At 40.2% G+C, this 70,237-nt stretch overlaps 2 protein-coding genes and 1 long non-coding RNA gene across 3 annotated transcripts; 1 reads left to right on the top strand and 2 right to left on the bottom strand.

The window, feature by feature from the left end:
* Window positions 1-371: 371 nt before the first annotated feature.
* Window positions 372-3,826, bottom strand: LOC112202580. The gene is made up of 3 exons (XM_024343582.1): window positions 3,302-3,826; window positions 1,412-3,253; window positions 372-1,013 (listed from the first exon to the last, which is right to left on the bottom strand). Exons 1-3 carry the CDS (start codon window positions 3,824-3,826, stop codon window positions 372-374), a joined length of 3,009 nt encoding a protein of 1,002 aa, XP_024199350.1.
* Window positions 3,827-15,830: 12,004 nt separating this feature from the next.
* Window positions 15,831-16,531, top strand: LOC112181459. Its single transcript, XM_024319799.2, has 2 exons — window positions 15,831-16,228; window positions 16,308-16,531. The coding sequence occupies exons 1-2, from the start codon at window positions 15,910-15,912 to the stop codon at window positions 16,322-16,324; spliced, it is 336 nt and encodes a 111-aa protein (XP_024175567.1). The 5' UTR covers window positions 15,831-15,909; the 3' UTR covers window positions 16,325-16,531.
* Window positions 16,532-58,811: 42,280 nt separating this feature from the next.
* LOC112182949 lies at window positions 58,812-60,886 on the bottom strand. Its single transcript, XR_002929620.2, has 3 exons — window positions 60,768-60,886; window positions 60,114-60,175; window positions 58,812-59,012 (listed from the first exon to the last, which is right to left on the bottom strand). It is a non-coding gene; the product is annotated as an uncharacterized LOC112182949 (long non-coding RNA).
* Between the last annotated feature and the right edge of the window lie 9,351 nt (window positions 60,887-70,237).

Genomic DNA, 70,237 nt, shown 5'->3' on the forward strand with positions numbered 1-70,237 from the left:
CTTGTCCCTCTTAGCTGAATTTCCCTCATTCTTTTGGCCATTGCTACTGCTTGAGATGAAGGTCTTCGCGTAGAAGGTGCCATTATCTGGAAGCACAAAACCATATACAATCAGCTCTTTTCATTTATAATATTTAAATGCTGCGATAGCTTACAAAACATAAAACCAAATACAATCGAAGTTCATAACATTTAAGAGATGCGATAAGTAAATGGGAATTCAACCATTATGCATTATAAGTATTCATCAAAAACAGATCAATACATGTCAAAAGTGCATCAAAATTAATGCCTATACTATAAAAACATATCGAAGAATCCTAAGCGACCTCTAACTTAAACAGATAACTTTGATAGTAATCATTTATCAACTCATATCCCTTCGTTCCCTTCTCGCATGTAGTGGTTCTCATCATCATCAACTATATTGTCATATGACTCAATTGCTGGCATTGTTGCTATAAAGGGCTGCTGCTCAACTTCCAAATTTTCAAGCTCTTCTGCTTCATCACTATCATTTGCATAATCTCTATCAGGACATGTTATAACTACTGACCAATCATCATCAAGAGGGTCAGCTACATACCATACTTGTTTCACATCCTTACCTAAAACAAAAGGATCACTCACATGACCTATCCTATTCAAGTTTACCAACGTAAACCCAAACTCATCTACTTTAATGCCTTTGGCGTTTTCAACCCAATCACACTTGAACACAGGAATTCTAAACCGTTGATAGTCCATCTCCCAAATTGTTGTAATCACTCCATAAAATTGCATATCATCCAATTTTGGGTTTTTGTCCTTTGCACTAGCTACTTGTAAAGCACGGGCATGTAGGGAAACACCGCTGTTTTGCACTTTTCTTACATCGTCGCGTTCTTTGGTATTGAAATGAACCCCGTTAACCATGTAACTACAAAAAGTAGGTACATCTGGATTTGGTCCATCTGCAATCCACCTTAAAGTTTCAAAGATATTATTATTAGGATTGCTGAATTCTTCAAGAACCTGCGTAAACATATAAAATATATTACTGCACAGCCACTTATTAAAAAAAAAAAAAAACTAATGAAGATTACTGAAACTAAATCGATAGTTTTGTTATTTTCCTTCTCCTTAATCCACTTACCAAAAGTTTTATTTTGCTTATTAGTCAACCAATTATGATTATCTTTGAATTTAGGATAGGTAAGCTCCAAAATCTCCATATGCTTACTGTAAAAATGATATATATATGTGTTTAGTACCAACATTAATAAACTAAACAGACATGCAGAAGTGTAAACAATAGATAAAAAATGTAACAAAAACTTACTTGAAGTATGGTCTTGCCTCCTCTGTATTCTGTAATACACAAAGATGTGCTAGTTCCAACTCCCTTCCATAAATGGACACAACAGTAGCACCAGATAACGGTTTGTGCAGCTTTCATCAAAAATGCCTATTGATGGGATGCCAACTGTATTTTCACCAGAAAGTATACGATCTGAGCAAAATTCCACTGCTTCTTCAACAACATATGACTCAGCAATGCAACCCTCTGGATGGTTTCGATTTCTAACATACCCTTTGAGGGTTTTCATGTACCTTTCAAAAGGGTACATCCACCTAAAGAAAACTGGTCCACAAAGCTCAACTTCTCTAACAAGATGGACTGTGAGATGAATCATGATATCAAAGAAGGATGGTGGAAAATACTTCTCAAGCTCACAAACTGTCAAAACTAGATCTTCTTGCATTTTTTTCAGCTTCCTAACATCTATCACTTTGCTGCATATTGCCTTAAAAAAGAGACAAAACCGAATGATTGCAAACCGGACTGGTTTCTCCAAACTTGAACGTATAGCAATTGGTAGTAGCTGTTGCATCACCATATGACAATCATGTGATTTGAGACCAACCAGCCTTAAGTCATCTAAGGAAACAAGGTTCCTTATATTTGAGGAAATGCCGTAAGGACCCTTCATGTTGAAAAAAGACATGCACATTGCTCTCTTCTCTTCTAGCAGCAGATTCCAACTTGCCAAAGGCAACTTGTCTTTTTTTTGCCCTGGTAGTGGTCCCAAACCAGTCCTTATGCCCATTTCCACCATATCCAACCTAGCAGCGACTCCATCTTTCGTTTTTCCAGGAATATTGAATAATGTACCAATAATACTATCGCATACATTCTTCTCAATGTGCATGACATCGAGATTATGTCGAACCGGAAGAAATTTCCAATACTCAAGTTCGAAGAATATGGACTTCTTCTTCCAACAAGGTCTGGTTTGGTCTTCCAAACCCTTATATATTGGAAGAGGATTCTTTTTACCGAATGACCAGGTCATGCCCTCAACCCTTTTTAATACCTCTTCTCCACTTAAGGGTTCAGGGGCAGTTTCAAACTCCGGTAAGTTATTGAACTGTTTGGTCAGCTTTCGGTAAGGATGATGGCGCGGTAACCATCTCCGGTGACCAATATGGCTCATTTTCTGTCCATGAGGTTTTGTGTTCTCACAACATATAGGACAACCATTGTACCCCTTAGTAACACAACCCGATAAGTTCCCATAAGCGGGAAAGTCGTTAATCTTCCAAAACAAAACAGCTCTCGGTTTAAAGTATTCTCCTCTAAATGCATCATACACTCCATCTATCCCATCCCACAAAGCTTTTAAATCGTCAATCAAGGGCTGCATGTATACATCAATGTCATTTCCGGGTTGCTTAGGTCCAGAAATCAATAATGTCAGCATCATGAACTTCCTTTTCATGCATAGCCATGGAGGGAGGTTATACGTAACTAGTATAACTGGCCAGCATGAATATCTACTACTCAAAGAGCTGTGGGGATTAAAACCATCAGATGAAAGTGCAAGTCTAAGGTTCCTAGGGTCCTTACCAAATTCTGGCCATTTTTGGTCCACTAACTTCCAAGTAGGGGCATCTGCAGGATGACGCATAAACTCATCCTTCCTCCTTTCATTCGCATGCCAAGTTAGGTTATGGGAAGTTTTTGTCGATTGAAACATGCGTTTGAAACGTGGGATTGGGGGAAAGTACCACAACACCTTCCCTTGCTTCTTGATATTATCTTTGCCTAATTTCCACCTAGACTCCCCACATGTAGGACAACTACTCGCATCAGCATGCTGTCCTCTGTACAAAATACGGTCATTAGGACATGCATGGATCTTTTTATAGTTCATTCCTAATGTAGCCAAAGTCTTCTTAGCCTCATAATGCGAACCAGGTATCTCATTACCCTCAGGGAGAAATATTCAGATCATGATCAACATGTCACAATAGCACACATCGGACATTCCATGTTTTGCTTTAAGGTTATAAGTCTGTATAAGTGCATTTAACTTTGTGTGCTTGGTACAACCGGGATACAAAGCTTTATCTCCATCCTCAACTAACCTCATGAAGTCATTCGATTCTACAGAATACTGCTCATCCTCACCATTTTCAAAAAACTCCTCATCTTCACTAGCGCCTTTTTCTTCCTGATCTCCCAACCCTATATTATATGCTGCATCTCCATCTTCTACCATATCTACAGTAGCTTCAGATATCCCTTCATTAGCATTCATTGTTGCCCTAGATGGTTCACCATGCCATACCCAATCTTTGTAACTCTCATCTACACCATTAAAATATAGATGATCTTTTATGACCCTGGCTGAGAACATCCCATCTATGCTCCCACATTTCGAACAGGGACAGCAGATATTATTGACATCACTAGCATTCTCTACAGCAAACCTAAGGAATTCCTCAACACCTAACTCATATGTGCGTGATCTTCTATCAGCATGCATCCAAGACTTATCCATTCTAAAAACAAAACACATTCAAATTCAAAGAACTTGGAAAAGCATTCCCCTCTATATCAACACAATGCAGCTACTTTAAAAGAAGAAAGCCAATTCAAATCAGATGTTTTTGACTTATAAGTATGTTTTCCATATTGCAAAATAACATAAAGAACCTGCATTAGCAGAATAAAATATATTCTGTTTTATTGTCCAAATGTAAACCATTTATAAAATTAACATCTCTAAGCTTTAATGCAAGGCATATATACATCCCATAACTCAAAAGCACAACCAACAAACCAGAAGGCATATATACATCACATAACTCACAACCACAAGCAGCAAACTACAAGGCATGAGTCCTATCTATAAGGTCATGTTCAGAGAAGAAATTAAGAGACATACCTTAAGGATAGCAAGCTTAACTCAGCCCAGCGATACCAGCTAACCTTCTTCAACCCTCAGATCTTTAGATACCAACCAACCTTCCTTATCAAGAGCAATAGATGAACTATTAAAAACAACTCTAGGCAAGGCTGAAATTATAAATCAACATGCATGCTATCACCCAATGCCTATACCATATACCTTTAGTAGCTATATAAACACCAATATTAATAAAAACCAAAGGAGAGCTTTAAATGTAGGTATTCTATTACAATAAATTCAATGTTAACAAGAACACATACATCTAGTTAACCTGTAACAAAACTTAAAGATAAAAACAGATAAACTTGATTCCCACACTAGAGACCATCCAATGCCACAATTGTTGAGAGTTCGAAAGCCCATGCTTATTTATTGAAATTACAATTCAGCTAATGATCACAAATTTTGAATAAATGCACTGCCCGATGGTATGAGATATAAACACATTAGATCTTGGAGTAATAATTCCTGGAGAAAAAATTAAGCTAACAAGTTTTACACCTATAAAAATCTACATAAAGCTGCCAAATTCTCCTCTTTCTTCTCTTCTTTTCTTATTTGAATTCGGGCACATATCTTATGATCTTGTTTCCATAGAGGAAGAGGCTTGTCCAAAAAACACAGTGAACTATTCTTATTAAATGTAAATCAATAAAATTCAGTCCTTCCAACTATATCACAAGCGTTTAAAGGGGAATGATATAACCAAACCCCTACTTCTCCAAAAGAAATAAACTCGCTCATAATTTGATTTCTCCCTACAACCTTCTCAAGAATAGAAAGGCCACATCCAACCCCGCGTTTCAAACAAAAAGGGATTTCCAGCAATAAAAACTGGGGCTTTTTCAACATGTCTAATTCACCGACTAAACTTGCTCTGCCCAAATCTAATGTCCTGAGTTCAAAACATACACTCCTCCCAAAACATTCCAACTTGAATCATACACTCCCTAATAAAAGACACAAGTTTCCTATAATTACCACCATTATCTTCAATAGAATGTGAACTGGTTCAGTTTCATCCAACAACAAGCCCATCAATTACAGAGGAACGATACCCTAATTTCATTGAACACGATCAGAGCCCTCATACACAAAATTCACAAACACATAAACAGACTCAACAACTCATTAAAAAAAAAATTATTATGTTTCAGTTACTTTAATTCCAAATTGTACATTGCATCTACGGTCTCTTTAATTCTCATGCCATCGAAAACTTAACATTTGCATACAAACACATAGCAAGGGAAAGCAATCAAATTGCATATTCAAGTATAATTGTGAAGAAAATTAGATCAAATCCCTAGAAATAACCTCAAATTGGGGCTTCGTTTCTAGAAACGAGTTAGTCTGTAGAAGACGCAGTCTTCTCTCTCTGCTATATCGGAGGTTGAAGTCACTGAATAATCAATTTAAATTGAGCCACTGAATAATGAAAATCTAATATGAAAAGCATGATTCTTACAACAACAAAAAGAGACCGAGTTTGATCACCATTGAGCCCCCTCAAATCAAAAAGCTCAGCAGCTCCAGAAAGACCCCATGCAGAAGAGATGGAATTAGAGAGAACCCATCAAAGTTTCAGAGCAACAGTGGCGACAAAAGGTGAGGAAGAATCAAAAGGGTCTTGAATTGGAGAGAAATAGAAAGGTGAAGTCTTTAAGAACAAAGATGAGTTATGAAACCCAGAAGATTTAAACCAAGAAGAACGAGGGTGAGTCTCGGTCGACGGAGACAGCCCACTGAGAGTGTATCGAGTGTGAGTGAGAGCGAGAGTGAGTGAGATAGAGGCTTGATGAGGGTGAAAGGGTGAATGGGATTGAGGGTGAGGGGGATTGATAGTGAGTCAGAGCAAGGCTGAGAGCAATGGTGAGGGAGAGAAAGGCTGAGAGCGATTTTGGGTGGGAGAATGACCTAATTTTTTAGCTAAGGGAGGGAACACGATTTTGGTGAGTCAGAGAGGCTGAGAGCGATTTTGGGTGGGAGAATGACCTAATTTTTTAGCTAAGGGAGGGAACACGATTTTGGGTGGGAGAATATGACCTAATTTTTTAGCAAAGGGAGGGAACATGATTTTGGCTAGTCCAAAGAGGCCGAGAGCGGTTTGGGTGGGAGTTCTTGGTTTTTTTTTGGAGAAATCTTGGTTTTTTAGCTAAGGGAAGGAAACAGGATTTTGGTTTTGAGTGTTTTGAGTTGAAAAAAATAAATGAAAATTAATTGTCTGTTTGTTTTTTCCATTATTCAGACAACAGATGTCCTTCTTACTGTTGTCTGAAATATCTCAAATTTAACAAATAACGATGTGTTGGATGAGTAGAGGTGAAACGACTGGTTTAAAAAATATGTCGTCTGATTAACTCAGACAACAGCAAAAACTCATGTGTTGTGTGATGACTGTCGTGTGATTAACTTATTCTAGTAGTGGACCCACATAAAGATTGTTCCCAAACTGGTTATGTATTTACCAATGGGAACATAGCGATATCTTGGAGATCAACCAAGCAAACCCTTGTGGCTACCTCCTTGAACCACTCAGAGATCATTGCTCTACATGAGGTGGTTTGTGAGTGTGTATGGTTAAGAGCTATCATTACACATATTCGAGGGACTAGTGGTTTGAAGTTCTACCACTGAAGAGCCTACTTGCATTTATGAACACAATGCAGCTTGCATCGAACAGATGAAGCTAGGTTATACTAAGGGTGATAACACAAAACACATATCGCCAAAGTTGTTCTACAATAAGCAACAACAGGCTCTCCTTAAGATTCAAGTGAATCAAGTAAGGTCTGAGGAGAATATGGCAGATTTGTTCACCAAATCACTGCCTAAGGCCACATTTGAGAAACATGTGAAAAGCATAGGAATGTGAAGACTTTCCAAGCTCCCTTGATTAATGTAAAGATCAGGGGAAGGTGTAGACGTCAGGGGGAGACTAACACACACATGTCATCCTCAAATGTAAAAGGTGCGTTGTGCTCTTTTCCTTCGACTAAGGTGTATTTTTTGTCCCACAGGGTTTTTATTGTTACTTGGCAAGGTTTTTAGTGAGGCAACAACTCATGCACCATTTCTTCTTTGACTTGGCACAAGGGGGAGTGTTAAAGGAAAAACATATTGTGTACCTTCGTCAAAGCAACTGACAGAGAGGAAATCAAAGAATCAGTGATTACCATCAATTAGCGCAATTACGGATCAATCAGCATTTAGTATCATTAATGTAATCGATATTTCTGTTGTAATTCTATCCCTATATAAAGGGACTATAAAATGAAATGAGTAGACCAATTCCAATATCATTTTACTTTTATAATATATATATATATATATATATATATATATTTGTATATTCCTTAACAAACCAAGGCTGCCATAAATGTAAGTAATCGATCGCAGCAGGTAATGCATCACAGTACAGGCACAAGGACTTTTCCAGCGGTTGTTTATGAATGGGTGAGTATTGTTTTGATTCTTGTTTTCTGCTTTGTAATGTTCATTTACTTGTTATGCCACTTCCTATAAATGGATATTGATTTGAATAATGTGTACATTATGAAGAGCAGCAAGTTGAGAATGGGGTTGAGGAAGAACCTGATAGGTTGGAAATCTTCAAGTTGACACACCGTAAGAAAGGAAAACAAAATGAGTATGTTGATGCTGCATCTTCCAAAGCAGTGGTGAGTATCGAAATTGAGATATTCCTATTGTGGATGCCTATGGTTGAATCAAGTTATATAATCCTTATTAAGTTCAAATTCTGTTCATGTTTACACTAGTAGAATGATTGCACTGTTTTAATTCAATCTGCTATCCATAATATAACTAATAGTTTAGACATATGATTGCATAGTTTTATGAATTTTCCTTTCAAACTGTTTGATTGCTATTTCACTATGTTTAGACCTTATTTGCAAGTAATACTGGGCCTGAAAAGAAGGGGAAAATGCAGTATTATTGACATTTCAGAAACTGCAGCATTTCAGAAAATGCAGTATGCTTATAATTACAATCTTTACATATCAGATAGGCTTTGGTCTATGTAGTTTATATACCAATTTAAAGCTGCAACATTGTAGATTATGTACTTTTAATTAACTTCATGCTTGAATGAAGCAAGATTTGGAGAAGGCTGAAGAGGAGAGAAAGAAGTTAAATGTTGATATCACTCCACAAGTTAGAGAAGACATCTATGCAGAGGTTCTTGGGCCAGAGAAGCGTAACTGAGTGAGAGGACTTGGAGCGGGAGTACGCTGGCGTGATGTTCCGTACATTCATACCTAAAAAAGAAGTATTTCAGCCACTATGGAAGCAATGAAAGCAACAATTGAGGAACAATGCTTGAAGACTGCAAGATTGAAGAGTGAGGCTGAAAAAGAAAGACAAGAAGCTGCCCAAAGGGAGGAAAGGATTAGGATTGAATCAGCTTAGATGAACAAACGTTTCGCCGCACAAATGGAGGAGTTTAAGAAGCAGCAAGAAGTAGCTATGGAAGATAATGCAAGGAAGGTGAATGAACTCGCAAGACTTCAAATTGGTAGATGGATGAAAGAAGCTGGTTTTTCAGGGATTGAAACGGCACCACAAGTAGATAGCTACCCAATGACACAGCTTGCAGCCGTCCAACCACAATGCAATAGACATGTGATTCCAACCCCACCTATCAAGGATGTGTATCGACCCGAAATGCCTCAAACTGTGCAAGAATCGCAGCTGAACTGAAAGGGTTAGTTTCACCTACCATTATCTAGCAAAATGGTTATGTTTTTGCCTACTTTGAGTTAGTTCTCAAAGTATTTTGATGAAAATTATTCTTGGACAAGGATTATGTTGTTAAAGGGGGAAAATCTTAGTGATATTCCACCTTAAACAACAATGTATTCTAGAAAACTCCCTTGTTTTTGTAATCCAAGAATTTACCTTCATATGAAATGTATTTTGCTAGAAATGTAAAGAACATCTTGCTATGAATGTAAAGTTTTAATATTTTTGATTCAGTTGTGGATTTGTTCATTTTATTGTAAATATTTGAAGTATATTTATTGTAGAAAACTAAAAGTATTATTATGTTCAGGTTGCAGATTAATTAGTAATTTTTTTTTAAATGCTGTCACTTTTACACACTGAAATCAATGCGAGTTAGATTATATAGATTTTCGAGTGAAATATAGTCTCACACAGAATTCCGTGTGAAATACAGTTTTTAGATTTGGCACAGAAATCCTTGTGAAACATAGTCTCACACAGAATTCCGTATGAAATACAGTTTACACATTTGGCACAGAAATCCGTGTGAAATATAGTCTCACACAGAATTCCATGTGAAATACAGTTTACACATTTGGCACAGAAATCCATGTGAAATAAAGTTGTTCACACGGATTGCGTTCCATTCCGGCAATTTATATTTATGGAATTATAGTGGGGCCCACGTCTAATATTCACATGGACAAAATAATCCGTGTGAGATGAGCATTACCCCCCCTCCAAACCACACGGTAACTCAATCTGTGGGTGTACCGTGGGTAAAAGCTATCACACACTGAAATCCGTGTGAGAAAGTCTTCTGTGGGTAATTGTTGTTTTGCTAGTAGTGTAGTTTTCTTGGCTCTCATCCATTTGATAAATAAAACTAATAAAAAGTCATAAAATAAAAACAAGACCGTGGCTTCAACAACAGTTAACTACTAAGAAATTAGTTACTTGTGATTTTGAAAGAAAGCACAAAAGAGTTCATGAAGAAGAAAACAGAAAAATTATAAAACTGGAATTGGAAATCGTCAGAATTGACTAGTTGACAGGATGCCTTTGACTGGTCCAAATTGCTCTGTCTTGCTTCTTATGCTCGGATGCAATAAATTGTTCTTTTTTGGTCCAAATATATTAAATTCTTTCAAATATTTTTGATTAACTAATATTCATAGTCGTGGATCGAAGATCCAAGGTATATCAATTAACGGCGCAACATCACTTTTTAGATAAAGGCTTAATTATGAATGATAAACGACTTAAAAGTGTGGTACATGTGACTCATTGCTAATTGATACTGTTTATCGCTCACAATTTAACCATGTCCATAATTAGATGTATGATTTTTTAACACACCCTCTCATACGTCACCATGTTTACTACTAATTGTTAACTTATTTGAAATGAAAAAAAAAAACAGAGACAACTGGAATGGGAGAAGAAATGAATCAGTCTTGATTCCGGATGCTTTGATTCCTAAACCCATCTCCCTTTTTCGTAATCAAATTCCTAGTATTCATGAATCGATTCCTAATAAGGAGGTGTGACCTATACCCATTCCGATTTCTTTATGTGTTAGTAAATGCATGAATAATTTTATCTCGGAATCATCTCTCCATTTTCATTATCATTCCAAGTAAGTAAACGTGCTCTTAAAGAAAACTAGCTTCACATTATATTGTAGAATAATTTGTGTTTTTTCTTTTCTTGGTGGGTCAATAGAAGATCATCCACAAAACAAGCAAAGACAAAATTAATTTAGTCGACATCTATACATCTGATGGCTGATGGCTCCACAATGAATTGCCTTCATATTAGTTTTGATAAAATAATATGGGTTTCACATCCAGAACCAATTGGCAATGGATAAAGTAGCCCAAATCATTATAAACCCGTAGGCAATGTCTCATTTTTCCCATGTGGGATATACATATTCTCAAAACACCCCCTCAAGTGTGGCGAATTTTCAAGTCATATACATGGACAACTTTGGGTGATGTAGAGCCCATGTAGCCGTGAGGCATGCACACGTGAGATAACCTGCTCTTATACCATGATAACATGTACGCCATGGCCAAACTTGATAGCTAGAAGAAAATGAAAGAAAACTATGGAACAAATTTTCTGAGTCTCTCAAATTAATGCAACACAGTAACAATTCTTACAAACATAGCCTATTTATAGTTAGGACACCCTAACAATTATTATAGACTGTAAAATAGGAAAATATACTACTGGCAAACCAGACATCTCACACAAATTTAAATCTGTGTGAAATAATGCTATTTCACATGGATATCAGTATGTAAAATGCTATACCTACAGTGCAAGCATGGAATGTTTTTCGATTGCCTTCGGAGGGGGCGCTAATGCTCTACTCACAAGGTTTTGGGTAGGCCTGGGCACGGACCGAGACCTCATGTCATTTTGCTAGGCCTGGGACTAAGCCTGTTTTATTCGGGCCAGGCTCAAATAAAGTTTTCCAGTTATAGGGACCGTGAAGGCCCGGACAGTAATTGAATGGGCCGGTCTTGCCGGGTTTTTGGGCCCAAAAGTCCAATTTTGACATTGTTAATTTTCTCCAAAATTTCATCAGGTTTCTGATTTTCTAGGTTTAAAAGAAGAGAATAACATCATACAAATCAGTGCCACAAACTAAGGTACAAAATGACGAGAATAACATCCAAACTTCATAGCTTGTTCAAAGTTCAAAGTACAAACAAATGAAGTTTTAAAGTTTAAATTCAAACCGTATGAATGAAGAACTGAAGAAGTGAAGTTTCCAACTTCAAAAGTTCAAACTTCAAAGTTTAAATAAAACCAACTAAAGAACTGAAGTACTAATCGAATTATAGACCAGATGAAGTTCCAAACCAAATAGGCAAATAAATTATTTCTGACCAAGTAAAAATAAAGTTTGAAACCAAATTAATTTGTTTCCAAGCCTCCAGCTGCGGCCATCAAATGCTGTCCAGCAAACCATGTTCATCCTACAACCATTTCACATTGTGCAGATCACATTATTAGTCCAATAGGCATAGATGCAAATCACATTATTAGTCAACCATCTCACATCATTATGCAGACTTATTAAACAAAAGAGTAAATACAACAATAACAAATAGTCAAATAGATTCCCATATGAAAGTGACAGAGCAGAAGCTGTAAACAAAAGTTCAGAAACAAGAAAAACATAGAAACAACTAAAAATAAATATCAATCACCGCCCTTAGACTGGCTAGAAGCTACCACAAACTCGTCCCCACAAACTGCAGCTGCTTCAGGTGCCATTGCCAAAGACTGAGAGGCTTCGGGTTAGTTTTCGAAGAAGGCTTGGGGTTTTGAGTTAGTAATCCAAGAAGGCTAGAAGGAATTGAGGGCTAGGGATTGCTGGGTTTCTGGAAATTAGGGTTTTCGAATTTGAAATCGGGAAAGCTAGGAATTCTAGTGGGTTCGAGCATATCGAAGAAGGGCAGAAGGAATTGAGGGCTAGGGATTGCTGGGTTTCTGGAAATTGGGATTTTTGAATTTGAAATCGGGAAAGCTAGGAATTCGAGTGGATTCGAGCAGATCGAAGAAGGGCAGAAGGGATTGTTGGGTTTCTGGAAATTAGGGTTTTTGAATTCGAAATCAGGAAAGCTCCCAAGCTGGGTTCGAGGCTTTGCGCTGCTAAGGGAAACTGGATAAGTGAAGCCGTGAAGGGTTCTTGTTGCGAAGGGAATCGAAGAAGTGAATAACTGATTCAACTGAAGAAAGCTGCAGATTCAATCTTTAGGAAAGGGTCGGGGTTGCATTTGGCGGTTTGGGAAAGGATCGGGGTCAATTTCCAGAAAAAGGCTGTGATTTTGAAGTCTCTTAGTCAAGGCAGTATACCTACAGATGTAGGGTTATAATGTTATATGACTTCGAGCTTTTCTTCGGGATTTTAGCTGTTTGAATAACAAGGCCCGGGACCGGCCCGTTTAAATGCAAATGGTCCAGGCTTTTTTTTGTTTTTGTTTTTTTTTCCTCAAAGCTCGGCCCGGACATGAAGGTCCTGATCTATTCGCTTCGAGTTTTCAGGTTTTCGGGCTAAAATGCCCAGGCCTAGTTTTGGGAGTCCGTGTGAATATTTATCATGGACCCCACTATCTATTAACATGCATAATTAAATTTAAATCAATCCGTGTGAGTCCAAAATGATTTCTTAACATTATAATCAGTGTGAAATATCTTCTTAACTCACACAGATGTTAGTGTGGAATAGTGATGGTATTAAAAAATATATCTATATTTGCAAAATCTGCCTAGAAACTTAATCGCCACACTGGAAATCGGTTTTTTCAGAAGCACAATCCCCGCAATCATTGTTGCTCAAATCACCCTCACACTAGCCCAATATATAAACCGACTCATAGCTCCCAGTACAGAACAAAACACTACCATTCTTGATCCCAATCTCTAATTTGTCAAAAGCAGAGTCCCTTTTCTCTTCAAACCCAGCAGACCCACTAGACCGTCCCGATCCGCAAATCCTGTACAACAGCTGTGTCCCTGAAACCTGCTTAACCTCCAAATTACCAGCCTTACACCTTCCAAAGAAAGCACATGCTATCAGTCAAGCACATATATAAAGGATCACCGTTTCTGAAGCTTTAATTGCCACTGAAATATGCATATATAAAGAAAATGAAAAGTTATTAAATAGAAAACTCTACCTCTTTCTAAGTTGAAAGATTCAGAATTTCACCCTTTTTAAGAGACGGGATTAGTCCAAACGTGAAGAATAAAGCTCAAAGCTTTGGGTTCCTTAGTAGATTCAAATAAACATTCAGAAATCGAAACCCAGAGAAACTGTGGTCAATTGAGAAAACCCAGAAGAGAGGAAATAGAAAGAATCATTAACATTTAACTATCGAGGAGAAATTGAAGGGAAAGAAGATAACTTTTCACATTTTACAGCAAACAAATAGTGAAAAACAAAAATGACTCAACTGTAAAAGATAGAGAGAAGAAGAACTGACCTTCTATACCATCCTACACTTATCAGGTTCATCACTAACTAAGCCTCATCAATATCACAAAGTTTACAGTACCCATTAATCCATTTCGAGAGGAACTAGTTGGAAATTGAAAGATAAAGAACGAGAGAGAGTGACATAGGATCGATTTGGTCCATGGAGCCTGAGCTATGGTGGAGACCGAGGATGGGTGAACTCTGCTATTGATGACCTCAACCGCTTCAAATTGCATTTGCCGATCTCTTGTTTTTCCAATTAAAACTCAATTTCATTGGTTGAGAGAGGGAGATATGGGGTTGAGGGAAGGCTAAGGTTGTCTGAGGGAGTAAGATGGTGATTAGAAGCAGGAGGTCTGATGAGGCAGTAAAGTGAGGAGGAGGGGGGAGAGAGAGAGAGGCGATAATGATGATAGGTTTAAGGGAAAACATCACAAATGCTGTATGAATTTTAGGCATTTCTACACTTTGGTGTACCAACTTTCATAACTATCAGAATGGTGCATCAAGTTTGCTCCAATCTTTCATTTTGGTGTACGCCGTTAAATTTTCCGTTATCTTTACAAAAAAAAAAAAAAAAAAAAACTGACAAAGCTAAAAGAAAGATAATGGAAAATTTTCTTTTTTTGCAAAAATAACGGAAAATTTAACGGAGTACACCAAAATGAAATATTAGAGCAAACTTGATACACCATTCTAATAGTTATGAAAGTTGGTACACCAAAGTGTAGAAATGCTTAAAGTTCATACACCATTTGTGAAGATATCCCTAGGTTTAATGGGTCAAATTGCTACATAAATATGTGTGAAATGCATTTTTAATTCTTACATATGTCCGTGTGTAATTATCTCAGTGAATTTGTCAGTTCTCATTCGAAGATTTACACAGAATTCCGTATGGATGTGTTTTTTTCTCACACGGATGTCCGTATCTACATTTCACACTAATATATGTATAACGCTCATTTTATACAGATATCTGTGTCAAAAAGTTTTGGCCACGGAAAACCGTCTCTCTATAATTTATATAACACAAAAACAAAAGATTTTTTAAAAATTTAATATCTGATGTTGTTTCACATAGACTTTTGTGGTTATTGTTATTCCATAAACTCTTGTGAGACAAATTATACTTATTTCACATGATTTTCTGTACATCCAATTCACACAGATATCTGTGGCTTTATAAAATCTGTGTGAGTTAAATCTGTGTGAGATGTCTGTTTTTCTATTAGTGATATCTAGAAAGCTCCACATTACATGTATGACAGCCGGACACTACTTCACTGGTCAATGCAGACTTCTCCATGCTGACATCACGTACAGGTTAACAAGTTTATCATAGGTTTAATGGATATTACAAGTACTAGCTGTGACACTAATTTCTTCATCTATGTATTAATATACAAATTAGAAGACTATACCTCCAACCGGCCAAGACAGGGTAATCTTATAGTTAAATCGCAAGTCTCACTAGTCTGCAGTAAATCGCAAGTCGAAGCAGAGGTCATGCACACACGAATATTAATTTCTAGAAAACACTGACAAAATATTTCTTATTCAGTCATACATTGGCTGCTTACTCCATTGACAGATTAGGCCTGTCATTGTCGTTAAATTATAGAAATTCATACAATCTGAACGCAAGTGTATGTAGTTCTCCAGAAGTTTCTCTTGCTTGAAGTTGAATAGTAGGTTCCTTAACCATGGTGATTTTCTTATTTCCAGCTATTATGTACATACGTACCTAACATGCAGACTAGCTGACTTTGCAAACTAAATAAATATTCCAAGTTGGTGACCTTTTCCTGCAAGTTTCACCTATTCTCGATCTATATAATGTGGGTTTGTGCTTACTGCTAATACCACAAAGTAAAGAGAGAAGGAAAACAAATTGTAAAGAAGCTAGAAAACCTGAGAAGTTAAAATGATGAGGCCACGATTATTTGGTTTGATGGTATGCTTATTGTTCTTGGTGGGTGTTTGGGATGTGGTTCCGGTAGCAATGGGGGACACGACACCGAGCCAGTGTAAGGAGGAGAAAAAGCTTCTCGTTGATGCGTGCAAGGCAGTTGTTACAGGAAGTGATCCCTCTGCATACTGCTGCCAACGCCTTAAGGTCACTCATGTTGAGTGTGTATGCCCCTATGTTACTCCCAAGCTTGCCAATCTGCTCAACGTCCCACGTATCATTAAGCAAATTGAAGGTTGCGGAAGGACCGTTCCTCACAACTTCAAGTGTGGAAGTAAGTCTCTCTTCCTCAATCTCACTAGCTCACAACTTTAATTTGTATATAGCTTATCATAACCCTTATTTTTCTGCAGGTATCACCACTCCATGAGATCGAAGGAATGCACTAAGATCCCAGAAGAATATATATATATTTATATAAATTATGCTTGGCAAATAAAATATGCATCTCTTAGCTTTCTGTATTAGTTATGCATTTATGCGGATGTATATTAGAGATTGAAAGGAGGAAATAAGGAAAAACCTGATGTATGAATTTCCATAAATAAGTAAAAAAGCGCATTTTTAATTTTATTTATACTATCAGATCTTCCAACTAGGTACATATATCAGTCAACTTTTGTTGTGGGATATGTATATTTTCACCTTATGTACGTGAAGAGAGGAACTAATAAGTAATATATATGCAATCAGATCATCATTATGAGTTCCTGGAGTTGGCGACCTAGTTTTGGACCCGGATGCTTAAAATACAATTAATTATACTAAATGATAATGAATTTTTCTAATCTTGTCAACACTATAAGCTAGAATTAGACCTAATTAACTAATCATGCATGCATTTGTTAATTAGTGGTGAAAGGCAGGGCTTAACTTTATAGAATTACGTACAGTCCAAAACACACGGCAAAAGGGTGCAAATTACTGGCACAATATTTTTTCAACTAGCTAGTTTGCTCATTCTAAGGTGAACGTACTCCCTTATTTGTGGTTTTCCAAAAAATTCCAAGCTTGAATAGTCCTTTTAAGTTCTGGACCATTATATGGAGTCCCATTGACACGTTCCTGCACGACTTTAACAGTGATTGTCTACATTCCTGCACAACTGGAAATTATAGCTGAAACCATACTAGACCAAATCATATCGTATTCGACAAGGAGGGACTTGACCTAGATTACATCTCAAAACCCACGGCAGATTTAGATGAGTGGATTTTAATCAAACCTAGGTTATCCTGAAAACTTCTTATATTATCTTGACCATTATGAATCTATGATAAACGTTCCTGTTGACTACAAAATTGGAAATATGGATATAGAGGGGCACTCTGCGCTGTCCTAATACATACCCTAATTAAAATCAAGTAGTAACAGAAATGAAAATGGTGATGGTGATCGATCAGGGGCTTGATGACGATATGCCTTCTTGCTTGGCGAATGTTTTGGATTTGGTTCCGAAGGTGCAGGTGGACACGACGCCGAGGCAGTGCAAGCAGGAGAAGAAGCTTCTCGTGAACGAGTGCAAGGCACGTACTTATTCTTGGGGGCAATAACGTTTCTGCAAACTGCTGCAAATTGATAGGAAATTTCGAGTGTGTGTGCCCCATATTTACTCCCAAGCTCGCTAATTTGATCAATGTCCCTAGCCTCGTTAAGAAGATTGAAGCTTGTGGAAGGCGAGTCCCTCACAACTTCAATTATGGAAGTAAGTACTGTATCCCTTCGAATTAATATATAGCTAATGAGTTAATTAGTTCATGTGTTTATAGGTGATGGATGATGACTTATTCCGATGTTCTGCAGGTATCACCACTCCACCATAAGATGAAAGACATGCTTGTACTGATTCTAGGTACAAGCTAGAGTGAACTTAATTTATATATGTATATATGCTATTTAGTTTAGCTAGTGAGCTAAGTGAACTACCTACTTAATTGCAAGCAATCTATATGTGCCCAATATATCTTTGGGATTGAGAGGAGGCAATTACAGAGATAAGAGACATCGATATATGACTTCCCCTGAAAGAGTAAAGACAGGTAGGTCAAGTTTTGATATGAATCGTGTTTTATATTGAAACAATAAGCCGGAACTCAAGCTTGATCTTACATTCTCACTTGTAGTATCATCCCTATCATGATTGAATAATTTGTATTTCTTATTAAGTTTTTGCCATAAATTAATTAAATTCACTCTTATCTTTATGTTTCTAAATCATAAGTTTTGACTCCATGTCTATCTTCAGTCTAATTTGGAATATTCACCGTCTTTTAATTAATTTCTTGAATAACAAAAATTCAGTTATTTGCACTAAAAGTTGTTAAAATAATGAGCCAAGTAAGAGAAGAAGAATGATTAAATACTGTTCTGAAATATGCATTTTTAGAGTTGAAATCTCGATTTCACCATTGATCACGAACACTAATATAAATAAAGTAATCGAATTTAAAATATGATTTTTGGATAAAAATAATTAACAACAACCGGCTCCATAACACTAATGATTTTGTGAATTGAATAACGAATCAACGATGAAGAGGCAACAAAAAGAAGGAAAAAATAATAATAAATTCAAATTTGGGTGGAGAAGATAAAGATTAATATTATCCAATGAGAAATTAGGTAGTTTTTGTATTTAATTAATTTGTTATGTATTTATTTTTCTTATAGAGATTTGAATTTAAAAAAATTAATGTACTTATTAGTCATTTTGCACTTGGGTAATATAGTCTTTTAATAATTCAAATGTTTATAGGGTGAACTAAGAAAATGGTAGGGTGGCAATAACCGCACCCTTTGAGAAACTGCAAGTAACAAGTGAATCTAATGGCCGAAAAGAAATGCACAGTTTAAGTTGTTATAATTTCACGCTTTACCTTTTTTTCAAAAAAAAAAAATTAGACTTTAAATATAATATATACGGTTTTTTTTTTTTTTGATGACAGAAACTGTAATACCCGGTATTTAAAAATGAATAAAAGAATCACGTGTTTAAATTCATTATTTTTAATAAATAAAGAAATTGATTACCATTGATTTGAAGCAATGTATATATTCAAAGAAATCTAATTGAATTCTATTTTCATCTAAACTATATGGTTAGGCCTTTAAGCCTATTATTCTTCCTATCGACACATAGCAAATGTAGATGACAAATGAAATAAAACAAACAAAGAAGATTAGAGAAAGAGGATGGAGAGCTCGATCACTGACCGCCTTCATCTCTCTCTTCTCTTCTCTTGCAATTCGTAAGAAGCTTTCTGCTTTCTCTTGCAATCCATAAGCACTTTAGAGTCTTCTTTAACTACGACTCTGGAAAAGTTATATTGTTGAGCAAGATGTAACGCATTCCTGAGAGCTGTAGCTTTTGCAATGAGAACTGAAGCAGGTCTCAGATACTTAGAAGCAGCAAAAATAGGTTGACCATCAACATTCCTAAAAACAAAGCTAAGAGAAGCATTACCCTGCCTCATAGAACCATCAAAATTTATTTTAATTTGATCATGATATGGAGTATTCTATTTAATATGAAAATACTTAGAAACCTTAGTATTACACACTTTAAGATTAGCTTTGCAATAGTTAGCTCCCAAAGTAACAGTCCTGAAGAAGGTTTGAGAAAGGGAGGGAACTAACTGTTTAAAAACTACTTGAATTCTGATAACAAGAAGTAAGGACTTGCGGTATCTGCATTAAGATTAGGATTATGAAATAAAAATTCTGTCCAAGAAATAAAAAAAATCGAGAATCTCCAAACTGCCTGAGGAAAGTTACGATGCATAAAAAAGATGGCCTAAATTTTCAATGCCATTCTGACACTGAAGACAATAAGAAGAAATATTTATATTATACAGAGAAGAGCTTATCCACTTACCCTGACAGTTTTTGAAAAATCGTCGCTAATGAGAGCAGGATTGATCACTTTCCACCGACGATGAACAGCTCTCCTCTGCTTCGAGAACAAGTGGCATCTACCAAAGCCACTTCTTTTCTGCCACCAGCGCCTAACTGATGGCAGTAAACGACAAGTCTTTCAGAAAAGTCCATATCGCGAAGGTTCGCGCCCGTCACAATCGAATTGACTCCAGAGCAGGGTCTTATTATTGAGCATCACTGAAGCAAGAAACAAACTATCTCCAACTATTATTGGGCTGCTGGGATATGAAACGGTCCTCCTCCTCTTCCTCTTCTTCTTCTTCTTCTTCTTCTTCTTCTTCGTATTCATTCTTCATCAATACACGCTCTTAACCATTGTGTTCCACCAGTCGAGATCCAAAGCCTGCAGCAACGATTCTATTCTCAGAGACTTGGCCGCCGGAGAATTCAATGCCTTCCTTTGGATCTCTCTCATCGCCGTCACAGCTCTGTTGGTTCGGAAGCTCTTCGACCTGCTTCGCTTATGGGCCACTGCAACTTCATTTCCCGCCAAAATCTCACTGGTCCGTTCCTTTCCCGCCAATTGCTGCTCTTTTGGAGTAATTAGCTTTGCTCGTAGTGAAACTGAAGCATGTAAATACACAAATGTTATACTAGCTTCATGGTTTTGCCTAGGTCTTTTTAGATTCCAGAAATTGAACAAGTAAACAAGTAGGAATTTTTTTTTTTTTTTTCTCTTTGAATTTGATTGTGGATTTTTCATGCGGTGAATTTGAATTTGGTGAAGAACATAGAGCATTGACCATTGACTCTTGTCTTTGGTACTCAGAGGTGTTATAGTGATTTGCACAAGAAACATGGCTCTGTTGTGAAGTTGTGGCTGGGACGGACGCAGCTTTAGTGCCGATAAAGGATCCAACTCTTATCAAAGAGATGCTACTAAAGGCTGCAGATAAGTTGCCTATGACTGGGAGGGTATTCCATTTGGCCTTTGGAAGGTCAAGTCTCTTTGCTTCTTCTTTGGACGAGGTATCAGCTCCTTTTCTCACTTCCTCTGCTACTTGGCTATTTCTATTTGCAACAGGGAAAAGGAGGGTGGTCCCCCGAGAAGTGTTAGACAAATGGAAGGTTTTAGAGATGTTGTGGAGGTCTTTTCCTTCAAGGATATTGGTTTCTCTGGCCCGAGTTTCACGTGGAGAGGAAAACGGGGTGGGGAGATCATAAAGACCAGGTTGGATAGGTTCCTGGTTACTCCAGGTTGGTATGATATGTTTCCGGTCTCCCGGGTTACTCATCTATTACCTACCAAGTCCGATCACCTCCCCATTCTTCTGGAAGTGCGAGAGTGCAGACCACAGAGAAAGAAGAAGAGGAAAAAACGGTTTAAATTTGAAGAATTGTGGCTTCGTGATGATGAGTGCAGCAAGGTAGTGGAACAAGGATGGAGTAGTGTGGGTGGGGTTGATCCTTTTTCTACTATTTGTCATAAAATAAAAGAAACACGAAGGGGTCTTATGGAATGGAGTGAGGTCCGTTATGGCTCCATAAAGAAGGATATTAAGGACATTCAAGAGAAGCTTGTGGTGTTCTATGATTCCGCTATTTCTTCTCCACCGGATTCTGCAAGACTTGCCTTAGAAGATCGGTTAAATGAGTTACTGTTGAAAGAACAAGATTTTTGGAAACAAAGGGCGAAGGTTTTTTGGCTTTCTGAAGGTGATTTAAATACACGTTTCTTTCATCAACGTGCAAGTAACCGAAGGAAGAAAAATAGAATTAAAGGGTTATTGGATGAGAATGGCACTTGGTGTACAGCTGATGGTGAGATAGAAAACATTGTACTAAATTATTATCGGACACTCTTCACTTCTTCCCAACCGGCAGGAATGGATGATGTTGCGTCGGTGCTGCCGTGTTTTATTACTGAGGAGATGAACAATATTTTGGCTGGGGATATCACATTCGATGAAGTTTACAAGGCGCTCAAACAGATGCATCCAGCCAAGGCACCTGGCCCTGATGGATTTGCACCATGCTTTTACCAACACTTCTGGTACCTTGTTGGTAATGATGTCACTATGGCGGTGCGTTGCTTTATGGAATCAGATGGGATGATAAGTCAGATTAATTGCACGAATGTTACTCTTATCCCAAAAGTCAAGGTTCCGGAACATGTCAATCAACTAAGACCGATTAGTTTGTGCAACGTGATATACAAGATTGGCTCCAAAGTGCTCGCAAATAGGCTGAAGCCACTGCTACAGGATCTTATTTCACCTTATCAAAGTGCATTCGTACCTGGGAGGCTAATCTCTGATAATTCTCTAGCTGCTTTCGAGATCTCTCATTTCTTGAAGAGGAGGAGAAGAGGACATGTTGGCTATGGGGCTTTAAAACTCGACATGAGCAAAGCCTATGATCGAGTTGAGTGGGGTTTCTTGGATAGGGTTATGCAGCAGCTTGGTTTTTGCCCTAAATGGCGTGGTTGGGTGATGCGATGTGTGACGACTGTCTCCTATTCTTTTATAGTGAACGGGACTCCTAGGGGACGTGTGGTCCCATCCCGGGGACTAAGGCAAGGAGACTCCATCTCGCCCTATCTTTTCCTTATTTGTGCAGAGACTTTATCCAGGTTGATCCTAAAGGCAGAAGACATGGGCAGCATTCATGGCGTAAGAATTTGCACAGGTGCACCCCCTATTTCTCATCTTTTCTTTGCTGATGACTCCTTCATTTTCTTCAAGGCAGAAACAGATGAATGTGATGTTCTAAAGAGAATGTTTGAGCAGTATGAAAAAGCGTCTGGTCAGATGATAAACTTTGACAAGAGTTGTGTTTCCTTTAGTAAGAATGTCAAAAGAGCAAAGCAAGATGAGCTGGCTGCAAGTCTTAGGGTTCTGCGTGTGGACAAACATGACAAGTACTTGGGTTTACCTACGGAAATTAGCTATTCCAAATCCGAGGCTTTTAATTTTCTATCTGAAAAGGTTAGAAAACGCACTCAAGGTTGGAGAGCGAAGACTTTAAGTGCTGCTGGCAAGGAGATCATGATCAAAGCGGTTGCGCAATCTATCCCAACCTATGTTATGAGCTGTTTTGAACTACCAAAACATTTGTGCTTGGAGATGCATCGTCTGATGGCACAGTTTTGGTGGGGAGATAAAAGTAATGATAAAAAGATACATTGGCTTGCTTGGGAGAAGTTGTGTGTTCCAAAGGCTGAAGGTGGGCTTGGTTTCCGAAACATGGTGCAGTTCAATCAAGCTCTACTTGCGAAGCAAGGTTGGAGAATCATCCAAAACCCTAACTCTTTGTTAGCTAGACTATACAAGGCGAAGTATTTTCCGAATTGTGATTTCATGAAAGCTGAGGCAAGTAGTGGGTCTTCTTATGCATGGAAGAGTATTTTGTTTGGAAGGGAATTGCTACGTAAGGGACTTAGGCTACAGGTGGGAAACGGTAGTCAGATTGCAGTGTGGACAGATCAATGGTTGCCTTTACCCCATTCCTTCAGGCCCATCTCAACGCCTAAGGAGGGTTTGGAGACACTTAGGGTGGATGAGCTTATTGATCAAGAGGAGAATGAGTGGCATATGTTCTTGTTACAGGAGCTTTTCATGCCTCTGGAGGTGAATTTGATAGCAAGTATTCCTCTAAGTTTGCGGAGGCCAGTGGATAGGTGGGTCTGGCATCATGATAAAAAGGGTATGTATGATGTTAAAAGTGGTTACCATATTGCTAGAATTGTGGACGGTGCGACTGAACGTGCATCATGTTCTACTGGTCCAGTTGGGTTAAATGGAAAATATTGGAAGCTTGTTTGGCATGCTCGGATTCCTCCCAAAGTTCGGATGTTTATTTGGAGATTGTTAAAAGGTATTCTTCCCACAAAGCATGAGCTATGCAAAAAGGTGGCACTCCCAGACTTTGAGTGTGTCTTTTGTCATGGTGCTGGTGAGCATGGCCTACATCTATTTAGAGATTGTAGCTATATTGCATGCTTTTGGGCTCTTGGAGAGCTGGACTTGAAAGTTGTTGATGTTATGGCTGCAAGTTTGGAAGAATGGGTGAAGAATGTAATTGATGTAATTACTGAGCACCACCGTAACCTTTTCTTTGTCTACTTGTGGGTTATATGGTCAGAGCGAAACAACTTGGTATGGAATGGTAGTGTCTTCAATGCGTACAATGCTGCACAATGGGCGTCCAAGTTTCTTGGTGAGTATCAACAAGTCCATCCAACACGGCAGAAGAAGTCGGGAAGGACACGAGCTAAGTGGGAAAACCCTCCTACAGGTAGACTTAAGATCAACATAGATGGCAGTTACAGGCCCGAGTCTGGTGATGGTGGTATTGGTGTAGTGATACGTGATGACAAAGGTTCGTGCATGGCAGCTATGGCGCGGTATTTTCCTAATGTCCTTTCTGCTTTCCATATGGAGGCAGAGGCCTGCCGGGCAGGTCTTCTCTTGGCTATTTACCAAGAATGGGACGAATTCATACTTGAGAGTGATTGCTCACTGATGGTGGCTGCATTGAATCAGAATTTGGAGGACCGATCTGAAGTTGGGCGCATTATCGATGATTGTAAGTCATATTTGACATCATTACACTCAATTAAGATCTCTCATGTCTTCCGGGAAGCAAATGGTGTAGCTAATCGATTAGCTCATCTTGCTAGGTCTAAGTTTCTTAATGATGTATGGTTAGAGGAGGCTCCTGTTATTATTCAGGATGTCCTCTATGAGGATCTTTGTAATTGCACTCGAGGTCAAGGCTCTACGTCCCCCTCGATGCATAGTTTTTAATTCAATAAGACGGGCGTGGGGATGAGCCTCCCAGTCTGGCTGGGTTCCAAACCCCTTTCAAAAAAAAAAAAAAGAAAGAAATGAGATTATAAAATTTTGTAAAATATATTGTATTCCCATCGGGAATGAAGATACCATTTTTGCCCCATGTCAAGGGAAATGAGATATACATGTGTCTTAAGCTATAAATGATATAGCTCGTGTTCATTAATAGATATTGGAGCAATAGTCTGTGCATGCAGACCTAACGCTCTACCATCTGAAAAATGAACATTAATAAAAAAACCCCATTAATGTCGTCACAGGTAAAAAAGGGAAAGACATAAGAATTGAACATAAAGCTAAAAAGTGGCAATATGGTTAATGGTGTTAAATACAAATACCAATTACACAAAAGAACTTTTTTTATTGATGTAGCTAGAAATTTCTTACAAAGATGCAGACAAAGAGAAGAAAGTGTTTCTAACTACAAGGGAAGATACGCAGGTGAAGGGATCGATGATCCTCTTCTTACAAAGTGATTCTTACACATACAATTGAAAACTAACTCTAATTTACATAAAGTAACTCTAGTTGACTAACTATAGTTACAAAATTGACCTAATTAGGGTTACAATCTATCAAGTCACTAGCCATGGTTAGGTTCATGTGACACCTAAATCTATCTATAAACTTCTACAGCCTTTAAAGTGACTGTGGACTTTTTATCTGTTGTCGTTTTTACCTGTATTGCCGTGTAGGTCTATTACGCTTTCATTACATTTTCTAAATTGTGATTACCCACTTCATCTAATCTCAAACTCTAATTTGAGTTGGAATTAACTTCTTCTTGGCACAGTAAATATGTCATTTCTTCAATGTGTTTAGGAGCAGGTTGGTAGCTGCTTGTCATGTGTGAGATGAAAACTCTCCGGCCATCTGTTAGTTTAGCCTTAGACTGGCCTGGAAATAAGGTTGGGTTGGCCTTTGTTCTGAAATTCATATTTATTGTAAAATTCATAATCAAGAACAGGTAATGCAAGGCCTGTTTCTAGAGCATTCGGAATCCCTGAATGTCAAAGACAAAGGCATCCCAAAAACTCAGCTTCATAATAATCCATGATGACTGGAATCTTGTAGCCATTGAATGGGGAATAGCTAACCAACATGTTTTCCAAAGTTTAAATTCTATTGAGATAAAAGATTTTCCTCAATTTATTAAAACAATGGTGTGTCATGTAGTAAAAAGCTACAGACTGTCTTAAGTACTTAACATTCAACATTGTAAGTTGAATTGGCTGGAGAGAAAGAGACAAGTTCTTCCAACTATACCAAATATGGTTGTTGACAGAAACATAGGAAATCAAGTTAACCAGGTTATGGTTCTTAATGAAGAAGGCAACAGGTTAATCAACACCCTCAACATGGAGCGATACGAAATCAAATGTGGAGTTCAATTAAAACAAGTAGCAGTGGAGGTCAGACAAAGCAACTTGCTGAAGCTGACAAATATATGGAGTTTTTGTCACACACATGGCAAGAAGCTTCCAACCTACTACCGAATAACAGAAGGAAGAAGAAGAATTGTTCGCTACCATGGCCATAGATGTTGAACAAATGACATATTTACTATGCGAAGAAGAATTTAATTCTAACTCAAATTAGAGTTTGGGATTAGATGAAGTGAGTTATCATAATTTAGAAAACGTCATGGAAGCGTAGTGAACTCACAAAGCACTATTGGTGGAAACGACAACAAATAAAAAGTCTACAGTCGCTTCGAAGGCGGTAGAAGTTTGTTAATAGAATTAGATGTCGCTTTAACCTAACCATGGTTTGTGACTTGATAGATTGTAACCCTAGCTAGGTCAATTTTGTAACCATAGTTAACTAGTATTACTTTATGTAAATTAGAGTTAGTTTTCAATTGCATATACAGGACTTACTTTGTAATAAGAGGATCGTCAATCCCTTCACTTGCGTAGCTTCCCTTGTAGTTAGAAACACTTCCATTCTCTGTCTACACTTTTATAAGAAATTTCAAGCTACATCTATATAAAAGTTCATTTGTGTAATTAGTATTGGAGCAATATATATATATATATATATATATATCATATAAACATTCTAAAGGTTCTGTTATAAAATATTTTGCCATTTATATTTCATAGATAGTACATAAAATCGGTTCTCTTGTGCTTAAAACAGATTCGTGATAAGCCTAACAACCATCACTTGGTTTAAATGGCTATAGACGGATATAAGCTTTGAGAGAATATGAATTTTACTATGAAATATCAATGTCATAACTTTGTATGACAAAGTTTAAACACTAGAAGATGGACACAGAAATATTATATTGAAGAGATAAGTACTAAAACTTAATTTACATAATAAGAATACTTACTAGATGGATATGTATAAGGCATAAACTTGATACTTTGAGTTTCCTCAAGCCTTTAAGTTTTAATGAATATGTACAGGCTCTTCTTAAGCTCTGATGCTAGTTACACAGGAACTTTTTATTGCTATTGTTGGAAATTTCTTATAAAGATTAAAAGATATAGACAAAGGAAGGAAGGTGTTGTTTAAGTACAAAGAAGCTGGTGAAGTGAAGGGATCGATGATCCTCTTCTTACAACAATGAGTCTTATATATACAATTGAAGACGAACTTTAGTTTACATAAAGTAACTCTAGTTAACTAATTATGGTTACAACAATTACCTAACTAGGGTTACATTTGATCAATCACCAACCATGGTTAGGTTAACGTGACATATCCTGTACAAACTTTTACTACCTTCGAAGGGACTGTAGACTTTTAATCATCTGTCGTCTTTTGAGGTAGCGTTGTGTGGGTCCACTATGCATCCATAGCATTTTTCAGATTTTGGTCGCCCACATCATCTGATCCCAAACTCTGGTTTGAATTGAAATTAACCTCTTCCTGGATTAGTAAATGTGACATTTCTTCAATATCTTGTGCAAAAAGAATATCTTCATTCTCGGTTGGAATGTAATATATTTAAAAAAAATTTATTATCTCATTATTTATTTTCATTTCTTTCTTTCTTTTTCATATTTTGTTCCCGGCATTATCGGGATTTGCACTTGTTTTAGTGCAATTGCTTCTTCTTGTTCTTTTTCCTTTTCTAAGTCACTATTCATGACTATATGGGGTTTAGTTTCTTGTAAACCTAACTTTTGTGAAAATTCTAGTTTCCCCACTTTTGACTTCGAGCTCTCTTATATCTAAAGTAGAGGTTTTTTTTTTTTTTTTCCAGATGATTGGAATTCTATAGCAACTGGTTTGCTACTACTAGGACTTTTTTCTATAAAGTTATTAAATAACCATTGTTTTGGTACTTCTAAGTCTTTCCAATGTAATAGTGTTGGTTGTTTTTCGGTGTTGAATGGTCTTGTTTCAAACGATTCGACTATATTTTTATCTAATTCTTTTAAAGATGTTTGAGGGAGCCTAGTTAACCCATGTATTGTTCTCCATTGGATTGCTAAATCCTGGGAATTGTGATCCATACTTAAATTTTTAAGTTGAATTTTAATTTTTATTGAATTTTCAATATTTTTATCTGTTATGGATAGAAAGTAATTTGGTTTGATGTTAAACCAAACTATTCCATATACAAGGTTAGATTGGATTCCTTCAATCATTGATTGAAGTGGATTATTCAGTCTTTTATCAAAACCTACAGCAAGTATTGGTGTATCCAAATCTTGCCTAAATAATGCAGTTATAGTGATCTGGATTAGACCAATATGAACATATCTTATATCTAAATATTTTTTCTTCCATCTTTCTATTCTCTTTTTATCAAACAACGAGATTTTCATTATTCTTTCTTCAGTACATTGAGTTGTGGTGTTTCCACTGAATTGCTCAAATATTCTATGAGAAAATATGTAAAATCTATAATTTTTATAAATGACATTGAGTTGTCATTACATAACCCAAAGCATAAAAAATGCAGACGTTACATTTGCGATGAAGAAAAACACTATGCTCCAAAATGTCTTTAAAAAGGAAAAAAAAAATATCAAAAAGATGGTAAAAATGGTTGTAGAAAACAATCTAGAAATACTGTTAAGAGAAGAAATTTCTGACGATGAAGACATACTCTATGAGCTAGAAATAGAAAGTGATAGCTCAGATGAAGAAGAATACATCTTTATGCTAAAAGATCATATTGAAGATAATTCTAAGGAAGAACTTCAGAATATAAAATTAAAAGATGTTATTGGAGAAGAAATAAGTTTTTCTAATGAACAGCTACATAATTTAGAAAAAGTTAAATATTATATAAACAAAGAAGTCATTTATAAAAATATAGATTTCAAATATTTTCTCATAGAATATTTGAGCAATTAAATGGAAACACCACAGCTCAATGTATTGAAGAATGATATTATAAAAAATTGTACAACTGCAAGTTTCTCTCTTAACTCGAGAAACCCTAAGGCCCTATACCGTTTCAACTCTTTCTCGTCCGGCGGCGCCCAGATGTCGGTGCTGGCCTCCGGCCTCGCCTACCGTCATGGGGTTTGCTGCCGGATGGGAGATCTACATGCCCATAGGGCTTGGTCGGAGGAATTTGCACGGGTTTGGTCAGAAGGTGCGGCTGGGTAGGCGGCGAAGGCAGTGTTTGTGTTGTACGGTCTGACGGCCGATCTCTGCTGCTGGGTTTTTGGAGCGGCGGTGCCATGTTTCGAAGCCTGGATCAGGGATTTGTTTCTGTGTTGATCCATGTCGCTATGGCGTGGCTCGGAGCGGTTTGGATCGATCGCCGATGGTGTGGTGGGGCGGCTCGTGGCGATGCTGGTCTGGTGATGTGGGTCGGCCGGAACTTGGCCGGACAGTGATGCAAGACGGGTCGTTGGTGGGAGAAGGTGGACTTGGACCGTACCAGAATGATGGGCTTGATGCCAATTCCTTGGTGGACTACCCTATTGGGCCACGAAATGTTGGGCTGGGGTTCTGCCCTAGTCCATTGTTATTTTGGGCTAAGGTTTAGGCCCTTAGCCCAACCCTATGTTTTTAGTTTTTGTCTAATTACAATAATGTTTCTTGTATTAGGAACCTATATCTCTAGCGCCTCCGGCGTAGTACCAATGGAGGATCCCTGCTACCTCTGCGTATTTGATTGTCTAATGAGTAGGTCTATTTCTATGTACCACTGTGGATACTAAAACTATCTTCTTGTCTGCCTATGTCCTTAAATGGCAACGGAAGAGTATGTAACGGCTTATTCTGTCTTGTGATGAATGATATTATTGCCCTCTGGTTGATTCAAAAAAAATGTACTGAAGAATGAACAATGGAAATCCCGTTGTTTGATAAAAAGAGAATAGAAAGATGGAGGAAAAATATCTAGATATAAGATATGTTTATTTAGTCTAATCCAGATAACTATAATTGCATTATTTAGGCAAAGTTTGGATACACCAATACTTGCTGTAATTTTTAATAAAAGACTGAATAATCCACTTCAGTCAATGATTGAAGGAATCCAATCTAACCTTGTAAATGGAATAGTTTGGTTTAACATCAAATCAAATTACTTTCTATCCATAACAGAAAGAAATATTGAAAATTCAATAAAAATAAAGATTCAACTTGAAAATGTAAGTATGGATCACAATTCCGAGGATTTAGCAATCTAATGGAGAATAATATATGGGCTAACTAGGCTCCCTCAAAGCTCTTTAAAAGAATTAGCTAAAAATATAGTCGAATTGTTTGAACCAAGACTATTCGACACCGAAATACAACCAACAATATTACATTGGAAAGACTTAGAAGTATCAAAACAATAGTTATTTAATAACTTTGTCGGAGAAAGTCCTAGTAGTAGCAAACCAGCTACTATAGAATTCCAATCATCTGAAAAAGCCTTTACTTTAGATATAAGAGAGCTCAAAGTCAAAAGTGGGAACTAGAATTTCCACAAAAGTTAGGTTTACGTACAAGAAACTGAACATATAGTCATGAATAATGACTTAGAAAAAGAAAAAGAAGAAGAAGAAGCAATTGCACTAAAACAAGTGCAAATCCCGATTATGCCGGGAACAAATTATGAAAAAGAAAAAGAATGAAATGAAAATAAATAATGAGATAAATATTTTTTTTTGAAATGTATTACATTCCAACTGGGAATGAAGATATTCTTTTTGCCCCTAGCCAAGGGAAAAAGAGATATACCTATGTCTTAGGAGAATTTAAGTTTGCTGGCTATAAACCATATAGTCTTTGTTCATTAATAGATACAGCAGGAACAATCTGTGTATGCAGACCTAATGCTCTACCACCAGAAAAATGGACATTAATGAAACACCCCATTAATGTCAAGGAAAAGATATAAAGATTTAACATAAAGCTATAAAAGTAGCAATATGGTTAAATGGTGCTAAATACATAATACCAAAAATTATAGCTTTTCCTGAAATGAATGGTGATGTTATATTAGGCAATAACTTTACTTTTGTCTATTAAACCTATTCTTATAGACATAGAGTACGTAGCCCTTAATGTCAACAATGGAATTAATGATGGAATTCACAAAATTCCATTCCTACAACAACATAAGTATAAGTTGTCATAAAAGTTTTGCTCCAAGCCGGTGTGGAGACCAAGACCAAGAAATAACTGAACTCAAACTCACTAAAACAGACCTTACCAAAAAAAAATATAGTAAGACAAATGTTCAAGTACTCGGTGAAAAACACTGGGTATATAAAATCTTAAAAGAAAATTTTAGTGAAGATCCATTAAAACTTTGGTAAAAAAAAAGCCTCAAGGTACTGTGCTCTTAAACTTAGAAATCCTGAAGTAATAATAAGGGGCAAACCAATGATCTCTACTAGGCAAAATATCAATGAATTTGATATTCAAATAAAAGAATTAAAAGAAAAGCATCTCATTGAAGAAACTATGAGTCCACACTCTAGTCTTGCATTTATGGTAAGGAACCATGCAGAAATTAAAAGAGGAAAAACGTGTATGGTCCTGCTCACCTAAAGGACAGTTTTTAAGAGACTGTGAGGGACAGGTGAATCTGACGGCTGAAAATAAATGCACAGTTTTAAATTGTTATAATTTCTGCTTTTATATTTAATACATGTGGTTGAGATGCATTTGTCCCTCACAGTCCCTTAAAACTGTCCCTTAGGTGAGTAAGTTGCATCAACTATAAGTGTTTAAATGAACAATTAGAAATCGATGGATATTTTAACCCTCGAAAAGATGTCTTACTCAGTCAAACTAAATGTGCTAAAATCTTTAGTAAATTTGATTGTAAATCTGGATTTTGGCAACTAAAACTAGCAGATGAGTTAAAATCATTGACTGCCTTTAGTACTCCATGTGGACACTACCACTGGAATGTTATGCCTTTTGGATTTAAACATAACCCCTTAGGTATTTCGAAGATGGATGGACAGTATCTTTAAAGACCTTAAAGAATTCTGTGTTGTATATATAGATGATATCTTAATTTTCTCTAAAAACAGAGAAGATCATAAGAAACATCTTCAAATTCTTTGTAGTAAATTCAAAAAACATGGGATTATACTATCACCCAAGAAAATAGACATAGAACAAGAATCTATAGATTTTCTTGGAATAGCTTTAAACCATTCAGGAATAAAGCTCCAAGAACATATAGTCTCTAAAGTAAGAGACTAGCCTCAAGAATTAACTAATAAAAAACAGTTACAGAATTTGTTAGGAATTTTAAACTATGGAAGAAACTTTATTAAACGTTTATCTCGAAAAGAGATCCCTTTAGTAGAAAAATTAGAGAAAAATAAGGAATTTTGTGGGATAGAAAAAGACAAAAGAATATTATAACAAATTAAACAGGATTTGAACCAAATCCCTGAAGTTTATTTCCCAAAATATAGAGATAAATTAATCTTAGAAACAGATGCTTCTGATAATTTTTGGGGATGTGTATTAAAAGCAATCCTTGCAGAAAAATGAGAAGAAAAGATTCTTCCCATGAATGAAAATTCAATAAGGGTTAGAAAACTATTCCCAAAAAACTTCAAAAAGAAGAATTAATATGTAGATATAATTGTAGTAAATTCAAACCAAATGAGAGTACGGCGGCAGACCTTGCCAGACCGACGGATCTAGTGCGGCGAGCTCACACCGTTGCGGGTATCGGATGATCAACTTGGGTTGTCACTAGTTCATGTTTGATAGAGCACTCGAAGGGGTCGATCTGTTGCAGAGGCTGTCCCCAAGCAGCCTACTGCATTGCATCCACAGTCGGTGCAATGAGGACGCGGTCTTGATTCCGATTGGTGTGCTAGTGATTGGTTTTGTTCTTAACTTCAATCGATTTTGGACTTGGATTGACGTGTTAATCTGCACTTGCAAGGGCAGTATATTTACTTGCAAGTTTTTGGCGCTTGATAAACTGTTGGCAAGGCCGGCCGTCGAACAATTTGGCGACGGCGATGGCGCAGCCTAGGGCTTCTGCCCAGTTTAGTCGGGTTTGGGCTGGGGTATTTGGCCCTTGGCTCAAATCTTGGTTGTTGGGCCCTGTTTTATGGGCTTGTAAGGAGCGTGCCTTGCCACCCTCACTTGTCACTTAGTGATGAGAGTGGGCCTAGTCTAAGAGGTGGACCTTCTTGTCACGCCCCTGATTTTTAACACAAATAAAAATCGATATATAATCCCATAATTACATATGCGTGAACATTCAGCCATCAATACAAATACCTAGAAACTTTTTTTCCTTTTAACTCAAGTACATATTGATGCCTTGAACCTACTATGTTAATATTGACCCGCTCCATGGAGTCATATATTACATAAGCTTACAAATTAAATTGTCAACAACAAGATAAAACGTAAATGCTCCTCAGAGTATACTACAACGGAAGTCCTTATCAAAAATAAGGTCATAGAAATAGCTTCCTACCGTAAGGCTGCAAGGGCGCAACCTCAGCTTCAACCACGATTATCTTATCCTGCAGGATTAACCCCTACACCGTTTGAATAGTGTATCGGGTTGTCACACAACAAACCCGGTAAGCTTTTGCAATCCCGTATGAGTACTCAAGACAGTTAACACAACTCACACCAGAAATAAGGAAGACAACTCACGCTTTGATTCCTTAAAACACGAAATAAAGGAGAATAACTCACACTTTAATTTCCTTTCAAATCGAAATATAGAAAACAACTCACACCTTGAATTCTATCAAATGTACCATAACCGTACCATAGAAAGCAGCTCACACCTTGATTTCTATCAAATAAAACATAGAAAACAACTCACACCTTGAATTCTATCAAATGTACCATAACCGTACCATAGAAAGCAACTCACACCTTGATTTCTATCAATAAAACATAGAAAACAACTCACACCTTGAATTCTATCAAATGTACCATAACCGTACCATAGAAAGCAACTCACACCTTGATTTCTATCAAATCGTTAATAAGGAAAACAACTTGCACCTTGTCCCCTTAAAAACCGTTAATAAGGAAGCAACTCACACCTTGTTCCCTAAAAAAAAGTAATGTCATGAGTTATCAATAACCAATTCTCGTTACCCCATGAATTACCCATATGGCAGACAGATTAGAGCTCTAACTAAAAACGTAACCACTTGTCCGGCCAAAGACGTGATTACCTGATATTCTGCCCAAGGTCATAGACCTTCGATCCTCGGGCCGCACAGTCCCTTGGAGCAAAACATTAAAGGAGTCACACTGGACCCAAAATGTTACACAAATCGCAACGCTTTTGAAAACAATCGAAATCAATATTTCCATAATCATTGTTTTCCAAAAAGTCATAATACAAAACAATAAAGAGCATCAATTCATGCATATTGTTTTCATACCCAAATCTCAACGCTTTTCCCAAGGTCATAGACCTTCAGTCCTCGGGCCGCACAGTCCCTTGGAGCAAAACATTAAAGGAGTCGCACTGGACCCAAAATGTTACACAAATCGCAACGCTTTTGAAAACAATCGAAATCAACATTTCCAAAATCATTGTTTTCCAAAAAGCCATAACACAAAACAATAAAGAGCATCAATTCATGTCTATTGTTTTCGTACACAAATCTCAACGCTTTTCAAAACAAATCGAAATCAATCATTTCCACAAATCATTTGTTTTCCAAAAGCCACAACCCAAAACAATAAAAAGCATCATTTCATGCATATTGTTTTCATAAATCCACAAACCACCAAAACATATATATTTCACGTAAATATATATATATGTAGTCATCCGCTCAGGAATGCCTACTAATACCAACTATAGTTTGCAGTTACTAAATAACTCTCAAAACGATATGGTAAGTCTGTTCGTGAATGAACTTCGTGAGATTACTCACCTCGAAACTCCCACTGCGTCTTCAATACAGAACAAGGCAGCCAATCCACAAAATTGCAGTCCAAGGAGTACTACGTCACGTACCTAAGGAATTACAGCTCTGATTTAGTCAACGAATTACAAGGAATAACGTTCGAAACCCTAAATCGAACCAAAATTCCCAAGGTGACGCCAAATGAGGCGAAACCACATCCGAGACCACCCAATGTCTCCGGAATACGTATGCGATCAATATGTCAAAATCACAAGTCGATCGGTCGCTGAAATCCTCACGGATCGAATCATCAAACAGTCCGAAACCATAAAAATCATAACTTAATCATACGATCTCCAAAAATTGCATATTATATATCGAAACGCTCGTATTGACGAGTAGAAGATATATAATACCAGAAACTATCCCTTACATGGCCGGAAGGCCGCCAAAACGCCGCCACAGTCGACGGTACAACCACCACAACCACCACCGGCCAAAACTCAAAACCACAACAATCAAGCCATCCAGAAATATTCATCATGAAGAGTAGAGCAACTTTCATACCTGGATCTAAGTCTGGTTCAGCCTAGATCGTCCTAGATCAAGCTTGCAAGATAGGGCAATCGTTGCCATCTGATCAAGCTCCAGATTCACTGTGCACCGCTGATCTTTAACCCTTGATCTTCCGCTCCACACACAAAATTGTCCTTCAAGGTAGGTATGAGGATGATCAGGAGGAGGAGGAGATTCCGAAACAGAGAAGGATCGGTCGAGGTGTCGCCCGAAACTAAGAAAATCCGACAGGATCTGACTACGTCAACTGTAGCTCCTCCGATCTCCACTTTCCGATGGTCTCCGTCGCCGTCAAGCACCAGAGGGAGCACGGCGAGATGGTGGCGATCAAGTCTGCGTTGGTTTCGTCGCCGGCGGATGTCAGGAACGGCCGGAAAAGTCGGGTCGGGTCACCGGGTTTGGGTCGAGTCGTGCGGAGGCTGAGGAGAGAGAACGGAGAGAAAAGAGAGTTTCCGAAAATGGAAACTTGGAAATTATGAAAATAGTTTCGGAAAATTCCTATTTATACCAAATTGGAAACTTCTTCCAATGGCCATAACTTCTTCATACGAACTCCGATTTTCGCGTTCCACATGTCCACGAACTCGTATCGACGTGCTCTACAACTTTCGTGAAGGAAGTTTTTGGAGAATCTTAACGTATAAAAAGTCAACCCTTGCAACCCCCCTAAAACCACACTTTTTGAAAAATTATTCGTCCGAAACACTTCCGCTCAGTCCACGAGCCACGAAACCGTCCAATAACCACAAATTAGATTCCGGAAAATCCTCGGAAAATAGCTACAAATTTCCAGGGCATCACACTTCTTGGGCATTTGGTCAATGTATGGTCCAGAACCAATCGTTTTGGATCATAACTTCTACAGGAGTTGGTATTTAGAATAAGATTGGCGTTCAAGCGGCTTATGGATTAGGAGTTTCTCCTATTTGTTGGCTAGGAAGTGGCTTTCTATTGGTACCACAATTGCATGATTGGCTAATGGGAGGTTAGAATATGATTTTGCCCTAGAAGACGTTAGAGTTTCTTTGTCTAGAAGTTCACTAATTATAGCGAGCTTATCATCGACTTGTAATGAGTTTGCATAGCTTAGATTAAGGTTTCCGGATTTTCTGGCCGGCTATCTTTTTGTAAGTGCAGCTAGACTCTAGTCATTGGCTGAATGCCGGCTATTGATTATAATGATATCAATTTATATTCAAAGAAAAAAATTCAAACCAAATGAGATTAAATACATATCTAAAAAAAAAAAAAAAAAACTTCTAGCAATAAAACTTGCTTTAAAAAGATTTCATATTTATTTAGCTCCTGCAAATTTCATGATTAGAAGTTTAGAACTAATAATCAGGCAGGCATTTCGTGATTTTCTTATAAATAAAAGAAATATTTTAGAAGGAAGGAGATTAAAATGGTATAATTATATTGCAATTTATACTTTTGAGGTAGAACATCTCAAGAGTTCTAATAATTTTCTTGCTGACTATTTGAGTAGGTATGGATAAAGGCAAGGAAATAGTAGATCCATCTAACACATGATGGGTAACAATTGCTAAAAAGACGTCATCTCAAAGTTCTTCCTGTTCTTCTTTACAAAGGTCAACCCAACCTCAACAAAGGCCATTTCAGCCTTATTTTCAAACTAAAGCTAAACCAGCTTATGTCTGTTATGTTGTATTTGAAGGATTCCAAACAGTTTCATTCTTGGGTAGAATGCTGTGCTTCGACAAACAGATATCATGGAGCACTTTTGAAGGTTTTAGTATTGTTGATATTACTGCATTAGAATACCAAAAGTATGTTGCAGCAAAAGTAAGATGTAAAGTGCAAAAAATACAAGACATCTCAATCCAATTATCTCAATCTGAGGTAAAAGATTTTTACAATCCAGGCATTCCTGGAGAAATTTATAATTCAGTAAACGGAGTATGGGAAGCCTATATTTTCAGAATCAAGAAAGATTTCAGAGTGCAGCTAACCCAAGTGTCAACCCAAGTTTCAGATCTGGTAGCACAATTAGATGCTGAGAGAGTTAAAAATTACAAATTTGAACATGTCAGTCTCCAAGTATTAAAACAAATAAATTTGAGCGAAGAGTTTACACTAGAGAAAATAACCAGTTTTCTCTAGTTGTCTAAACTGTTGGATGATATTATTGATCCAACTTTTTTTTTATATTTTTTATCATATCAACAACTAGCCTTTTTGTGAGTCGAACTCACAACCTCCCACTTACAAAGGGGAGACTTATGCCACTAGACCAAATGGTACTGGGCATTGATCCAACTTTTGAACAAATTAAAATTATCTGTCTTTTTGAAAAAGCAAAAAGTCATTTACCTGGACATATCTTTTCAGATATTTATAGCAAAATCCATGATCATGAGAAGGTAATTCAAGACCTGTTTATGGAATATTCAGAATCATTGAATGTTACAAGATTTTGGCGTTCCAAAACTTAGTTTCATCATAAACCATGATGACTAGGAACTCTCATCTATTGAATGGGGAATAGTTAACCAAATTATTTTCCAAAGTTTAAATTTTGATGAAATCAAAAATTTTCCTCAGTTTATTAAAACCGTGGTTTATCACGTAGCAAAAAGCTACAAACTCTCCAAATACTTAACATTCAGCATTGTAAGCTCAATTGGCTGGAGAGAGAGAGAGAGAGAGAGAGAGAGAGAGAGAGAGAGAGAGAGAGAGAGAGAGAGAGGTTCTTCCAATCATACCAGATATGGTTGCTGACGAAGACGGAGGACCATCAAGTTAATCAAGCTATGGTTCCAAATGAAGTCAATAGGGTAATCAGCACCCTAAATTTAGAACAATACACAATCAAGTGTGGAATCCAACTAAAACAAGTTGCAGAAGAAGTCAGACAAAGTAATCTTCTTAAGCTGACAGATGGGAGAAGAATTTTTGACACAAATATGACAAACAATTATCAACCGACTTCTGAACAGCAGAAGGAGGCAGAAGATTTGTTGGTTACACTAGCCACATATGTCACTCAACTGGACATCCTAGTCATGATGGCACATGAGATTGAAGAATTAGCATATTTACAGTGCCCAGAAGAAGCTAATTCTAGCTCAAATATTCAGAGTTTAGGATTAGATGACATGAGTTATCACAATCTAGAAAATGCAATGGAAGCATAGTGGGCCCACACAACACTACCGGCAGAAAAGACAATGGATAAAAAGTCTACAGTCGATTCGAAGGCGGTGGAGTTTATAGATATTCGTAGACAGTTATCGAAGTTTGTAGATTGTATTATGTGTCACTTTAACCTAATCATGGTTGGTGACTTGATAAATTGTAACCCTAATTAGGATATTTTTTGTAACCATAGTTAGTTAACTAGAGTTACTTTTTGTAAACTAGAGTTAGTTTTCAAATGTATATATAGACTCACTTTGTAAGAAGTGGATCATTGATCCCTTCACATTCAAAGCCTCCCTTGTAGTTAGTCCCGCAGGAGCTTCGCGCCAATCTGGGAAACCGGGGCCCACCGGAAGGATGCATATCACTGTAGAAGGGACGAGCCGACCAGTGCACACCTAAAGGCAGAGTGATCGAGCTTCGAAAACATTTGATTAGAAATTTGAAAGCTTCCTGCCTTATTCGGCAGAGGTTCCAGCTTTGAGCTTGGGTATACAAAGGCTTGAGCCTTATGGATCTATATGGCTACACGAGGTCGAACTTGACTCCTTTGTGAGCTAGGAGTTCCGGGAAAGCACAGCCCAAAGCGCCGCTGCCGCCGCTTGGTCTCCCTCTCGGGCAGCCAATAACATGTCCTCCAATTCCTGAGAGCCATAGCTTTTCGCAATCGATCGGATCATATAGATATCCCTTCAACACAACATAGTTCTCTTTTTACGGACTTTAGGATCCTCTGTCTCTTCTTCCATCTTAGACTGGACCAAGAAGTACTATAAAATATGACAGATTTAGATCAACCTTCACACTTAAAAAATTCAATACCTTCAACGTCGCAGATGCCTAAAGAAGGTTGCATCCTCATCATCAGAAAACTGTTGTATGTCTTTTTTCAGCACTGGAGGGCTGGGATTGGACAGCGGGCGGGCAATCCTGTTAATCTTACTAATCTGTACTTGAATACATTGCCACCACTCTTCCAATTCACAATACGAGACAAATCTTTTTATTGTAGTGGATTCTTCCCGAACTTACTAGGGCACAAAAAGCAATTTTGTGATCTGGGCGAGAGTTTAGCAAAACCAACGTTTATTGTGGGCTTGGCAATGAGGAAGAGGTTTGGGCTTTTGGAGGTGGAAATGGATTAAGCCCCAACTTATCTAAGTCTCATTTATCATTCTCTAAATATTTCCCTATCGTTTTCTAGTGAAAAACAAAATTTTGATTTGGTTAACCGTATTCTGAAACATGGAAAAAAAATGGTGCACACTCCGTTAGTGACGAGACCGCTGAGCATAACACTTATCACGCTAATGCGGTTTGGATCATAGGGATGAGATGACGTGGCGAGGGTATCTTCCTCGCTCCGCATTGCTAGCTTTCTGTAAGTTCGGCGAATGTGAGTTGAATATCTATAGAGATCTAGCGTTCGATCGCCTAGAATTCGCTCCCAGAAATATAGTCATCCCTACCCCCCAATCAACCGCAACCCCCGCAGGACCCGGAAACCCAGTCGCCACTACGTTGGAAATTATCGTAGTAATCATGAGTATTTTTACTACAGTTATGCTTACGAAAAATGGCCCACTTGGAGCTCTTGATTCCATGGTGTGGTTTCCGTTCTTAGCAACGATGGCCTGCCAGGTCCTCCCACCACGATTGTGTTTGGTAGTAATAAATTCTCTTTCTTTCTTCCCCCTATTGCATGAGAAGTTACAGAGATGACAATTCTGACCGCCATTGCGTTATCTTCAGGAATCAGGTTTGCAAACCCTCTGTTAATGTCAGAGATTCAGTAGTAGTTAAATCTGGGTTGAAGCTGGCCCGCAAGGCGGACCGCTACTTATGAGATTTATTAAAAAGAGATTTATATAGGAAAGGGGGTGATGGTTGAAACTTGAAGAACTTTGATTGATGAAAGTATTTGAATACAAGATCTTGATGAGAGCAAGTATGCAGGTTCCTATGCAACTCTCAGACTAACTCACTTTTTCAACTCTTTTGAACTCTTTCTAACTCTAAAACTAACTCTCCAAATAGCTCTCAAAGGAACACTCTTTTTTTAAAACCTGCCTACATTGTTACATTTGATGGGCTTTTATAGCCGTTATACAACACTGTAACAATAATACAGCTGGAAAGTAATTTGATTTCTGATGGATTTGAGGAGATTCGTCAACATAAGATTATGCCGAACTTGACAGGCTTTGAAGACTTTGACGTGTTTTCCTTTGTATGAATTCATGCAACTTGGTAAAGTCATCTTTGTAAGATCACCATCGGTCACCATCACTTGCTTTATGCATGTTGAAAAGAAAGTCTTTGTTTGAAATATTTGCTTCTGAATGTCCCTAGCAAGGAACGTGTCAACAAAAAGTGAACTTTGGGAAAGGTTGCATTATTCACACATGTCCCATTTATTAGGGTTAGGACACCTGTAAAATTTGGGTTTTGTCCGATTGGAGATCTGATTTGGTTTTTGTCCGATTGGAGATCTTTTGAGAGAATCTTACTATTTGAGGGACAGCTGTGCGACTGAAAATCGCCGAGCACGAAAGCATCTGGGTCCTGATTTGCGAAATGAGACTGGACCTCATCCGTGATGTCATCATTTCCATTGTCACTTTGGGATATTTGAGATAACACTTCTTTGAGCTTTAGGGCATACTCCTGAGGAGAAGAGATGCCTGCTAGCTGATTGTGAATCTTGGACTTTTGCAACAGGAATTGGCTTTGCTCTTGACTTTGAATTATTGATCCTTGTTTCCAGTATTGAGGATGATTTTTGAACCATTGGAGGAGGGACTCTTCTGAAAATTTATCAACTGTGAAGCCATCCCACCACTTTTGTTTGAATCTTCTGGTTAACATCATTGCTTGGTCTTGATTTGGTGGAGATACAATTATATCCCACTAGAGGATCCATGCAATGTTTTGGAAAGTATAAAACGTAAAAACTGCATCAAAGGGTTTGATGACAGAGATTTCACAATTTTCTTGAAAAAATTTGAACAAGCTTTTCATTTGTGGAGGCAAAATGATTTCGGTTGCACCGAAGAATTGCCACCTGGATTTGAACCACGAAGGGAATTTTGGATGGAAATTTTTGTAAAAGAAAATAAACCAGGAATGTTGCCTGCTTTTATTTTGAAGATAAAAAACATTTGTTCAGGCATCCACATAATCCCAGTAAGTAAAATGCTGAGGAATAAAATCTTCAGAAAACCTTTTGGGAGTCATTGGATGTTGATTCCAGTCATCAAATGTTAAGATTTGGTGAATTTGGATTTTTGAATGAGAAATTTGGCCCCTTTCTATGTCTTAGTTATGGTTTATTGTAATTGAGTTAGTGTCAACCAAGATAAATTCATAAAATCTTTGGCCTTTGTTTGGATCATTAGTAACAAAATAATGGGGGTACGTTGTTTTTCTGAGAATTTGGTAGGGCTCAGTGTCATAGATTTCTAGATCAACAACAAGAATGGTTTTGGTTTCAGGCTTGATAAAATATTGGCTTTTAAAAGGTTTTTGCTGGTTTGAAAACTTTGTTTGGCTTGAAGATGGTAAAGCAAGAGATTTTGGCTGAGTAAATTTTTGAGCAAAAGTTTGAGATTGCTCCTCTAAGGGACTGAAACAGTTTCTGACAGAAACTAATTGTTCTGCAGCATTAACAGTATTTGGACTAGAAACCAGTCTGTTGGTATACACATACCTCCTAGGCATAAGTATCGGAAGAACAAGACTCGTATCGCCTATACACCAGCGAGATAAGCTCCTAACATGGGGAGTTCTGATACCCCTCGGGCGATATCGGAATCCCAAGCGTCCCACACCGAAAGAAACGGGACCAAGCTCCCATAAACCTGCTACATTAAGGACACCACCAACAACCCAAAGAGGTAACTGTTTACTTTCGCTTTTCATTATCATTATCTAACTTGATACTGACTTAGGCATCGGAGCGTTGAAGGCCGGCACACCCGGTCTTCCCTCTGACGTTTGTCTGTTTTGCAGATAATCGAGACCGGTAATGATAGTAGCTGTACATTCTAGGGAAGTGTTCACTAGGTTTTGCACTATTGTATAGGGCCCATCGGGATTCCCAGGTACTATGCCAGGGGCCGGGTTCACGAACTACCATGGCTGGGCTCATATGGGATGTCACCCCGGGCACCCAGGGCCCGGGGCATGGCTAGCACAACCCATATGATTACACAACAGAGGGCTGATAAGGCATCAGGAGAACAGCCTGCGTCCCATATCGAAGATAGGGGAAACTCCTTTCCCATACTAGAGTATTAAAGCATCAGTACAACCACCTTTTACGGGTAATAACTCATTTATCCACTATTTATCTGATCTACATATATATTAGTTTCTCACTCAAGCATCGGAGAGGCGTAAACCGTCCGGTACAGTTTACCCCTCTAACGCTGTGTTCTTGGTTCAGTTTTTAGGAGTTGGATCGGTACCCCAAGCGGTATAGCATTCTGTGTGAGGTACCCGGGGAAAACCACCAGAAACATTGGCGCGCCGGATCTGGGAGAATCATGACCAAGCCGGAAGAAACGGCAGGTGAGGGTATAAGTGTCGCCTGGGCACTGATATTCTCTCCTGGTACTTCATCAGCAGGGACACCAAGTGTCAGAGAAGAGGCGCATGGTCTCGGATTCTTGAATCGGCAGAATGCAGATGACCCACCTGGCATCCAAGACAAAGTGGCCCCAGTATCAGAGTTGGAGTCTATGCTAGCACAGATCGCAGCCTTCCAGGAACAAGCCAGGATCAATCGGGAACAACAAAGAATCTATAGGGAAACAAAACTCCTTTCGCAATAGAGACTGCAGGAGCTGGAAGATTAAAACACTGCGCTGGCCCGAGCACTGGACAGAAGGCACCAGCATAATGAGGCACTCACCCAAGCCCTAGCTAGAGCATCCCAAGTAGCAACAGATGTAAATGCTGCCCCGGTAATGGGAGGCACCGGCCTCGCTCCGACCCCGTCTACGGAAAGCGGTCACCGGTAGACATGTTCCTGGAAAGCCTGAGGCATTTGCCACCACCACCATTACCACAGCCAGCTCAAAGTGACCCACCAGTAACTGATCCAAACACGGCGTTACTCTTGCAAATGAGCAACTCCTTGCATGCCCTGCAGGCAAGGGTAGAGGCGGCAGAGAATAGGGACACCTGGCGACCCCTGACCACTTACGAGGACCGTCCGGGTCCTTTTACCCAACAGGTTAGAGGCGCCATTCGAACAAACATATCAAGCAACTAAAGATTGACTATACGGGAGTTGGGGACCCGTACCAGCACCTACAGGCTTTCCGCTCACAAACTAGAACCTACACGGATGATGTGTGTTGTAATATGTTCCATGAGACGTTGTCAGGGAAGCTTTGAGTTGGTTCTACAAAGTGCTGGCCGGTTCTGTAGGGAATTTCAAGGAGCTTGAGGACAAGTTCGTACCTCAATTCATCTTACGTAATGACGGGATACATACCCCAAAGGGGCTGCTAAAGATTCAACAAGGGGAGAATGAAACTTTGAAGTCTTTCGTTAACCGATGGCAGGCGGCTACCGCTAAGTGCCTAGACCTTAACAAGGAACTGGCTGAGCTGGCTTTCAGGAGGGGCCTAAGGCGCGCAGAGTTTCTTTACGGGATTAACCATCACCCCCTGGCTAGCTATCACGAGCTGATGGCTATGGCCATCAGGCATGCTCAAGCCGAATTCAAAACGTATGGGGATAACGTCAGACCAGAGCTAAGGGTCTCCACCCCGGCCCAGGTGGTCAGGGATGAGCCACGAAAAAGGGAGTGGGTCCATAATCAGGATCGATCACCCCATAACTCAAACAAGAGAAGTAAATAGTCAACATCCAGGTCTAGCGGTTACGTGACCCCTCAGCCTCGCTTGGAAGAAAGGGCACAGCAGAACCCGCGAACAATACCACCACCCCGGTATGAGGTATTTACTATCCTCAACGCTTCGTATGAAACTATATGGAACGAGAACAAAGATGAGATACCTGAACCAGCACCAAGGAAGTTCCCGAAGAGTAAACTTACCCAGCAGGATAGTGGAAGGTTCTGCACATATCATGAAGATGCCGGGCACAATACCAACCTCTGCATGGCTTTAAAAAATACCATCGAGTCGCTTATTCAGAAGGGCAAGCTTCAGCGGTACCTGCCTACTAAAGAAATAGGAGCTGTAGACGTGTACGGCCAGATCTTCACGATCCATGGTGGGGGCCCGAAGGAGTTACCTCCCCAAAGGAGGAAGAGGAATTCCAGTTTTGGGCACCCGGAAGTTTTCAATTTCCACAAAACCCTACAGTAGAACAGCGACACTGGGTGGAAGTCGGTCACTTTCTTGCAGGAAGAAGAGGCTGACCTCAGAATGCCTCATGATGATCCCTTCCTAATCACGCTTCAAATGGACCACTATATAGTCTCCCGGGTACTTATGGATACCGGAGCCTCAGTTAGTGTACTATTCCGAGATGCGTACAAAGCCCTGAACAGGGGAAGGGCCAAACTGTCACAAGATAATGAGCCTCTCATCAACTTTTCAGGAGATATAGTCCAGCCACTGGGATCAGATTACTTATCGATCACGGTGGGAGAGAGTCTGAAATGTTCAACTATCAAAACAGAGTTCATTGTCGTCGACTGTGCTTCGTCCTATAATGCTATCTTGGGTTGGCCAGCACTCTAGTGTTTAAAGACATTCATCGCAGGCCACATTCTCATGATGAAAATCCCAGCCTCGATCAAAATAGCAACCATTCGGGGCAAGGGTGATCAAGCTGCGGCAAGGCAGTGCTATTCTTTAACAGTATCTCGGGGCAAGGGTAAGTCAGAAATGTTGCCCGTGGCCACCGACCCCCTCACAGACAGGTATGAAGATCCCAAAGATGATACCGACTCTGACGAAGAAAGGCCCGGTGCCGTGGAAGACATCGAAGAGGTGGTGCGATCCGAGCAGTTCCCGGATAGGATTGTCAAGATAGGTACCAAGTTGGCTCCAGCTATCAGGGAGGACCTAATCTCGTTCCTCCTCTCTAACGCATCCGCTTTCGCCTGGTCATACGAGGACATGCCCGGTATACCTACTTACATAGCCATGCACAACCTTCTCATTGTTCCTTACTCAGCACCGGTAAGGCAAAAGCGAAGAGCCTTCACACATGATAAGTACCGGGCTATCCGGGTTGAAGTAAAGAAGCTGATGGCCATCAACTTTGTCAGGGAAGTAACGTATCCCCGGTGGTTAGAAAACGTGGTCATGGTACCAAAGAAGTCTCCGGGCTCATGGCGAATGTGCGTAGACTACACAAATCTTAACCGAGCATGCCCTAAGGATAGCGTCCTGCTCCCACGAATTGACCAACTAATCGACTCCACTGCTGGGTACCGGTTACTCAGTTTCATAGATGCGTTCAGTGGGTACAACCAAATTCGAATGAACCCAGAAGACGAGGAGCACACTGCCTTTACCACAGACAAAGGTCTCTATTGCTACCAGGTTATGCCCTTCGGATTGAAGAATGCGGGTGCCACTTATCAACGACTTGTCAACTCCATGTTTGTAGAAGTCATCGGTACTATCATGGAGGTATACGTGGACGATATGCTGGTAAAAAGCTTAACCTCAGAGGACCACGTAACCAACTTATCAATTGTCTTCGCTATCATATTACGCAACGGTATGCGGCTTAACCCACAGAAGTGCATCTTCGGGGTTGAGGTAGGGAAGTTCCTTGGGTACATCATTAGCCACAGGGGAATTGAGGCGAACCCAGAAAAGGTACAGGCTATATTAGAGATAATATCCCCAACCTACAGGAATGAGGTCCAATCCCTTACAGGTAAGGTACCCACCCTGTCAAGATTCATCTCCAGGCTAACGGACAAGTGTACTCCTTTCTTCAAGCTGCTGAAAACCCAGCATGTCGAGGTAATAGCTTGGACAGCTGAGCACGAAGCTGCTATTCTTGGCCTAAAGGCATACTTGGCAGAGGTACCTCTACTTTACAAACCTGTTCCAGGAGAAATGCTTTACATATATCTCGCGGCATCTTTGACAGCCGTGAGCTGTGCTCTGATTAGGAAGGATTCCGATTGCGATTACCCGGTGTACTACGCTGGAAAAGGTTACACTGGTGCAGAATCCAGATACCCGGACATTGAAAAAAAAAGCATTGGCCCTCCTGGTATCGGCCCAGAAGCTAAGACATTACTTCTAGGCACACTCAATCACCGTTTTCACTAATCACCGATTGAGGAAGGTTTTGCAGAAGCCAGAGACATCAGGCAGATTAATTAAATGGGCCATCGAATTGGGGGAGTTCGACATCAAGTACCAACCCCGGACAGCTATTAAGGGCCAAGCAGTGGCAGATTTTATTTCTGAGTTGATTCCCTCTCATGATCCACCCCCGGGATCACCTGAACCGCCAGCCCTGGGCCCATCCCCACCAAGCACTTGGCGATTGTATGTTGATGGCGTATCTAACAAAAAGACAAGTGACGCCGGTATCTTGCTAATCAGCCCAGATGATCAAGTCTACGAATACGCCTACAAGTCTGCCTTCAAGGCATCCAACAATGTCGCAGAATACAAATCGCCCGGGAACTAGGCGTCCAGCACCTTCATATCTTCAGTGATTCCCAGTTAGTTGTGAACCAGGTCAGTGGTAATTTTGAAGCAAAAATGCCCCACATGTCCTCTTACCAGGCCTTAGCCCGGGCACTGGTTCAGAGATTTGCCTCGTACGCCCTTGCTAAGATTGTAGCAACTTCTCCAAGTCCTACCTACAGGGCTACCAAGGTCGAAATACTAGAAAGGCCGAGCACTTCTAAAACGGTGTCATAAATATTCACGGTGGACCACACTGCCTCCTAGATGGATCTAATTTCAAAGTACGTGGTTGACGGCCTGGCCCCGGACGATAAGGTTGAGGCCCGGCGACTCCAATTAAGGTCAGCTTGATATAATGATCATGAATGGAAAGTTATACAGGAGAGGTCACTGCTTCCCCAACCTGAAGTGTGTGACACCAAAGGACGGCCTCAAAATAATGAAGGACATACACGCTGGTGTATGCAGTAACCATGCAGAGGCCCGGTCTCTTGCACACAAGACCCTGAGGGCAGGATACTTCTGGCTAACCATGTCGGCCCTAGCCCAAACAATATCTAGTTCTTGCCACAAATGCCAAATGTATGCAAACATCCCAAGGGCACCGCCCATTGCTCTCTCTATACTCCTTGCACCTTAGCCATTCTGCCAATGGGGCCTGGACCTGATCGGTAATCTTCCCACAGCAGTGGGACAATTCAAATATGCCATTGTAGCCGTTGACTACCAAATGGGTAGAAGCAGCTTGTCGCTATCACCACAAACAAAGTGAAAAACTTCCTGTGGAAAAACATCTACTGCAAGTTCGGAGTCCCGAACACCATAGTCACAGACAATGGCACCCAGTTTGACAACAATGAACTAAGGGCTTACACCGAGAACCTGGGCACTAGAATCCTCTATACATCCCCGGCTCACCCCTGGACCAACGGTCAAGTCGAGGCTGTCAACAAGATAATCAAGAAGATACTGAAGAGGAATCTAGATGAAGCCAAGGGTCTTTGGGCTTCTAAGCTCCCGGAAGTGCTATGGGCTATCAGGACCACGACAACTGAGGCTATCGGAGAGACCCCTTTCTGCATGGCTTTTGGGTCTAAGGCGGTTTTCCCCATTGAAAAGCAAATCCAGAGTCCCAGGATTGAATACTTCGACGTGGGTACCAACTCAGAGGGCCTATAGCTCGATGCTGATTTGCTCGAGGAAAGAAGAGATGTGGCTCACATGCACAACCTCACAAACAATCGAAGAATAGCTCGTTATTACGATGCCAAGGTACAGTCCCCGACACTGAGATTCGGGGAATGGGTCATGAAGCAGGTTTACCCAGAACCCCGGGGACTTGATCTATCCTGGACAGGCCCTTACGAGATCGTCGAGGAGGTAGGCCCCGCGACCTTTTACATTCGGGACATCGACGGAGTCGTTTCCCGACATCCATGGAATACACAGCACCTCCGTTACTATTACAAGTAGCTCCCGCAACATCTTGTCCTAGCTTTTTCTTTTTGACCATCCAGCTATGGCAAGCTACCCATCGGGTACTTATGTTGTATTAGCCACCATGTGGTACTTGAATGGAAAAATGAATTATTCAGACCATTTCTTACATTTTTTTACCTTCAGTTACTGGGCGTTCCTTGGACGCAGCTATTGTCAGTTACTCTATTCCAGTAATAAGTAATGCAAAGGACAAACGCTTAAACTAAGGCATAAAATCATAGAAATTGTAATTCGTTTCAAATTCCCATTCAAGTCACAAAAAAAATCACCATTCACAAAAAAACCTGGACTACCAGGCAAAGGAATTAAGCCATTGTTCAAGGCAAGGGTAATTTCTACTAAAAAGACGACAATTATACATATATCTACTTCCTAACTACTACTATTCATGAGCAGTACTCTGGGATCCACCGGCACCCGCTTTGGCTGCAGCCTCGTGTTCCTTCTTCTTCTTTTCAAGAAGTCCCCGCCTGAATTTGGCTTCATCCAGGTACCCAGCCGCCACCCACTCTTTATACTTCATAATCACGGCCTTGTCTTGAGCGGTGAGTATCATATCAATAAGCTCTTGGGAATCTTTGTACTCGGCAACAGCCTCCTGCCTCTCAATGGGAAGGCGCTCCTCCAGATGATCTGCCCTCGCCTTCCATGACTTGGCATATTCTCTAGCTTCCCTCTCGGAGTCCCGGGCACTCCCCAGCTCATCCCTTACCCCTGCAAGTTCACCCTCAAGATCCGCGATCTTCTTCTTGGCCTCCTCCAGCTCAGCTACCTTGGGAGTTAGGGACTCTACCTTCTTCTTCAAGGAGTCCCGCTCTTTCTCCAGTTTTGCTTTCTCCCCATGAAGATACTTCACTTGCCCGGAGAGGTTGCTAACCTCTTCCTTCAAATGAGTATCTTCCTCATTGGCATCGATCGCGTACACGTTGAATAGTGCCTGTAACACCTCGTTAGTACATAATAATAGTGCAGGCAAAGTTCATTAAACAATAAGAAATTCCAGTTTCCGCATCATTGATTCCTGGGCGATACCACGATTTTCCTGGGGAGAGGGCTCGTACATGGTTGAGGTCGATGTCTTTCAGGTCGGCCAGCATCGAACTCACGAACTTCTCTTCAGCAACCCCGTACTCGCTCAACAGTTGCTTGATGGGCTTCTTGGGGACTACTGGTATGCCCGGGGACAGAAGAGCAAGCGATGGCGACTGTTCTGGTCCCGGATGACTCTTCTTCTGCCTTTTCAGTCCTGCCCCTTTAACATTCCGACGGTGTCTGTGGAACCTTCTCTTCTCACCAGGAAGCAAGACGTCCTCGCTTCCAGCTGACCCGGTAGACCGGGAGGAAAAGGAGGCAGACACCGACTCCTTATCTCGTCCAGTATCGACAATAGTAACCAGCTCCCCGGCAACAGGCTACTCGGCCAGGGTAATGGGAGCTTCAGGATCAGGGTTCCCGTACTCTTCGTCACCGATCTCTAGAAGAACTTCGTCAACAGAGCGACCCGTAGCTTTTGACGCCAAGTCAACGTCAATGTGAAGGGCGACTTCTCCTTGGCTCATCAGCATTTCCATAAATTGATTGTCATCTATCCTGTCGTCTTCTTACCTTTCTGGGGTTTCCTCTTAGGCCCTTTCACTGCAAGCAATCTGAAATGTCAGTCATCAAATACAAAATATACACATGTAGGTAGTAACTGAAAAATCAGCCTCACCAACTTGGAGGGGTTGAACCTTGACTCGGACCTCCTGGAAAAGCAACGCAAGCGCGCCCACCTCAGAAATATCAATAACAAACAGCGTGTCGCTCGCTACTACAACGTCAGGGTCCTACCTCGCCACCTCTCCGTCAGGGACTAGGTGATGAAGGAAAAGATGCCAACCCCAACGGGGCTTAAGGCTACCTGGGAAGGACCGTACGAAATCGTCGAGGCCGTCAGGCCCGCCACCTTCTACCTAAGGGGAATAGACGACATCACCCTCCCTCACCTATGGAATGCCCAGCATCTCCGATACTATCCAAGTAAACAGGGAATCCCCGCGCCTCTACATCACTATCGCAACCCCCCCATATGCTCGTAAGCACTTATTATCTTCTTTTACCTCGTGTATTTATTAGCTACCTCCGCTCAGTAATCTATAATATGATATTACATATATCTCGAATGCTCTCGCAATACACACATCACCTGTCGACCTATGATTGGTCATGTTTTCCTCACTATAATCACCATAGGCCTTCCAATGGCCACCATAGCACTAGGCAATGGCACGCTGTATAGCAATCCCAACTCACTGCCTACACGATACGCCAACGAATGAATGAATGTTAATGCGACATCGCCCACGGCCGGTCTCGCTGACACAGTGAAATGCTGTCCCTCGCGAACCCATGTGTTGCCAGGCGTGATACAATGAATGAATGAATGAATGTTAACACGATACGCCAACGTCTCAATGAATGAATGATTCTCACGCAATACGCCAACGAATGAATGAATGTGTTGCCAGGCGCGATGCAATGAATGAATGAATGAATGTTAACGATACGCCAACGTCTCAATGAATGAATGATTCTCACGCAATACGCCAATGAATGAATGAATGTGTTGCCAGGCGCGATGCAATGAATGAATGAATGAATGTTAACACGATACGCCAACATCTCAATGAATGAATTATTCTCACGCGATACGCCAACGAATGAATGAATGTTAATGCGATATCGCCCACGGCCAGTCTCGTTGACACAGCGAAGTGCTGTCCCTCGCAAACCCTTGCGTTTCCAGGCATGATATAATGAATGAATGAATCAATGTTACGCGATACGCCAGCGAACGACAGAATAGATGCCACGATATATCTCGCAATGAGTCAACGACCTGGATAACGGGTGACATCACCACGAAAAGTTACTACTACATGACACAAGACCCTCAAAGGGCACGCGACATGAGACAGCAACGGCCAAGGCAAAAGCGACACCACATCAACTGAGGTTACATTGTCTCGCCTAGCCGCTCACTCTCGCCTCCAGCACCGATTACATTGATAGCGCCTACATTCACTCCACCGAGCATACGCGATACACAATACAAAGTTCAGAAATCAAAGCGATAGATTACTGAATAATGATACGTGCTCCAAAAAAAAAAAAACAATTTCATTACAAAGGGCTTTGCGGCCAATAGCGATACATCAATTGCTACTTCGCACAAGTGCAATAAAAAATAACACAATTGCTACAAACGCGAGACATGCCACTGTCCCTGCATGTCCTACGGAGTCCGATAAGAGCTGGCTCCGATCAAGTCTGATTCTCGGGAATTTGAGGAGCTCCGGAAAAAGATCACTGAATTGGAGGATTGATAGGCTAGCCGGGCAATGGTGGGGAAACCTGGAGGCAATTGCGCAGCACCACTCTCCGCCATATCACCACCCGATCTCCATCGTTGTAGCCCGGCACCCCCTCCAGCGATCTTGGTCCTTGGGTTTCTCATTCGGACGGCTTTTCAGTTTCGCAGGAGCACAGATTGCTCAATCCCCATGCGGGTGATGAAGCCAAGTCCTTGTGCGATTAGGCTATAAAGCCCATAACTCAAGATGAGATTAAGCTATAAAGCCCAGAAATTTGGAAACGTATATTGCACCAAAGGAAGGAAAGCTTTTCGAAGCAAGAGCACAATGAAAAACAAAGAAAATGCCATGTTGAAAATATGATCAACACACCTCCTTATCCCTGCCTATTTATAGGGAAATCCCACCGCCACCAACCTGCCCCGGTCGACCGATCGATGCATCGCCTTAATGACCTGCATTTAATAACGAGGCAACCAATTGACAAAATAATAAATATATTCAACGCACGGGGGACTATCGCCCAACAACATCAATTCCCCATACACTCCACATATTCCAATACCAAGTGGCCATCTCAAAAGTTAGACCACTCGGTCAATTGTGTCAACAAAGTCCAAAAACATTTACAAAAGAGCGAAACCTATCGCTATCACAGAACGACATGTTATAAGGTTAAGTCTCGCCCTCGGCACTACGTGTCTGCTCCACCCGATCTCCCTTATCCGCCACGTCTCGCCCCTCAACATTCTCGCCCCACACCTCAACTTGACCACCGGCCCCTTGCTCGCCAGTAGCATCACCCGCCTCGCGATCGCTAGCCTGATCCGGTATAGGCTCCGACACAACCAACTCCCGAATCACAATCCCCGGACCATGACCCCCACTTGCCGCACTGGCTTACGATCTCGTGGCCTTCTTGACCTGTATATCTAGCATCATCTTCTCCTGATCAATCCAGCCAACAGCGATACCATCCCGAATCGAGTGTAATGCCCCATCCGAGAAGGCTTTCTTCATCTTCTCTCGAAAATGATATGTCCGGAGATAGAGATCCACCACCTTATCCGCACCATCCCGCCTGGCCTTGGCAAGCTTATCCGGATGCGTCTCTGCAGCATAGCGCAGGCAGAGGCATTCTTCGGTGAAGTTACTTTATCATGCCCGCTCCTCGGCTAACTCCTTCCTCAGCCGCTCCATCTCTGCCTACCTCCAGCTCCATATCCGCTAAACGGTCCATCTCCCTCCGTAGATTCCCAACCTGACCCTCCAGATCCACCACACGATCTAGATAGGGGGCTAAACTCTCCGAGGCGTGGTAGTTCAAGTTCATAGCCAACATTAAATTATTGTCAACACTTTTACACGATACATACTGATACATACCCTCATCAACCTCTCCTGAGCCTCCCGATACCCAAGACGCGGATCCTCGACATTCACATGACTGCGGTCACGATAACAGTTCCACAAGTCAGCTACCATATGAACGATGGCGCCATCAGTGATCCCAATCTCACCTAGGGTACGCGTGAGACCCCCTGCAACCTCATCACTTGAACCCCACGAACCCCAACTCACAGATCTCGAGCGCGATGCATTATCCACCCGAGATCTCTTACTGCCACGAGTGTCGACCGCGACACCAACTGGGGACTTCCGAGACGAAGTTGAGACGCCATCCTTTTCCTAGACCCAACCCCATCTGTACGAGCACAGGTGTCCGATACTCGAACTCCTTCCAACTTGCCATCATGGGTTCCCACCTCGGCAACTTGCGCAACTTCAATTATACCTTCTCTAGACTCGGGCTGTACTTCGGGCACCTCGTTTGCCGGCCCTGTCTCGCCAACGGCCTGACTCGTTACCTTCACCTCCCCACTATTAACAGTGATGACTTCCCGCGAGACAGGCTCACCCACAGCCTCACCAAAAACGGTCTCCAGCTGTTCTAGAACAACATCCTGCACCAGACGGACACGAGCACTGGTATCGCTCTGATGCCACTCCACTTTCTCCAACAGCTCCTCCACGGAGATCTCTACCTCCACCGAGGGCTCCGAGGCCTGAGCCCCATCACCAAGAACCTCACATCCCACCGAAATCTGGGGGGACTGCCTCTTTGCTCCCCGGGTCTCGGGGGACTGCCGCTCACCACAGAACACTTGAGAAGGCTCACCCACCTCGCCCATCTGCATGGGCTGATCCTGACCATCTCAAGCAGGCCCCGAGCGACGGGAACTTCATGACCTTCAGTCTCAGCCTCCTCCTCGACCCGCTGATTGAGATATTCCAGGACAGCATCGGGGAACCTCAGATACATCTCATCGGGCAACTATATGCTCACCCGATGATCGGTAACATACACCGTATCAGGGAGGTCCACATCAATTCACCTCGCCGTCTGTGATTCTCGCAGCAACTGTTGGATAATGACGTCAGGATCAATATCAGCATATGAAGCATCACTCTTGCTTGGGGCTTTGGTCGGCATATCGGCTGCGCAACAAACAAACAATGTCAGTAGCGATACCCTAGAACATATACAACACACCAACAGCAAATAGAAAACCCCTCACCCGGAGACCTCCCCAACTCAAATCTCTCATAGATCGGCAGCCTACACAGGCTATAAAACCCTCTCGCCCCCCTTGGGAACGCACCCATCACCCTCGCCACACGCTTTTGTTCCAACGTGGTCAACTTCACCTCCTGCCTCACTACGATGCACAAAAAGGCTATTAGCATACACCACAGGCAAGAAACCCACCAAAAAGACAATCACGATACTCACAGATGGGTTGAAACCGACTCGGAGCCCGATGCACCATATCCGGATTCTGCCACCGGCCGCCTACTAGGCACAGCCGTCCCTGCCAACGTGAATATATATTCGACGGCAAGTCCTCGATAACGGTGCGGGGGTGCACCCTGAAATTCACGCACCCGCTATCGCCTCCTTTGGTCGAGTATGACAACTTGAACAAGGAATTGAACTCGCTGATACTTGGACACAACAGCTTGCTCAACTTCCAGAGCAGCAATACACCCATTATCTGCCTCAACGCAATGGACGATAGCTGCCCTACCGCTATATTCAGACAGGACAGCAGATACTGCAATTCCTCGGGTAACGAAAACATCAACCCACACCTGAGTTGGTACTCATAAAAGCCTACCCACCCCAACAGGGGGTGACTAAAGACTTCGCCTTACCCTAGCGGACGCAACAGGACGCTCTCCGGAATCATTCAAGTGGCCCTCAATTCGGCGATCTGATCTTCCGTCATACTCGGGCCAGGTTGATCAATGGGCGTCTCGCCAAGGAGCAATCGCCCACGAGGCGTGCGCGGGATCTCCAATACCTCAACTTCTTCCACATCGGGCACCACGGATCGCTCAACCCTAGCCGAGGCTCCACGAGAGGAACCTTCGCCACTCCCTCGGGAACTCCCCGCGATACCCCACGAGAGGCCCCGCTACCACCTCCTCGGGAACCACTCTCTCTGGCCCCCCGGAGACCTCCTCCACCACGATTGTGAGAGGCACCCTCCCCCTCTCCACGAGAAGCGCTAGGACCACCACGGGGAATCCCCTCGCCTCTACTAGAGGAACCGTCTCGCCCACCTCGACCACGATTCTCATGCGCCATACTCCGAGCGATTCAGATCCTTGACCACGTCTCTTTTTGATATCGCCTTCCTCGAAACTCCCCCACAAAAATCAAATCCCTGAGCTCTATCCGGAGCAACCAAAACGAGGCTTAATTTTACCAAAGGCTGAAAACCCCCGAAATCTCACCGGACCTAACACAACCCAAAACCCTCCTGCAAATCACTTTCCAGGCACACGACCCCCCACAAGATACACACACACCAATACCCCCGGATAAACCAAGAAGGTGAAGAGACAGCGTACCTGTTCACTCCTCCGGTTGAAACACCAAAACGGCGACGACCACTCCACGCCAAGATAAAGGCTCTCCAAACAACTACAACTACAAATCTCACCCAATCCTTCTCTCAAGCTCCAACACAAACGCAGAAACAGTAACCATCTCCACCTTTCTCCTCTGTCCTTATATAAGGACCTCGAGATCGCCGGGACCTTTGGACGTGCAAGGACAACAACCCCAGATCTCACCACGTGTCCGACATCCCTGAGCGTTACTGAGGTCGTGCGCCGTCGCCTCGGCTACTCTCCACTCTGCCATTATTACACGTTACGGATCCCAGTACACCGGTCTTCCCACACACGAAAGCAAATCGACTCACCACACGTGTCACCAAGGTATCGCCTATGCCCTAACAGACGCATGCAACCCCACCACCGATTAGCGATAGCGACACCATGTCTAACGCCAACAGATTTTACTCACCCCAGCCAAGACTCCTCTTAAGTGGGGACTTGGGGGACTGGGGGGTAATGGTTGTACGGAATCCACGTGGCATAAACTCGCCTTGAACTTCTGATACTTTTACAAGCGACAAACTCCCCACCCAAGAGAACTCTTGACCGGGGACTTGGGGGACTTGTTGGTATACACATACCTCCTAGGCACAAGTATCGGAAGAACAAGACTCATATTGCCTATACACCAGCGAGATAAGCTCCCAACATGGGGAGTTCTGATACCCCTTGGGCGATATCGGAATCCCAAGCGTCCCACACCGAAAGAAAAGGGACCAAGCTCCCACAAACCTACTACATTAAGGACACCACCAACAACCCAAAGAGGTAACTGTTTACTATCGCTTTCCATTATCATTATCTAACTTGATACTGACTTAGGCATCGGAGCGTTGAAGGCCGGCACACCCGGTCTTCCCTCTAACTTTTGTCTGTTTTGCAGATAATCGAGACCGATAACGATAGTAGCAGACCGATACAATTCGTGTCAGTTGGGCCAGACTGCTCTCAAGACCACTGAAACACAGTCTGCTTTACTGTGGCTTTGCTGGAGTCGTTGTATATGATTCTTTTGATGTTGGTTGGGTTTTTTCACTTATCTTCCCTGTAAAAATTCTCTTGTGAGGAAATCTGGAAGGGCATTGCTCTCTCCTTTCATGAATGCAATGTCAAAATCAAAGACTGAAAGTATTGCTTGCCATCTTGCAAAAATCTGTTTAGAGGCAAGGTTTTGAACATCTTTTTCTAAAACTGATTTTGCTACTTTGCAATCAATGCGAAGTAAAAATCTTTTGTTTAAAAGATCATCTTGAAATTTTGTGATACATAGCACTATAGCTAAAATTTCTTTTTTGATAATACTATGATTTTGTTGTGCTTGGTTCCACAATCCTGAGGTGAATCTAACTAATTGCTCAGGTTGATCTTCTGCTAATTTTTGTTTTAATATTCCACCATACCCAATGTCGGACGAGTCTGTCTCGACTATCTTAAAGGATTCTGAGTCTGGTAGCCCTAGACATTGTAGGGTTTTGACATAGGCTTTGACTTCTCTAACTATTTGAGTATGGGCATCTGTCCATGCTGGAGGGGTTTTCTTCGATCTTTGATAGAGAGGTTTGCACACAATTGTTAGCTTTTCATAGAAGTCAGAAATATAATTAAGACATCCTAAGAAACTTTACAACTGGGTTTTGTCTTTGATTCGTCTGGAAATTTGTCAGCAAATTCTATTGCTCTAGAGATTGGGACTATAGTTCCATGTTTGATGTTATGTTCTAAAAATCTAATTTCAGTTTGAAATAATTCGATTTTTGGTGCAGATGAAACTAATCCATTGGTTTTAATGATTTGATAGAATTTGTAGAGATGTTTCCAATGTTGGTCAATGTTTTATGAAAAGATTAAAACATCATCTATGTAAACAATTGAAAATTTTGAATAAGGATTAAAAATGTCATTCATCATATTTTGAAATTCTTAAGTCCGAAGGGCGTAACATTCCATTCGTAATGTACAAAGGGAACATTAAATGTTGTTTTGTATATGTCTTTTTCGGCAATCTGAATTTGCCAAAAGCCAGATTTCATGTCAAATTTGGAGAAAATATTTGCTTGAAGTCTTGAACTAATCTTTTTAATAAATCTCTTTTGTTTGGAATTGGTTATCTAATCCACTAAAGGACTTTGTTTAAAGGTTTGTAGTTAATTACAAGCCTTGGAGCTCCTCTTTCTAGTTCAGAAGCTTTCTGAATGTAAAAGGCTGACCCCATGGAGATTTGCTAGGTCTTATCAACTTTTAGTCTAAGAGGTCTTGAATTTCCTTATTGCAATATTCTAACAATTCATTGTTCATTTGGATTGGTCTTGCCTTAGTAGGTATTTTTCTTTCGTCAAAATCTTTTTCATATGGTAAATCAACCATATGGGTATTCCTAGGGGTTGGTTAATGAGGCATCTACGGCTTTATATCATTTTGGCTGATTTGCCCCTAAAAATTTGACGGAAAGTACACTCACTGACAGGACCCACCCCGGATTTCACCCCAAAATCCGAAGTGGCCCTGCGGGGCCCACCTTAGAAGAAATTCTACCAAAAATTTGGTGGAACTTCCCCTAAAAGTAGGCTACCCAAAACCTGTAGGAAAACATTTACACTTCTAAATCATCCATCCTTATTCTCCTGGAGCCACCCTGCTCCCCAAATTACAACATCAACCAAAAATCACATAACACAAATCACAACTTAAATAACATTAATTTCCTCAGGTAATCATAGCAATTCTAACACCAAGGGTAATTAAGGAAAACCTAAATCAAATAAAATTGCAGAAGCCATGTTGTTGACTATGCCTCAACTCCAATGTACGCCCAACCTCAACTACGCCTGCAAACTGGGCATTTGAAACCGAAGGGCCCAGGGGAAAGTAATTTAAAAACATGTTAGAGTGAGTGGACAAAAATAAACGACTAAATAAATAAATTAAAAGAAAATGAATTGTATTACTTCCCCACGAATTTAAATTCATAAAACTTCGATGCATGCAACGTTTATAAAACGTATGTCTTTAAAATCGGAGTCTCGTGAAAACATACTAGTCCCCGCTGGCTAAAAGAATCGGACTAGCCCCGCTAGTCAAGTAACAAATAAAAGGATATGGGGAAGGGATGTCACCATACGGGTAAAGGAACCCCTAACCTCGACTGCCACCCACACATAGATTGTGTGAGGAGGAGACTAGTAACCTCGACTACCACTCACAAACACAAGTGAGTGAGGAGGAGAATAAGCTACCTCAACTGCCACTCACAAACACAAGTAAGTGAGGAGGAGACCTAGTAATTGGACCCCGGTATGGTGAAGGAAAACATTCAAAATCCATAAAATCCGAAAGGCTTCCCCAATCTCTCACGAGAAAAAAAATATATATATATATACCAATGACGTGACCCCGCACGCCAAAATATTCTCAAATCCGTAACCAAAACCGGAAATTAGTATAAGCAAATCCCAATTCTAAAAATCTCTCAAAAACTCCAAGAAACAAACCAAATCCAAAAATCATTAATTAGGCATTCCCAATGCCAAAACGGAAAGTCAATAAATAAATGAGAAATCCAACTCCATCGAAAACTCATCTCGAAAATCTTCCAGAAATCCAAAGTCGGCGATTAAAAAATATATTTAATCCTGAAAATTCCTCAGAAAACGAATCGCTGGAAACCATATAATAATCATATTCTCCAAATCGAGCATAATAAACTTTGATTCAAAAATCCCATTGACATAGTAATAAAATATTTAAATCCGTTTAATATGCTCGATAAATTAAAACAATAATTTAAGTTACAACTTCAGTTCCCAAAACAAAACAAGACAAATTAACAATAATTTTCTGAAAACAAAATATAATCACATGGAATTAAATAACTAAATAATTAATGCGGGAAAAACAATTGCATGCATCCTTATTTAAAAGCAAAGGTCCACTCACAGTACTATTCAGGTGATCACGCATACGAGTTTCTTCATCGAGCAAGAGTTCGGTATGTTGGCCTGTACACAATTATTTTTTGTGAATAACTATTCAACAATTAAATACGATTCCCAAAATTAAATCCTCATAAATCATCTCTCCACTTCTTCTCGGATTCATCCCAACTTTTACCTCCAATACCAATTCGTTATCTTAAAGGTTCCAAGGCAGAACCAAGAGATATCCGACGGTTGGATTCTCGTAAATCGATAATGGAATTCTAAATTCCAGAAATTCATAATCGATTAAAAACTTCTCCAATTCCAACCAAATTCACATATTCAACCTCTACAAAATTACAGGATTTAACTAGCTAACAATAGAATTTAAATTCTGTTTAAACGTCACCACTGTTCACGCACGGCACTGTTCACTCGGCGGTCAACTTCTCCGATGGTCACCAAATTTTGGCAGCAGCTTCATCTCAACCCCCCTAGCATTTTTCTCAACTACACCAAGTTCAGAAAACAACTAGAACTACCTCAACAATTAAGAAAACAGTTAACCCCAATTTGTGAATAGTTCCCGGATTTCAATCTCAAAAATCATCCAATAAATCTATGCAATATTATACTTAAAAGAAAACCCATGAGGTAAGGAAGAGATTAATACCATTTTTGCTGCTGAAAATTGCCGGAATCGGCGCTGGAAGATCTCTCTCTCTCTCTCTCTCTCTCTCTCTCTCTCTCTCTCTCTCTCTCTCTCTCTCCCTTCCTCTTTTTTTTTTTTTCCTCCCTTTCTGTCGTAGAATCCCTCCCTCCCTCCCTCCCTCCCTTCCTCTTTTTTTTTTTTTTTTTTCCTCCCTTTCTGTCGTAGAAGGTGGGGAGAATCTCTCTCTCTCTCTCTCTCTCTCTCTCTCTCTCTCTCTCTCTCTCTCTCTCCCTCTCCCTTCCTCTCTTTTTTCTTTCTGGTTTCTGTCGTAGAAGATGGGGAGAATGGCTGGAAATGGGGCTGATCAGCTCCTTATAATTAAGGTGTGCTGAAATGACCAAAATACCCCTCACACGAAAATACTCATAACTTTGGCATACGAACTCCATTTTTTACGTACCACATATGCACGCGCTCGGTTTAACGTCTCCTACAACTTTCATGAAGGAAATTTTCTCAAATTTTGACCCGAACAAAAAGTCAACTTTTAGGGCCACTAAAAGTATCGAAACAAAGTAACAAGTGAAAATAGTTGTCGTTTACCGTCCAAATAACTAGTGAACTGGTAAATTGAGGTACGAGACGTTACACTCACGAACACGGAATCCGTAACGGCGTGTACCCAAATTGGGAAGAAATTTGAACTTGATGTGCCGTTTTCATTTGATTCACTAAAAGTTTGAACGGGCGATACTTCATGTACTGTTCTTGAAATTTTCCCTTCCGAAAATGGAAACCTAGGTTTTTCTGAAAATTTTCTTATTTTTTTTCTATTTATCCAAAATTGGAAACTTTTTCCGTTGGCCATAACTTCTTCATATGAACTCCGATTTTCGCGTTCCGCATGTCCATGAATTCGTATTGACGCACTCTACGATTTCCTTGAAGGAAATTTTTATAGAATCATAATGTATAAAAAGTCAACCCTTGAATCGAAGTGTTCCGAGCAAGGACTTAAATATCGAAATTATCGCCAAAAATATCAGCGTTAATTTTGTGAAATTTTATGAGATTTGTGAGATTTTATGAGATTTTATCGAAATTTCAGGAAATCTCTCCAACATCAACAAAAACACAATAATTTCGAGAAAATCTCTCCAATATCTCAAAAATCTTGAAAATATCGGAAACCTTTGCCATGATATTAGCATTTTTTCAGCAAATAAACCAGCCAAAATTTCAAGGCTGGGTTTCAAACCTATGCCAACTCCAAACAAATTGAAAGCCTTTGCCAATCCAACCAAATTGACTCTTTAGCATATGTGCAGCTTGGATTATATTTAAACCATCAGCTCTTTCTTTATATGCTTTACTACCCAGTTAGTTTCTTACTTAGCTAAGCTCCTATCACACTCATACTCCATATTTCCAAAACAAAATTAAATTAGTTAAAGCTTCTAACAATTAATAAAACCCAAGTTTCTTGGTCAAATTTTGACCAAAAAGTAAAAAACCATATTAGCCAAACAATGATTTCTCTCTGTAAAAATAAATGAAAATGTGTGATTAAACCTGTCTTTCATTCTAATTAGATTGGTTTTACATTAAGATGTTTCGGTAAATAGACACAATAAAAGACAAATTATTTTCAACTATATTTAACTTTTACACATAAACTAGGATGTGTAAAAGACTATAGGTGTAATTTCATGTTTCAAATTGTGTTCCAATCCATATAACATCAAAAGTTGAGATGTATTAAGTTAAATGTCAAAAATCTTTATTTTGTCAGCGCATATGAATTTATTTTATTTCACTACAAATCCATATGCAATGAGTTTGCTCAACATTTTATTGATATGAATACAAGAGATAATTGATCAAATAAGCATTTCTTAAAGCTTCATTTCAAATTTTCATATTTTTATATAGATTTCCGTTGTTTTTTTTTCAAATATTTACCGATATCGAAATTTTCTCGATATTTCCATTGAAATTTTCATATTTTAAACCATCGATATAGCCTCGAAGTCCGATATTTTAGTGCTTGGTTTCGAGCGAATAATTGTCCGAAATAATTTCTATTTTTCGATTAACATAAGAACAAGGCACCGAAACAATAATTTATACTAACTTGGACTTTTATTAATTTCAAGAATACAAGAAATTAATATGAAAATCCTAGTCATTACATCTAGCATGCTTCTAATCGACCCAAGCCACCACCATGGAGATGAAGATGAGGTTAGCAGTTCGAACAGCACCGGTGGCGTGCTGTTAGGTTGACGGACGACAGAGATATCGCTGGGCCACCGTTTGGGTAGCAACGTGGGTCGGGTCAGAGATTGATCAGCGTAGAGAGAAAAAGGTAAGTTAGGGTAGAAGTAATTTTCCGGAAATGAAAATTGCCAAAGGTAATTGGCTATTTATAGTAAGTTTCTCAAAACAGTAAGTTTTACTTTTTAGACCATTACTTCTTTATACAAATTTCGATTTGCGCGTGCCACATGTCCCCAGACTCAATTTAATACGCTCTACTACTTTCGGGAATGAATTTTTCTCAAAAAGTGAAAGGAATAAAAAGTCAACTTTTGAATCCCCTAAAGTTCAAAACAAAAGTAAAAATTAACAAAAGTTGTCGTTTACTGTTCAATTGACTAGTAAACCGGTAAATGAAGATATAGGACGTAACAGTTTAAGGATACGTTTTATAAATTTGGTCATAAATTGTTTAAGTGAAACAGTATGGCATAACCATGGTCCTAGTTAGGCTTCTCCAACCCAAGGTTTTAAATATCGGTATTTTCATATCTATCGGTACTTTGAAAAAGGGAGATATCGGATATATCGGGGATACAGTGTACGAAAATATCGTTTTTGAAAAAAACTCAATTTATTAGAAATTTAGAACTACATATAAATACATATGAATGTAAACTTCATCTACATCCAAAAAGAGACTCTAGGCTGTTGAAAAGCTGCTCGTTGGTCTACGAAAATGCAATAATCAGACCAAGACATATGACCCATATAGTGCGAATTGTAGTGATGAACATGATAGTTATAGATCTCTTTAGAGCTGCCGACTGTTTCCCCTATAAGGGGATAATAAGGATGAATCCAACTAGGTGATTGATCATCTACTTCTCCATATTGATTATATCCATAAGCATCATAACCAAATTGATTGTTGCCTTCATGAGATTCATTTGAGATCCCACTGCGCTCTGTGCCTAAACTGATAGAGTCAAAACTTAAGGCAATTGAAGAAACATCAGATGGGGTACTTTGATCATCAGTTGCACCTCTAGTCCTCCTCCCATATCGGGTCTTCTCTTGAGCACCATGACCAGCTGTTCTCACTCCGTGGTCTTCATCTTGGGTGGCATGATCAAAATTATGTTCACAGGTAAATTGGAATCCTCCATCCACAGAAGATTGGCCATATTCATATCTTTCACCTCCACCACCTGTTCCGCTTCCACCCTCTCCACCATCATCAGAACTATCTGGAGTTGCTGTACCACCCCACGCATCATCACTATCCTGAATTATCTTATGGGTTTTTAACAACTTCTTCAGATAAGACTCTCTCTACGTTGATTCCAGCATTAGTTGCAGTTTCTACAACTTGTGGAAGAGGTCTTCCAGCTTCATCATCGAGGTGTGCAGGCATAATCCAATCATGAAGTTGATCAATGCCATTATCAAGCGGCTCGCTTGCAACATGAAGTAGATCTATATAGTTGTTTTCATTGACCACATTATTCTTTGCCTATTTATCTCGTAGCCGCAGCTTCATGTTGTAGTAGCAGTATACAAGCTTTTCCAACTTCTGATATGCCAAACGGTTCCTTTGCTTGGTATGAATAATAGCAAATGTACTCCAATTTCTCTCACACGCAGAAGAAGAAGCCGTTTGTGCCAAAATACGCATTGCAATTTTCTGCATGTTTGATGCAGAATACCCACATTGTGTCCACCAATCAGCTGTAAAGCTACTACAATGAGTTACTGCTATAATAGATCAACATTTTCTATTAAAGAAATTATATGTGTGTGTGTGTGTTTTAATGTATACATATACGGATATACCACAAACCTGTATTTCTGGTTTCTCTTGTTTTTCTTGCTATGGTTGACCCAAAGGATTCCTTTGCATCTCTAAAGCATACAATCTGCAATTTGGGGCCCTTTGTATAGTTTTATAAACATTGCACTTAATAAAATAAAATCAATAAAAAAGATGAATTACATTTAACTATTTAACCGTCTGTAGTTTGCTTCATATCATATATCACTTTCTATTTTTAATTATGTTGATCCACTAAAACAAGAGACAAGTTCCAAAAAAAAATTTCAGGTTTAAGACACATACTACACAGTAGCTTTGTTATTCCTCACTTTTTCAAGATGCATAGCCAAAATTTAATACTCCGTACTCTGCACTCTCTTCTCATCATGTCATCCATATATGGTTCCTTGACTTCCTTCTGCAATGTCATTTGGCCTCATTTGAATAATTGAACCTTTATGGCTTTATCTTCTTTCTATTATTCAACTACAGAATTACAAACTACATACAGAGTTACAGAAATAGTCACAGACTACACAGTACCAAATCTCTCCTCACACAGATTTGCATTTAGACTTTTAGAGAATTACTTCTCACCCAAAATCGCCTTGACGGTATTTATCCAATTCTCCTCACCTAGATTCACCTTGAGGGGATTTTTTTCCTCACCTAGATTCGCCTTGAGGGGATTTTCTACTCACCTAGATTCACCTTGAGGGGATTTCTCCTCACTCAAATTTGTCTTTAGGAAATCTCTCTTCACACAGATTTTCATTTAGAGAATTATTGAGTTTTTTTTTATTTTTACCTCAAATTTTACAGATATTTCTTCACTTTATCGGGATATATCGCAAATATCTAATATATCAGGGATATTTGAGGATGTCGGATAAATTTCGCAAAAACGGTGACAGATTAGATATTTACCCCCCTAGATATATCGGTCCGTCGAAAAAAGGAGATATCGGGGGATATATCGGAAATATCGCAGAGATTTAGAACCTTGCTCCAACCATCGAGCCACCCTCATGGAGCGATTCATACTAATCATGATGAATTAGTGCTTTAGGGTTTGAGATCAAGAGCGTAAACTGACCGCAAAGGTTTCATGACTTTAGTTTAATTTTATATTTTTCTCAAAAGAAAAATAGCATTATTTTCCTTTAAATTTACTGAAGTCTACGATTTTTGTCATTTTATAAACTAAGGATCCTCTCCTGAGCTAGTTTTTCACCTGAGCTTCCTAAGCTTTCAAAAACATGAAGACAAGCCTCCATTACTGATCTAATGGTCTATAATTTCTCTTTTTATTTCCTTTCCTTTTTCCATAACAGCCATTTTCTTTCTTTCATTTCTCTCACTTCTGCTCTTCTTTTCTTTCTGTCCTTCATGGCATCCTTCTTTACTGTTAATCAAAGTCGTAATTGATTTGCAAGTCTCAGTCGTAATTGAATTTTTCTTGTGTTTCATTATTTGCCTCTTTCGAATGAGATGCATAGGATAAGAGTGAGCGGATGACTTGAATCATATATCTCGCAAGAGTACGAATCGTGTCAAGATAGGGAAGTATTAAGCCCAAAATTATCGTACCACAGGGATTAGTGGCTAACCCACAATCCTTGGGTAGTCGGAACTAAAGTCACTTAGCATGCAAAAGAAGAACAAAATAAACAAATATTCTACTTTAAGGCACCAAGCCTTAGTAATACTCGGCCTTGGTTTTCACCAAAGCCTAATCAAAACTAAGAACCCAGTGGCGGTTGTGCACAAATGAGTGGAAGAGTTTAATGTTTGGGGGTTGATTCTAACTTAACAAAAAGTAATGAAATGTAAAGCAATAAAAATAAAATATATATATATATATAAACAATAAAAATGAGAATGTCGGGTGCTAGGGAGGTTCCTTCACCCAAATTCGATGTGTTGGAAGCTAATCTAATGTAGATGCATATTTCCTACTTTGGCGGTAGTCATATTCAAGGCGGTTCAAGGCTCAAGGACCGAAATTCCCTTTCATGGTATTCCTACTCCGGTTCAAAGGTCATAGGAACTCCCTTTACATGAATTAGAGCTGGTTCAAGGGTCCCTAATTCACATCAAGAGGCCTAGAGATCGAGGAATTAGACTACTAAGCGACCCGCCCACGCAATCACGTAACAGGTGTAAATCACTATGCTTATAACCCCTCGAATACGAAATTGAAGGTTTCCAGCTTAGGAATTAGAGGGGGTCAAGCCTCTAACTCCGTTCTAGACATGCTCAAAATACACATCCTAGAGTTGACTAGGCTCCTAGACATGCATTTCAACCCAACAATAATTGATATAAGCATCCATCATATGAAAATTGTATCATTACATTAAATTAAACATCTTTTACACAAAATTTGGGTTAGAGACACAGCCCTAAACCCCAAGAAGACAATTACTCACAACCCATAATTATGAACATCAAAGATACAAAAATCAAAGAGAAAAGATTATAGATGTGTAGGAGAAGACAAAGGTAGCCACAATTAGCTAGGAAGCTAATATGACTTCCCTTGAATTACAACTCCCACAAATACCTAAATCTTGAATTTTGTAGAGGAGAAGCCTTTGATGAATTCTTGAAGTTTTTGGGTGAGTAAATCCTCCAAATGCCCAAAAGAAAAGTAAGAAAATAATAAAGAAAAGATGATGGGAAGATGATTGATGGGAGAGGGCAGCAGCCCTCCCCTTATGGTAATGGTTGTGCGGCGCTGTAGAAGGTGAGGTGAGGAGGGATCAAATGAATATATATATATATATATATATATGTATATCTGTGGTCTCGGTGGTGGTAAGAGAGAGAACAGTGATGGGTTTTAATCATGTGTGGCTGGCATGAGAGCAAATGAAATTAGGTGATGGATGAGGTGTCAGAACCTGATTGGAAAGGTAAAGAAAGAAAGAAAATGGTGGCTGATGATGCATGGCACGTGCATGCAGCTACAATACAATTAAACTTTAGTTTAATTAAACCCAAGTTTAATTAAAAGAAAGCTTAACCGCAACTTCTTTCTATATATACCTTTTTATTATTATTATTTTTTTTTTCTTTCTTTCTTCATAATCTTCTTCCCATTAAGATATAATTGCACACACTGTTTTCGGGTCATCGGGTTCCTCTTTCTCGTTGATGTTGACTGCGGTTGACTTTTCGTCCTCTTGTTGGAAACCCCATTTTGCTCCAATTTCGTACAACTTCTTCTGAAATCCACAATTCCGCTTATTTACTACAATGTAAATGAAAATTAATTAATTACATTATAATTGGCTCGAGGATTAGCTTATTTATAGTGTTGTAGAAATAATTATACGTATATGAATACGTATTGTTAATGTCTAAGATCTACCGGTGGCTCAACCTTGGTTAACGCTGATTCGATGGGCGGACCGCTACTTGAGATATTCTCAGAGCTTCCACTATCTGTCAAGTAAAATACAAAGGGCGTCAGAGGAAGACCGTGTTGGGCAGTCTTCTCTTCTCCAATGCCTAAGTTAGTCAATGTATTTATGGACAGAATAACAGTAGGTAAGTAGTAAATGCGTAATTGATGAGGAGAGAGAGGAGAGAACCTTTTATAGGTAAGGAAGGAGCTAATCTTCTCCATGTTTTCAATGTGGGACTGATATGCTTCAGTTCCCAGCTTCTGGAGCTTCTGATGCTATTTTGGTGCGGCACGTGGCGGCGCGTCAGCGACGATCTGGGGGTAAGCCGAGGCTCAGGCGGTAACCTGCCTAGCTGTGTTTCCATGAGTCACTCCTTTGGCTAGAGTTGGTACCGCTGGCGGTAGCATGAGCGTGGCTCATTATAGCTAATTATGCTTGGAAAATGCTCATGTAAGTACAAGTCCCCCAAGTCCCCAGTCAAGGAGGGCAATCTTGGTTGGGGAGTTGCCTAGTGGTCTGAAGCGTTACTTCCGCTAGACTTGCAAAAGAATAGTTAGCGTCAGTGCGTTGTCAACCATGGACTTACTGAGCAAACGCTTTATACCCTTTCAAATGGGCCCCTGTTAGGTCTCCCAGGGAGTCCCCCACTCCCTGGCTAAGATAGACCTTCGTTTGGTCGGTGTATTGTTTGTTGATGGGAGCTGCACTGAGCAGAGGGTGTTGGGTAGCGAGCCCAATCTTTGGTACCCAAGTGGTGGGGTCAACGTGCCTAATCAGGGCCGTCGTAGACTGTTGATGTGTCCCCGTGTCCCGGAGGGACATAGTCTGATTGTGACGCCACGTGGCGGTCGTCGTTAGAGTGAGGCGTTGCCTCAGGAATCTCCTTTGGCGGAAATCCCTCCGCTGATAGTAAGTGGCAAGCAATGTCGCGGGGACTTGCTTCGTGGTAGTCCAGTGAGTGGTGATGCGTTCAGCGGAGAATGTCGGGCTTGTAAGATTGGAGGGCCGGAATTGCGCTAGCGAAATTGCGCCTAGCGGGGACTATCTCGCTTGCAAGATTAGGGAGAAGTTCCGCTAGCGGAGTTTGCGCTTAGCGGAGACTATCTTGCTTGCAAGATGAAAAGGGAGAAGTTCCTCTAGCGGTGTTGCGCTTAGCGGAGACTATCTTACTTGTAAGAGAAAAAGGGAGAAGTTTCGCTAGCGGTGTTGCGCTTAGTGGAGACTGTCATGCTTGCAAGATAAAAAGGGAGAAGTTCCGCTAGCGGTGTTACGCTTAGGGGAGACTCTCTGGCTTTCAAGATAAAAAGGGAGAAGTTCTGCTAGCAGTGTTGCACTTAGTGGAGACTATCTCGCTTGCAAGATAAAAAGGGAGAAGTCCCGCTAACGGTGTTACGCTTAGCAGAGACTAGCTCGCTTGAAAGATAAAAAAGGGAGAAGTTCCGCTAGCACTGTTGCGCTTAGCGGAGACTCTCGACGATTGGTTATCTTCCTCTTCGATGGTTTCTTCGGGTAGACGCTTCGTTTGATGACGCCCGACACGTGGCCGTCATGTATTGGGTTAGCGTGCGTGATAACGTCTTCTCAGCACACTCGTCTCTTTGCCATTAATGCGAGGAATCAGGAGAGTAAGTGCGTTCGTGGGGCACGTGTACGGCTATGGTATGATGTCATTTTTGGTGGACGGCCTAGATTGGTTTGATGTTGACATAAAAGAGAGGGAAACTGAGTAGTTTGACACTTTGCACTTTGAACTAATTCGTCGTCTTCAAGCTTCGCTCTGACATCGGAGAAGAAGGTTCTACGATTCCGTGAAGTTTTCGATCTTTAGAGGACGAAGACCTCTTGAAGCGAAGACGAGCACCCTCGAGCACACCAGAGTTTCCATCTTTGAGGTTGGGGGCCTGAATCTCATTCCTGTTTTTTTGGATTTTTTTTTTTTCATTTTGTTTGCTTCTGTCAGTTTTGGTTTTTGGTATTTGGAGTGAGCTCTATTATTCCCTGGT

The sequence above is a fragment of the Rosa chinensis genome, chromosome 1 (assembly GCF_002994745.2).
Source record: "Rosa chinensis cultivar Old Blush chromosome 1, RchiOBHm-V2, whole genome shotgun sequence".
Lineage (NCBI taxonomy): Eukaryota > Viridiplantae > Streptophyta > Magnoliopsida > Rosales > Rosaceae > Rosa > Rosa chinensis.

Coding starts and splice junctions, on each gene's coding strand:
- LOC112202580 (XM_024343582.1), bottom strand. CDS start 3,826: ATGGATAAGTCTTGGATGCATGCTGATAGAAGATCACGCACATATGAG. Junction 3,254..3,301: donor CAAAACATGGAATGTCCGAT/GTGTGCTATTGT, acceptor TTTCTCCCTGAG/GGTAATGAGATACCTGGTTC. Junction 1,014..1,411: donor GCTGCACAAACCGTTATCTG/GTGCTACTGTTG, acceptor ATGTTTACGCAG/GTTCTTGAAGAATTCAGCAA.
- LOC112181459 (XM_024319799.2), top strand. CDS start 15,910: ATGATGAGGCCACGATTATTTGGTTTGATGGTATGCTTATTGTTCTTG.